This window comes from Dendrobates tinctorius, unplaced genomic scaffold (genome assembly GCF_039654945.1).
Source record: "Dendrobates tinctorius isolate UK_male_01 unplaced genomic scaffold, ASM3965494v1 ptg000022l, whole genome shotgun sequence".
Classification (NCBI taxonomy): Eukaryota; Metazoa; Chordata; class Amphibia; order Anura; family Dendrobatidae; genus Dendrobates; species Dendrobates tinctorius.
The window spans coordinates 19,777,577-19,849,665 of record NW_027361690.1 but is presented as its reverse complement, the minus strand read 5'-3'; positions in this window follow the sequence as shown (position 1 = coordinate 19,849,665).

The following is a 72,089-nucleotide window of genomic DNA, read 5'->3' as shown; positions in this document are numbered from 1 at the left end:
AAGATGTGGGAAAAAATCAATTGTATTAAGCGATGGAGACTCGGAATGGCCCCACCGTGACATTGGGGATGAATGTACTAAAAGAACTCAGAACTCTTCTGATCAGTGAGTCACTAGATGTTTTTCTAGACCGATGGAGCCCCCGAACTCCCCAGAGGAAAGTGCTTCAACAGCTGATACGAGTTGTCCAGGCTCAAGAAACGTCAAGTGAAGGAAAATTCTTGGGAAAGGTGGTAGTCCCCGCCACTGCTAAGCTCATTCTTCCAGCTGGTCAGACCATGCTCACGCTGCCTGTATGAGCCTGCATGCCACTTAAAGGAGTGGAGGTCCAGGTCGAGCCAAATGCAATGGACCAAATACCCCAGGGACTCCTCATTGCTCGGACATTAGCCATTGTTCATGATCCTAAACACACATCAAAATTCACATAAATTACCTCAAATGGTGCCAGCTAAAGGTTTGACAATGGCCCTCACAGTCCCTATCATTGAAAATCTGTGACTAGACCTCAAAATAGCAGTGCATACAAGACGACCCAGGAATCTCACAGAACTGGAAGAATTTTCCAAGGAAGAATGGATGAAATCCCTCAAACAAGAATTGAAAGTCTCTTGACTGGCTACAAAAAGTGTTTAGAAGCTGTGATACTTGCAAAAGGGGGTGCTACTAGGTACTAACCATGCAGGATGCCCAAAATTTTGCATTGGCCAATTTTCCTTTTTGTAGTTTTTAAAATGTAAACAATGAATATATGTATATTTTTTTACTAAAATACCAAAGTAAATGTGTCATCTTTAACTTTAGGCCTTTTAGGCCGGATTCACATTTGCGTATGGAGGAGCTGCGGACTTCCTCCATGAAGCTCCGCCCACGGCCGCACCTCCTCCAGTCATCTCTGCCTCCATCAGCATGTGACCTGCGTACCCTATCTTTAGCATTAGGTATGCAGGCCGTGCCGATGTATGAGGATTAGAGTTGAGCGAAACAGGTCGGCCAGATTCATAAGTCACCGACTTATGGAAAAGTCGGGTTTTGCCGACCGAAACCCGACCGCAGTGTGAAGTCGGCCATGCGGTCGGAAAAACGAGTGCCAAAGTCGCATTTCCCAGAATGCTTGCACATGACTTTTTTCAGCCACTGAGCAAGGACGTACACTGTGGGCAACGAGATGACATGTGCAGCGAAGAGAGAGAGATTTTGCGCACTTTAAAAAAGCGGTCCGGCATGTAGTCGGCCGATTTCGTTGGACTCTTCTTTTGAGAAAGTCGGGTTTCATGAAACCCAACTCGACCCTAAAAAAAAAGGCAAAGTCGCTCATCTCTAATGAGGATGCCTCCGCATGCGTGGTTTTGACGGTTCGGTGACAGGCGGCAAACGCAACGAGTTGCATTTTGGTGAGGTCGCCGGAGGGTGCGGCTGTGGGCGGAGCTTCACGGAGGAAGTCCGCAGCTCCTCCATACGCAAATGCGAAACCAGCCTGAGAGATCATTGCAACTTCAGCTTACTTAGGCCTCTTTCACACTTCAGTTTTTTACAATCAGTCACAATCCACCAGGTTTTGAAAAAAACGGATCCTCAATTTTCTTTTGAGGATCCGTTTTTTTTTCCCCATTGACTTCCATTATTGGCGGATTGTGACGGATTGCCGTCCGTTGCCTCCGCTTTTTTTGCGAATCCGCCAAAAGTTGCTGTCCGTCACCATCCTCAAAGATTTGAAAACGGAGCTTGCAACATTTTTTTCTCTGGCGGATCCTCCAGACACTCATTCAACCCGAAATTCTTTCTGGGTGCCGGACAAAAAAACCCCAAAAGTCTCTCTCTCTCTCCCTCTCCCTCTCCCTCTCCCTCTCTCTCTCTCTCTCTCTCTCTCTCTCTCTCTCTCTCTCTCTCTCTCTCTCTCCCTCCCTCCCTCTCTCCCTCTCTCCCTCCCTCTCTCCCTCTCTCTCTCCCTCTCTCTCTGCCTCTCCCCTTTTCCAGGCTGCGATTCCTTTAAAATTCTTCATTTGTCGGATCCGTCAAAAAAACGGACGGGTGGCATCCGTTGTCATCAGTACTAAAACGGATCCGCCATCCGTCCTTTTGGCGGATTTTGACTGATGCAAAAAACTGAAGTGTGAAAGAGGCTTTAACTGTTCACAATAACAGCAATTATGACCAGGGGTGCCTAAACATTTACATACCACGGTAGATAATTTAGTGACAAAAAATGTGGAGAAATGTTGAACTTGATGGACTTGTGTCTTTTTTCAAACTATGTAGCTATGTAACATACAGTCTGAGGAGGTAACAGAGCTGCATTTTCTGTATTTCATACTGTTTAAACTTATAAGATCTAGAAATGTCTTGTTGCAATATTTCTGGACTTTTGGGCCATCCTGTACTCAGCTGAGCTCCTGCTGTGTGTGCAGAGACTATACCTAAGACTGATTCCAGCATTTTAACCCTTCAGATGCCGCTGTTAGTAGTGGCAGCAGCAAGTGAAGAACTTGGCAAAAAATCAATTATTCCCTTTGTCAGCCCATCTAGCACCCCTGCAACACAATCGAAGAGGGTTGATGGTTGCTATGGCAACAAAGAATTTTACCAGTGACCTTTCTGTCTGCCTTTGTATTTTTCTAGAAAGTCATTTTTTTTCCGCAAAAGTAACGAAACATAAAAACCTATATCAATTTGGCACTGTTAAGATCATATTGACCCACAGAATAAAGATAGCATGATATTTATATGCAATGGTGAACTGTAGTCAACATAAATTCAGAATTCATCAAGATCGGCATTCTTCTCGCTAATCTTGATGAGGGACGTGGTGGAATCACACACTTCTGATTTATGAAAAGCCGCACACATCTTAATGAATGAGGAGCATTTAACGAGTGGCGTGCATCTCCGTGCCCCTCACTCCAAATCTTACTCCAGGGGTAAAATTTCTGTTGTAAGGAAAGCTATTAGTCGTATCCCTACTCGTCCTAGTCGTGCCCTGCCGCAGCTCTCCCAGTTCAGTGGAGCTGGGCTAAACTGCCATGAAAATATAGAACTGAGGAAACCTGTGTTGTACAAAATTTTACAAGTTTTCTAAGTGATTTACAGTTAGGTCCATATATATTTGGACAGAGACAACGTTTTTCTAATTTTGGTTCTAGACATTACCACAATGAATTTTAAACAAAACAATTCAGATGCAGTTGACGTTCAGACTTTCAGCTTTCATTTGAGGGTATCCACATTAAAATTGGATGAAGGGTTTAGGAGTTTCAGCTCCTTAACATGTGCCACCCTGTTTTTAAAGGGACCAAAAGTAATTGGACAGATTAAATAATTTTAAATAAAATGTTCATTTCTAGTACTTGGTTGAAAACCCTTTGTTGGCAATGACTGCCTGAAGTCTTGAACTCATGGACATCACCAGACGTTGTGTTTCCTCCTTTTTGATGCTCTGCCAGGCCTTCACTGCGGTGGTTTTCAGTTGCTGTTTGTTTGTGGGCCTTTCTGGTAGAAGTTTAGTCTTTAACAAGTGAAATGCATGCTCAATTGGGTTGAGATCAGGTGACTGACTTGGCCTTTCAAGAATATTCCACTTCTTTGCTTTAATAAACTCCTGGGTTGCTTTGGCTTTATGTTTTGGGTCATTGTCCATCTGTAGTATGAAACGACGAGCAATCAGTTTGGCTGCATTTGGCTGGATCTGAGCACACAGTATGGCTCTGAATACCTCAGAATTCATTCGGCTGCTTCTGTCCTGTGTCACATTATCAATAAACACTAGTGACCCAGTGCCACTGGCAACCATGCATGCCCAAGCCATCACACTGCCTCCGCCGTGTTTTACAGATGATGTGGTATGCTTTGGATCATCAGCTGTACCACGCCTTCGCCATACTTTTCTCTTTCCATCATTCTGGTAGAGGCTGATCTTGGTTTCATCTGTCCAAAGAATGTTCTTCCAGAACTGTGCTGGCTTTTTTTAGATGTTTTTTTTATCAAAGTCCAGTCTAGCCTTTTGATTCTTGATGCTTATTCGTGGCTTGCACCGTGCAGTGAACCCTCTGTATTTACTTTCATGCAGTCTTCTGTTTATGGTAGATTTGGATATTGATACGCCTACCTCCTGGAGAGTGTTGTTCACTTGGTTGGCTGTTGTGAAGGGGTTTCTTTTCACCATGGAGATTATTTTGCGATCATCCACCACTGTTGTCTTCCGTGGGTGCCCAGGTCTTTTTGCATTGATGAGTTCACCAGTGCTTTCTTTCTTTCTCAGGATGTACCAAACTGTAGATTTTGCCACTCCTAATGTTGTAGCAATTTCTCGGATGGTTTTTTTCTGTTTTTGCAGCTTAAGGATGGCTTGTTTCACCTGCATGGAGAGCTCCTTTGACGGCATGTTTCCTTCAAAGCAAAACCTTCCAAATGCAAGCACCACACCTCAAATCAACTCCAGGCCTTTTATCTGCTTAATTGATAACGAAAGGATTGCCCACACCTGTCCATGAAATAGCCTTGGAGTCAATTGTCCAATTACTTTTGGTCCCTTTAAAAACAGGGTGGCACATGTTAAGGAGCTGAAACTCCTAAACCCTTCATCCAATTTTAATGTGGATACCTTCAAATGAAATCTGAAAGTCTGAACTTCACCTGCATCTGAATTGTTTTGTTTAAAATTCATTGTGGTAATGTCTAGAAGCAAAATTAGAAAAATGTTGTCTCTGTCCAAATACAGTATATATGGACCTAACTGTACGCGTCATCACTTTGATGAATCAGGGCCAATACGTTCATTTTCGCTCCCAAAGACTCTTATAAAAAGTGATTACAATGCTGACCAAATACTGAATGTGTGAACATGACCTAAGCCTGCGGTCACACGGCCAAAGATTTTATAATGCAAGAGAGTTGGGCCGATTATGCTAATGACACTCAGCTCAAACTCTGTCAGAGTTTGATCCAAGTGTCATCTGAGTGTGATCCGATTCTCGCATGAGAGATTTGCAGCACAGGTGTGGAGAAGATGGAGAACCTAATTTCTCCATCTTCTCCATAGTCTGAGTCCGTGGATGTCAGATTGCACTCAGATAACATCTGAGTGCAGTCCGATGTTTCACAAGCACCCATCCAAATTCCGGAGCCACCCGCAGCATGCTGCGACTTTTTTCTCATGCTGAATCGGCATTAGAAAGAAATAGCTGATCTGCACTGCCTCATAGTAGGACATTGGGCTGAGTGCTATCTGATAAAACATTGGATAGCACTTGGCTGATTTATTCACTGGAATGAGCAAGCCCTAAAAATGAATAAAAAAGCAATGATAGAAGTGCTATTTATTTTTATCCCTCCCTATAAAGAATTAATAAAAGATTGTTAATAAGTTATATGTACCCCAAAATGATTACACACATTTTGATTTTTCCCCCAACAACAAACTCTCATATGACTGTCGCTGGAAAAAAAAAAAAGCTCTTGGAACGCAAAAGAAAAAGTAATGTCCTAAAGGCCAAAACTGGTTGTGATGCGGAGGGGTTAAAATGTGGATTATTTACATGTGTATATATGGTGACCAGTTAACAGGAAAGTAGAAACCCATTTCTTCGGAAAGTGATACCATTTGCTACATGTGAGTATGTGCACATAATTCCATGTAAAAACTGAAAAATAAGATGAAATCTTGAGACTGTGAACATTTTCCTGGTTTTATAACATGGCTGGTGGGTGGTGGGGCAGTCTGATTCATTGTTGTGCTTCTTTTACGAGTTAGGTTTGCAAGGCGATCCATGGCCACGGGTTACTGTTTTGTTGTTGGCTGGCGCACCCTAAATGTGATTCATTTTTTTTTTTTATCATAAACAAATGTTAAAATATCACAAACAAAACTCTCATCTATAAGCTGGAGGGTCTGACTCAGAGACGCTGATTAAAAAAAACCAGAAATGCTTGTTTATATCTGTAGCACACAATGATGGAAGGGGATGTTGTCTTGAAAGTATTAAAAAGAAGTCAAACTGACACATATGTTGGGAAGAGTGTCGGATCAGGGAATAGCACTGAAACACCGTAGAAATGGTATGTTTAAGACATATAGTCTCTCAATATATACATATTATGCATTATATATACTGTATAATGTTTTGAAGATATTGTGACAGATCACGTAATGTGGTCTCCCACTTACACCAACATGACGTTCCACACTACCTGTCCAAATAGGCACAGGGAGTGAGAGGATGTGGCACACGCAGTCACTGACATGGCATCACACTCGCTCAGAAACCTGACAAGTTGAGAGTCCCCTTTCACTAGCACCAGTGAAACCCAGTGCTGCCAGCCTGGTAGGACTGCCACCAATTCCTCATTGGATATAAACCTGGTCTGTTAACAGGATTATATCCCACCAGAGCAATCGGGAAGAACCGAGGCTAAGCGCCAGAATTGGCGCATCTAATGGATGTACCATTTCTGGGGTGGCTGAGAGCTGGTTTTATTAGGCTGGGAAGGGGAAAATATCCATGGACCTTCCCAGCCTATTAATATCAGCTCCCAGCTGTCTGCTTTGACTTGGATGGTTATTAAAAATAAAGGGGACCCCACGTCATTTATTGGGGATCCACCCATTTTTAATAACCAGCAAAAGTAAAACAGGCAGCTGGGGGGCTGACATTAATTAACTGGGATGCCCCATGGATATTGGCCCTTTCCCAGAATCATGAGACCAGCTCACAGCTTCTGCTTTCCCTTTAATCTCACGAGAATGGACATATTCATTTTGAAAACTCCAGCATCCCTGCATGGTTCTTCCCCTTCCTTCTGGCAGGGACACCCTCATACTCACTTCCTCTACCACCCAGCTACTGTATGTTCTCTGCTCTAGCTCATTTGTCCCAGGGCCTGCGCATGCTGAGCAGGTCTCCTGTCAGCGCGCTTAGGGAGCCCACGCTCTCCACCTCTTAAAATGGTAACGCGTGCACTCCTGTTGTGTTAAGTATTTAAAGCACTTTTCCCTGTAGGGAGGGGCTTGTGTAACATCTGTGTTTAGTTAGTCCGTAACCTGATAAATCATTGTCATGTCCCTTAACCTGATACTACCTGTTGGTACCTGAACCTGAATCCTAAATCCGAACCGACGTGTTGGTACTTGAAGCTGAGTCCTGAACTTGAGCTGCCCTGTTGGTACATGAACCTGAATCCTCAACCTGAACCGATCTGTCGGTACCTGAACTTGAACCAACCTGTCAGTACTTGAACCTGAATCCAGAGCCTGAACCACCCTGTTAGTACCTGAAACTGAATCCTGAACCTGAAACCGCTCTTTAGGTCCCAAAACCTGAAACCGCCATCGGTACCTGAACCTGAAACTGTTCGGTCAGTCACTGAACCTGAAACTGTCTTGTCGGTCTCAGAACCTCAAACAGCTCTGTCAGTCCATGAACCTGAAACCGCCTTGCTGATCCCAGAACCTAAAACCCCCTTGTCTGTCCCTGAACCTGAGACTGCCTTGGTGCTTACTGAACCTGAACCCATCCTGTCGATACCTGACTCTGGAACCATCTTGTCTGTACCTGAACCTGGAACAGTCCTGTCTTTACCAAAAGTGATTGGAGGCACTACCAGGAGACAGGCCAATACACCATGAAACGTAGAGGGGGCCATAGGAGGGCAACAACCCAGCAGCAGGACCGCTAACTCAGCCTTTGTGCTTGGAGGAACAGGAGGAGCACTGCCAGAGCCCTGCAAAATGACCTCCAGCAGGCCACAAATGTGCATGTGTCTGCACAAACGGTTAGAAACCGACTCCATTAGGATGGTCTGAGTGCCCGTCGTCCACAGATGGGGGTTGTGCTCACAGCCCAACACCATGCAGGATGCTTGGCATTTGCCACAGAAAACCAGGATTGTCAAATTCACCACTGGCGCCCTGTGCTCTTCACAGATGAAAGCAGGTTCACACTGAGCACATGTAACAGATATGACAGAGTCTGGAGACGCTGTGGAGAGTGATCTGCTACCTGCAACATCTTTCAGCGTGACTGTTTTGGCAGTGGGTCAGTAATGGTGTGGGGTGGCATTTCTTTGGAGGGCCGCACAGCCCTCCATGTGCTCGCCAGAGGTAGCCTGACTGCCATTAGGTACCGAGTTAAGATCCTCAGACCACTTGTGAGACCATATGCTGGTGCGGTTGGCCATGTGTTCCTGATAACATTCCCCAGACCAGAATCCGATTGAACACATCTGGGACATCATGTCTCACTCCATCCACCAGCGTCACGTTGCACCACAGACTGTCCAGGAGTTGGTGGATGCTTTAGTCCAGGTCTGGGAGGAGATCCCTCATGACAACATCCGCCGACTCATCAGGAGCATGCCCAGGTGTCGTAGGGAGGTCAAACAGGCACGTGGAGGCCACACACACTACTGAGCATCATTTCCTTGTCTTGAGGCATTTCCACTGAAGTTAGATCAGCCTGTAATTTGATTTTTCACTTTGATTTTGAGCATCCTTCCAAATCCAGACCTCCATGGGATATTAATTTTTGATTTACATTGATCATTTTTATGTTTTCTTGTTCTCAACGCATGCCACTATGTAGTGAATAATGATTTGCAGCTGCGATATTTCATTCAGTAATATCTATGATGTGGTTTCTTAGTGTTCCCTTTATTTTTTTGAGCAGTGTATATTTATTTCTCTATATAAAAAAGCCCAGTGAAATGCACAAAAAGAAAACACACCTGCAGAAATAAATCCTCAGGAAACATAAAAAAAGCTATCATAGATTGGTTCACTAGACTTTTGTTACAAGAGGCACTTTGGAATTTGAAACTAAACTAAGGTATAACTCATGGTCTAAATTATAGAACTGAACTGATGTATAATTATTGATGTTGTGTATCAGTATTTATTTCTTGTGAATATTTAATTATTTGTTACATACTTGTATCAGCTGTTTCTTTACACTTCTAATAGCACGACACACGACATTATCACAAGTCTCTGTTTTTGTGCCTTAGCTATAAGCAAGGATCCAAGAGAGATCCGAAATCAATGAGTTTTTAATCATGCCCAGATTTTCATAATATTTGTAATCATTTTATAATTAAAATTTGCTTTGTGAACGTTTTTGTTGATTCTGCATTTCATACAATTAGGACGTATGTCATTGTGAATACCAGAGACACGGCTCGTTATTTGTTATCTCCGTGCACTAGAGATTGCTCTTATGAATTGCACGATTTTGCTGGAAAAGTATACATCTTGGTACAGTGAACGGTTTTTCCATTATTTTTCTTACAAACGGTACATAAATGTGAGATAGTGATAAGAAAATGGAGGGGGTTTCTATTTCCCCCCCGAAGAATCCCCTCTCTATTGACAGTGGTCGATCCGAGTGACATTAGCATAATAATCAGCCCATTTCTCTTGCATGAGAGAATTTATGCAGACTTTGTTGAAGTAAAAATAAGAGGACTCCAAAGCTTAGGTCTACTAACCTACAGTGAGACATTTACCAATGTCGTATCTCGGGTTGGTGGTACTATACCACATGCATAATCAGGGAAACTAATGTCTAGTTAGTTTTCAGCTGAGCAGGGGTTAATATATGTTTTGCTCCTGGATGTAAAGGCTACATGTTTACTTCCTACACCAAAAATAAGGGACAGTAGAAGTCTTCTGTGTCACTGTCTTTGACTGCATTGATCTCATTTTGCCCCCCACAACGCTGCTCATCTTCTACAATATATAGCTAGAGAGAATGAGAACGATGTAGGGTCAAGTTGTTTTGTGCATGTTTACACATTTATACTGTTAAAAGTAGAGATGAGTGGATTAGGAAAAATTCAAATTCGCCTGTTTGTCACATTTTCCCAGAAAATTTGATCTGCAGAGAAATTATTCTCAAATTGAATTGCTGAATCCACAGGCCTTTATATGCTAGGCAGGGATTTCTAAACTGTAATGAAGCTCTGAATAATTCTGTGCAAGTGCGCCTAAGATCACACTGTCACAACATGTGCTGTGACCTTGCATGCACATACACAGAACTATTCCAAGTCTCATGAGAGGCAGAGTTTCCGAGGGACGGTGAGGAGCGGAGGGGTCAAAGAGATGAGCGCTAAGGTGAGTATGTGGGTTTTTTCTGACCTTTTGATGTGTAATGCCTGCTGCAGCACAATAGCACACAACCTCCACCAGGGGTGTGGGTGAAGGAAAAACAGGTACACTCACAGTGAAACCACACAGCAGCAGGCAGGAGCCACTAGGTGGCGGAAGAGTAGTCAGAAAAGCCGGGTCAGCAACAGAGAGGGAACGAAGTACCAGTGGTCACAGCAATACAGTTGTGGCCAAAAGTATTGACACCCCTGCAATTCTGTCAGACAATACTCAGTTTCTTCCTGAAAATGATTGCAAACACAAATTCTTTGGTATTATTATCTTCATTTAATTTGTCTTAAATGAAAAAACACAAAAGAGAATGAAGCAAAAAGCAAAACATTGATCATTTCACACAAAACTCCAAAAATGGGCCAGACAAAAGTATTGGCACCCTCAGCCTAATACTTGGTTGCACAACCTTTAGCCAAAATAACTGCGACCAACCGCTTCCGGTAGCCATCAATGAGTTTCTTACAATGCGCTGCTGGAATTTTAGACCATTCTTCTTTGGCAAACTGCTCCAGGTCCCTGATACTTGAAGGGTGCCGTCTCCAAACTACCATTTTTAGATCTCTCCACAGGTGTTCTATGGGATTCAGGTCTGGACTCATTGCTGGCCACCTTAGAAGTCTCCAGTGCTTTCTCTCAAACCATTTTCTAGCGCTTTTTGAAGTGTGTTTTGGGTCATTGTCCTGCTGGAAGACCCATGACCTCTGAGGGAGACCCAGCTTTCTCACACTGGGCCCTACATTATGCTGCAAAATTTGTTGGTAGTCTTCAGACTTCATAATGTCATGCACACGGTCAAGCAGTCCAGTGCCAGCGGCAGCAAAGCAACCCCAAAACATCAGGAAACCTCCGCTGACCAGAGAACTTTCTTCCAAAACGTTTTAGGCTTTTTCAGGTAAGTTTTGGCAAACTCCAGCCTGGCTTTTTTATGTTTCGGGGTAAGAAGTGGGGTCTTCCTGGGTCTCCTACCATACAGTCCCTTTTCATTCAGACGCCGATGGATAGTACGGGTTGACACTGTTGTACCCTCGGACTACAGGGCAGCTTGAACTTGTTTGGATGTTAGTCGAGGTTCTTTATCCAACATCCGCACAATCTTGCGTTGAAATCTCTTGTCAATTTTTCTTTTCCGTCCACATCTAGGGAGGTTAGCCACAGTGCCATGGGCTTTAAACTTCTTGATGACACTGCGCACTGTAGACACAGGAACATTCAGGTCTTTGGAGATGGACTTGTAGCCTTGAGATTGCTCATGCTTCCTCACAATTGGTTTCTCAAGTCCTCAAACACTACTTTGGTCTTCTTTCTTTTCTCCATACTCAGTGTGGTACACACAAGGACACTGGACAGAGGTTGAGTCAACTTTAATCCATGTCAACTGGCTGCAAGTGTGATTTAGTTATTGCCAACACCTGTTAGGTGCCACAGGTAAGTTACATGTGCTGTTAATTACACAAATTAGAGAAGCATCACATGATTTTTCGAACAGTGCCAATACTTTTGTCCACCCTCTTTTTTATGTTTGGTGTGAAATTATATCCAATTTGGCTTTAGGACAATTCTTTTTGTGTTTTTTCATTTAAGACAAATTAAATGAAGATAATAATACCAAAGAATTTGTGTTTGCAATCATTTTCAGGAAGAAACTGAGTATTATCTGACAGAATTGCAGGGGTGTCAATACTTTTGGCCACAACTGTACACGTAGTCAGAAACAAGCCAGAGCATCAGCAACGGTCAGAAGCGGATAAGACAAAGACAAAAGACAGAAGCAGGTCAGGATGTAAGCCAAGTAAAAACCAGGGAGTCAGCACACTAAAGGGAAAAGCTGCGTCAGTATGGGAATAGGGGAAAACAGACACGGGATCAGATAGCAAACGTAGCAGGACCACTCAGAGTCAGCTACAGCAGCCCTAAGCAGGAACTATAACTGACATTGCCTGCAGGAAGCAGTGGCTATAAATAGCAAACCTGAACCCAGACTGAGGCTGAGAAAGGTTAACCCCTACATGACCAGACTGGGAAAAAGGGAAACAGAAATCCAACCTTGGTCTGGATCATGGCATGATGGCCCTTTATGGTTCAGCAAAAAGGCAGCTAGCACTCGAATATAGAATCATAGAATCGTAGCGTTGGAAGGGACCTCCTGGGCCATCTGGTCCAACCCCCCTGCTCAAAACAGGATTCGCTAAATCATCCCAGACAGATGTCTGTACAGCCTCTGTTTGCTCATCTCCAAAATTTGTATGTATCTGGACTTTACACTGTATGTTTATAGTTCTTTGCCTGGAATAAAAGTACTTGTGATATGTTAATGTGTTACTGTGAGCAGTGTGTATTGCCTAAACATGATAGCATAGCCTGCAGCATCTCGGGACTTGTCTCCCATTGAGCACAACTGTGATTTCATTGGTTGCAATTGTAAAGGGAGCTGCCAGCAGCAGATCTTGATGATTTGCGTATGGAAGGTTATGGACATGCCACGTTTCCCTCTTGAAGAGAAAAGTTTCAATGTTGTGCATTGCAAAACCTAATATATAATGCAATGTTATGATGAAACGTGAATAGTGTTATACTTTAGATGTGTAGATTGACCAGCCCAGAATGGGAGAAACTATGTGGGTAGATACTAGGGAACTTCCTGATATAAAGTCAGATAGGTCTTGGAGTGCATAGTGAGCGGACCTGAAAGTCCAGGGAACAGTGCCGCTACACCACATTCTGGGATGACCATAAATGAGAAGAGACTGAAAAGAAGGGATAGCAAGATCCGAATGACAAGTGTCTAAGGGACAGTGATCTTCTGGAGATGGGTCCTAGGAAAGGACGCCTAGCCACAAGACCTTGAGCTTACAACACTGGAAGGTAACGGGTCAAAGCTGGACTGAGTAAGAAATATGGAGGACTTGTGAAGGTTTCCATGCGGGAGTTCCAGGATACCAGCAGTGGAAAGAGGATGTGTAACCACAGAACAAGCAGATGACACTTGTTGATCAAGACTGTAGTGCTAAAGCTGGGTTGTGGTGAAGTAGGGAGAAACAGTGGACATAGAGAAGCCTGAAGTAAACTACTGAGGAAGGAAATTGTGTAGAAAATGCTTCAAGTCGTAAAGGATAAGACGGCGTACCGACTATCCCTTGTACAGTATATAACCCTTACCAAGTTACCGTTCAGAAGAGTTTATTTTCAAATGGTGGTCTTCCTCATTGAATAGTGAAATATCTGGCACTGGCAAACCAGCAAGACCAATTACATGTGGCCTGCACAAGCATAATGTCCTCAAAGCACAAGTCTACATACCCAGTCAAGACCTCCACTTCCTTATAACATACTGCGGCGCAAAAGATGAGTGCCTCACCCTTGCTGCGCACCATGTTACACATTCATGTCATCAGATCTTGATAATCTTGATGAATCACGATCAGATCATTCTTCAGACAACCATTATTAACCTCATTGATAGCATCCTAGGTGTATAACTGTCTGTATTTCTGCACGTGAGTTCATATTCAATACTGAATAAAAATAAACCAAGATGTTTTGAAAATTTTGTTTCCATTTTTTTCATCATTTGCATATCATTAGCATGTCTATCCATTCTGTGATTTCCATAAATCAGTGAGTTTCCATTCTTGGTATTGCAATTTCAATGTTGAGTAGTGTATATAATATTTTTCTTTACACAAGTTAGCTGTTATCTCTCACGTTCTGTTACTGTGTACTGTGATTTTGCATTGCAATAACTTGTTGAAAGCTCATAAAGCAGTTAATACAGAGGTATTCAGCTAATATCTAAACTTGACCTTCTACATTATGACTAACTATACTTAATGGCAAATCCCAGTGTGAAATTGCATAGAAGGTTGATCCTATTACACATAATTCAGACACGCCAATGTGGCAGACAATGAATCCCCTCCTGTATGTGATTTCACATTCTGGGGCTGGAAACGTGAAGGTCCCAAAAGGGTGGGTGAAGTGTAATATGAAGATACTCCCATATCACATATGAAAAATGCCTGAATTTATGTCTTACACTTCGGGGAGGAGGGCTGTGCTGTTCATACTGCAATTTCATTTAATAAAAGAACATTTTCATAGATTTATTTCTTACAACTGGATCTGTTTCTCAATGCAAAACCGAAATGGATCTAGATTTCCTGACCCTAAAACATTTTGATCATATAGATTTTTTTCCAACATAGTGGTGAATTATATCACTTTTTCATATCCATTTTTTGTTGCAGTCATTTCTGTTGTCATGTCCTCTCTATAACCCTAGCACACCCATATAAATTCACTCATAATGATTTGGAGCTCCTGTAACACGAAAAGTATGTGTTTTATTTATGTTTGGCATCTGTGAAGTACCCATACCATATACTGTGGAGGCATTTTTGCTGTTCTGCACAGATTTCATTGGTCATAAACAAAACTGGTACCTGTCACAACGATATGAAGCACAAGAAAACAAAGCATATAAAATAACATTTTTGTTTGTCAAAAGGGATTCTGTCAGCAGGTTTTTGCTATGTAATTTGAAGACAGCATGCTGTAGAGGTTAAAACACAGATTTCAGTGATGCTTCTCTTATCAAGTTCTGTAGTTTTGTTTGCTTGCAATGATTATTTTAGCACTGGGAGCTTCTCATTGCTGGGACATACCATTGCCTGCCTCCCACATGCCCCCTTCTGTAATAGGTACCTCACAGTCTATGGACATTGTATATAGAGAGCCTGGTGTGGGAGGGGCAAGCTGTGGTGTGGGCGGGGTTAGCTTTCTCAGCTCTGCTTCATGCTAAATCTAAAAGCTGTGATAGTGTCAGAACTGCTTCACCCAGTAATCTACAGTTGTGGCCAAAAGTATTGACACCCCTGCAATTTTGTCAGATAATACTCAGTTTCTTCCTGAAAATGATTGCAATCACAAATTCTTTGATATTATTATCTTCATTTAATTTGTCTTAAATGAAAAAACACAAAAAGATTTGTCCTAAAGCCAAATTGGATATAATTCCACACCAAACATAAAAAAGAGGGTGGACAAAAGTATTGGCACTGTTCGAAAAATCATGTGATGCTTCTCTAATTTGTGTAATTAACAGCACATGCAACTTACCTGTGGCACCTAACAGGTGTTGGCAATAACTAAATCACACTTGCAGCCAGTTGACATGGATTAAAGTTGACTCAACCTCTGTCCTGTGTACTTGCGTGTACCACATTGAGCATGGAGAAAAGAAAGAAGACCAAAGAACTGTCTGAGGACATGAGAAACCAAATTGTGAGGAAGCATGAGCAATCTCAAGGCTACAAGTCCATCTCCAAAGACCTGAATGTTCCTGTGTCTACCGTGCGCAGTGTCATCAAGAAGTTTAAAGCCCATGGCACTGTGGCTAACCTCCCTAGATGTGGACGGAAAAGAAAAATTGACAAGAGATTTCAACGCAAGATTGTGCGGATGTTGGATAAAGAACCTTGACTAACATCCAAACAAGGTCAAGCTGCCCTGCAGTCCGAGGGTACAACAGCGTCAACCCGTACTATCCGTCGGCGTCTGAATGAAAAGGGACTGTATGGTAGGAGACCCAGGAAGACCCCACTTCTTACCCCAAGACATAAAAAAGCCAGGCTGGAGTTTGCCAAAACTTACCTGAAAAAGCCTAAAACGTTTTGGAAGAATGTTCTCTGGTCAGATGAGACAAAAGTAGAGCTTTTTGGGCAAAGGCATCAACATAGAGTTTTGGGGTTGCTTTGCTGCCTCTGGCACTGGACTGCTTGACTGTGTGCATGGCATTATGAAGTCTGAAGACTACCAACAAATTTTGCAGGATAATGTAGGGCCCAGTGTGAGAAAGCTGGGTCTCCCTCAGAGGTCATGGGTCTTCCAGCAGGACAATGACCCAAAACACACTTCAAAAAGTGCTAGAAAATGGTTTGAGAGAAAGCACTGGAGACTTCTAAGGTGGCCAGCAATGAGTCCAGACCTGAATCCCATAGAACACCTGTGGAGCAGTTTGCCAAAGAAGAATGGTCTAAAATTCCAGCAGAGCATTGTAAGAAACTCATTGATGGTTACCAGAAGCGTTTGGTTGCAGTTATTTTGGCTAAAGGTTGTGCAACCAAGTATTAGGCTGAGGGTGCCAATACTTTTATCTGGCCCATTTTTGGAGTTTTGTGTGAAATGATCAATGTTTTGCTTTTTGCTTCATTCTCTTTTGTGTTTTTTCATTTAAGACAAATTAAATGAAGATAATAATACCAAAGAATTTGTGTTTGCAATCATTTTCAAGAAGATACTGAGTATTATCTGACAAAATTGCAGGGGTGTCAATACTTTTGGGCACAACTGTAATTGATACATCCTTGAATGCTGCTTTTCTTATCCTACATCATGCTGCTCTCAGATGAGGTAACAAACACATGCTAACAGATTCCCTTTAATTTAAGTATCATAAAAAATTCAGATAATTTGTTTATTACACTTATAATCAATCTCAGAATCTGGGCAACTTATTTTATAGATTCCATGGAATAATAAAGAATCAAAGTGACTCCACAGCCTGACTCAGTGCTTAAATAGTAATTAACCTTCCGAGCCTGTTTATTATTTTACTGGAATCAGAATATTGGGTTATTATGAAATCAGAGCTCACACCACATCTAGGTCAGGGTTGCCAACTTGACTTGTTGTTTTTTATGGACAGTTTATCAAAAAATTAGGACAGAAAATATTTTTTACACACATATTGGAAAACCTGAATAAACCATTAAGATTAGTAATCCATGGCTACAGACCATAAAGTCGCAGTCAGATGGCCATATAATACGGACAACGATCACACCGCAATGCTCGGACTGGCCATCGGCTCTCCTGACCCAAGTGTGACAGCTGCATCAAAATACAGGATTTCACGCTGGGGTCAGGAGAGTAGCCGGCCAGTCTGAACATTTGCGATGTGCTATAAAGAAATCAGCTGCATTCACTGTGAATTGCGAAAAAACGTTAATTGCAGTCAAAATAATTGGTAGAAGTTTCTTCAACTTAAAAAGATCAAGAACGCCTTGCTTTTTTTAACATACAGGGCAAAAATGTGATTTTTTTTTTATAGAGTGTCCTGGAATTTCTGGACACATGGCATCCAGGTTTAGGTACCTGTATCTAACATTCTGGAAGTAGCTCATCATTGTTGTGTAGTGTGCAGACTGCAGGAGGCTTTATCTGTAGCTTTTAACCCCTTTTAGACGAAGCCTGTTTTCACCTTAATGACCAGGCCAATTTTTACAATTCTGAACACTGTCAATTTATGAGGTAGTAACTCTGGAACGCTTCAACGGATTGCGGTGATTCGGAGTTTGTTTTCTTGTGAAATATTGTACTTTATGATAGTGGTAAAATTTCTTTGTTATAACTTGCGTTTATTTGTGAAAGAAATGGAAATTTGGCAAAAATTATGAAAATTTCACAATTTTCAAAGTTTTAATTTTTATGCCCTTAAATCAGAGAGACATATCGCACAAACTAGTTAATAAATAACATTTCCCACATGTCCACTTTACATCAGCACAATTTTAGAACCAAAATTTCTTTTGTTAGGAAGTTATAAGGGGTAAAAAGTTGACCAGCGATATCTAATTTTTTCAACAAATTTTACAAAATAATTTTTTTCTAGGGACCACATCACATTTGACGTCACTTTGAGGGGTTCGACGACATTCCGCGACAGAATTCACCCACACTAGGCTGACATACACAACACCGCACACACACCAACCTGACGTACACTACACCACACACCAACCTGACATACACTACGCCACACACAATAACCTGACACTACGTCAGGTTGGTGTGTGTGGTGTAGTGTATGTCAGGTTGGTGTGTGTGTGTTGTAGTGTATGTCAGGTTGTTGAGTGTGGTGTATACTACACCACACACACCAACCTGACGTAGTGTGTCAGGTTGATTTGTGTGGCGTAGTATACATCAGGTTGGTGTGTGTAGAGTAGTGTACGTCAGGTTGGTGTGTGTGTGTGTGGTGTATACTACACCACGCACGACAACCTGAGATACACTACACCACGCACGCCAACCTGAGATACACTACACCACACACCAACCTGATGTACACTACACCACAAACACCAACCTGACGTACACTACACCACATACCAACCTGATGTACACTACACCACACACACCAACCTGACATAGTGTCAGGTTGGTGTGTGTGACGTAGTGTAAGTCAGGTTGGTGTGTATGTGTGGTGTACACTACACCACACACACCAACCTGACGTACACTACACCACACACCAACCTGACGTGCTCTACACCACACACACCAACCTGTCGTAGTGTCAGGTTGATGTGTGTGGCGTAGTGTACATCAGGTTGGTGTGTGGTGTAATAAAGTGTACATCACGTTATTGTCATGTGTGTGGGTGGTGAATACTACACTACACACCAACCTGACATACACTACATACTTTCCATAAGCGACATGGTGTCCGCTAACGATTGGAGCTAATTTTCCATTCAAAAAGTCAAATGGCGCTTCTTCCCTTCTGAACCCTGCCGTGCGCCCAAACAGTGGTTTATGACCACATATGAGGTATTGGTGTACTCAGGAGAACAACAAGTTTTAGGATCTATTTCATCCTGTTGCCCAAGGGGTTCAGAGTGCTCACTATGCATCTAGATAAGTTCCTTTGGGGGTCTAGTTTCCAAAATGGGGTCATTTGTGGGGGTGCTCCAATGTTTAGGCACACAGGGGCTCTCCAAACGCTACATAGTGTCTGCTAACGATTGGAGCTAATTTTCCATTCAAAAAGTCAAATGGCGCTCCTTCCCTTCTGAGCCCTGCCGTGCGCCCAAACAGTGGTTTATGACCACATAGAGTATGAGGTATTGGTGTACTCAGGAGAAATTTTCCAACAAATTTTAGGATCCATTTTATCCTGTTGCCCATGTGAAAATGAAAAAATTGAGGCTAAAAGAAAATTTTTGTGAAAAAAAAAAAGTACTTTTTCATTTTTACGGCTCAATTTGTGAAGCACCTGGGGGTTCAGAGTGCTAACTATGCATCTAAATAAGTTCCTTGGGGATCTAGTTTTCAAAATGGGGTCACTTGTGGGGGTGCTTCAATGTTTAGGCACACAGGAGCTCTCCAAACGCGACATGGTGTCTGCTGCGATTGGAGCTAATTTTCCATTCAAAAAGTCAAATGGCGCTCCTTCTCTTCTGAGCCCTGCCGTGCGCCCAAACAGTGGTTTATGACCATATATGAGGTATCGGTGTACTCAGGAGAAATTGCCCAACAAATTTTATGATCCATTTTATCCTGTTGCCCATGTGAAAATGAAAAAGTTGAGGCTAAAATAAAATTTTTGTGAAAAAAAAAAAGTACTTTTTCATTTTTACGGCTCAATTTGTGAAGCGCCTGGGGGTTCAGAGTGCTAACTATGCATCTAAATAAGTTCCTTGGGGGATCTAGTTTCCAAAATGGGGTCACTTGTGGGGGTGCTCCAATGTTTAGGCACACAGGGGCTCTCCAAACGCGACATGGTGTCTGCTGCGATTGGAGCTAATTTTCCATTCAAAAAGTCAAATGGTGCTCCTTCCCTTATGAGCCCTGCCATGCGCCCAAACAGTGGTTTATGACCATATATGAAGTATCGGTGTACTCAGGAGAAATTGCCCAACAAATTTTTGGATCCATTTTATCCTGTTGCCCATGTGAAAATGAAAAAATTGAGGCTAAAAGAAATTTTTTGTGAAAAAAAAAATACTTTTTCATATTTACGGCTCAATTTGTGAAGCACCTGGGGGTTCAGAGTGCTCACTATGCATTGTAAGGTAGCGCTGTTATTCAAGTAGGGGATACTCGCTTAGTCGCCACAAAACCAGATTCGGCATGGGTTTTCCATAAAAAATCATAGTCCATGCGGTTTATTTAGCATCATAAACCCACAGCAGCAACATAAACTTCATAATATCAGCATAGCGTCCATGACAGAGTTAAGCTCTGTAATCCCTGTGGTCACACAGGTTAGGCATACGCAGGCTCTTCAGCCTCAGTTATCTCACCCGCATCAGGGTTTCCTCATAGTTCCTTCATCATGCTGCAGACGTCCATTCCCTCCAGGGAATCATCAGGCACATGCAGCCATTCAACACAGCGTTCCTTGCTGTCAGGAAGACAGCCCCCATCTCTCCCAGACGGGGCCTTCCAAAACGGATCAACCAGGTCCCTGCATTCACCACATGTGACCTACCCTGGACACCTTATATGGTCCGTAGCCACGCTCACCGGGTCACATGGCTATGACCTCATCACAGGTCCTTGAACCATTCACACACTTTTATCACAACGTTCTCAAACACACCCCTGGGTGGGTTTGTAGGTAACTGGGTCCACCCGTCACCCCAGTTACCTGGAGACTTCTCCCTGACACATTGAAACAACACCTCAGCAATATCATTGCTTATCAATACACACACATACGTCTCCATCTCAAGGCCACCCACCTTGAGATACATAACGGTCCTTCAGGATTCTGCCACTCATCCTTTCTCGGGACATCCTCACAGCGCCCCCTAGCGGACACAGTGGTCACTACACCACATACCTCCCCCCTCTGTTCAAACTTGTGGGGTTGAACACACAACATTACACCAGGATCTTGAGACCGGGCACTCATTACTCCTTGCCCCACAGGTCGAGAGAACTGTCTCCATCTGTCATGCGGCCTCATCTCTACGTTAGGCCTCCTGTTGTGAGCTCATTTTCGGGGTTGCCTCTGGCTTTTGGTGAGGGTTATGGAGCTGACTGTGCTGACAGAGGAGTAGTAAGTTCTCTATCTGGACTCCCTCTGTTGGTGAAGGGAGGTAATGAAGCTGATGTAAATGGCAGAGACCGGCCACCTGAGGAAGAGGACTGCGATTGGACATCTGGAGTTTCTGATTGGATTTAAGGCAGCCGACTCCCTAGTTTCTTGCTGGTGATTTTTCCTGACTGTGGCTCCTTGTTTCCAGTTTGGTTCCTGCCTTCCTAAAGCTAAGTTTTTTCTGCTATTGTTCATATGAGTTTTTGTCTGGTTTACTTAGTTTATGTGTTCAGCCAGCCCTGGCTGGGACTGGGCTGAATCCCCATTTTGTCTCTGATCAGTTGATCTCTTTTGCTCTGTCTTCAGAATATACCTGAGTGCTGATATAGTGATTTGAAGTCTAGCGACTTCAGGGCCTTTTTCTATCAGACGTGTTGGACATTCTTTTTGGCAGGGTTTTTTGCGAGATTGCAGACAGCAGCTTTTCTTTCCTGTCCTTTCTAGTTATCGAGGGCCCCATCGTTTGCTCAGCCTATCTTTCTACCTGTGTCTGTGTTTTCATCTTGTTTCACCGACAATACATGTTGGGGGCTGTCTATTGCTTTGGGGTCTGCTCTGGGGCAGTTTAGATTTTGCCTTTCTTTCGGCTTATTTAGTTCTCTGGCCATGACAAGGCGTCTAGGACCACCGTAGGCACGCTCCACGGCTACTGCTAGTTGTTGTGGATAGGATCAGGGGTCTGCAATCCGCTAGTTACCAACCTCTCCGGTTTTCTGGGCTTAGCTTGCTTTTTGTTTTTTTCCTCCTCGGTGACTCATTCATAGCAGCCTCCCCCGCCCCCGGCGGTCAGAATACTGGCCCTGATAGTTGGCCCTCCAGTTACAGTCTGTCTGCGTCATCAGACACTGCTTAGTCACCACCCTCCTACAGTGCGCTTTGTCACCTGACCTTTCTCCCACTGACCGGCTCTCCCGGTTGGTGCGGTCATCAGTCTTAATCGGGCTTACTGTCTAGCCTGAGTCTGACCCATTCAGTGTCTCACAGGAACTAATGTCTCTCAGCCTCATACGGCCCGTCAAACTGCCACTTGCTGACATTCTTCGGCCACCTGCCATGTCACTACTTGGAGGAACCCTTCGGGTCCTTACATCTTTGGTTGGAGGCGGCCGCCACCTGGTATTCCGTACCTCTTTATTGATTCGCCGACAGTCCAGCCTCAACTGCTCAATCTCTTGCAGGTACCCCACTCGATACTCCAAGAGCATCCGAAAGTTTCTCAGGCTTTCCATGGAGCCATCCACCATGATGGGAATCCTACCCTCTTCACTGGATACCTGGTCTTCATCATCAGGAGGGATCCTCACCCTCACCACACCGGAGATAATCACAAGGTCTTGCATTACCTTCCCGAACCTTCCAATGATTCTCCCAATCAAACTTTTGGGTACCGGAACTACATCTTTCCGCAAACCCAGCCGATCCATAGCCTCCCTTGCTAACTCTAGGCGTCGAGCAGCTTTGATATTACTCTGCCTAACCAGCTGTTTAGTGTGAAGACATTGCAGATGCATGTTTTTCAGGACAGCCACCCGCTTTGCTGTGTCTTCTCTGGCTGATATTATCACCAACTGCCGAGTCTCAGGCGCCCAGTGCACCTTACATGCTTTGATCGCCTCTTTGAAAGCCTCATGCACACCTTCCTCAGCACAGGCTTCTTGCATGACTTCTGGTACATCAATCACGAACTCGAAGGTCGTGGCCTTGCTCTCTTCCTGGCCAGGAGGCTCTGGCTTTACCACGGACACTTCCCTCACTACAGTTGACCCGATCGGGTGACTGTCTTCTTCAGCTCTCAGCTCCTCAACTTGTCGAGATCTCATCTCTTCACGACCCTCTGCCAAGACGGGCACCGGCAGCTTCGTCCCACCACCAATCGGACCCGGCCGCTGTACATCACTGTCCAAGCTCTTCTCCCGCAGAAGACCACTTACAGTTTCTTTGAGCTCCAAGACTTCTTTCTCAAGCTCCTCAACCCTGTGCTCGGCCATTTGTCTCAGGACTCTTTCTCGTTCGAGATGTCCTTCCACTGTCTCCTTTATTAACTGTATCTCATGATCTTGTTCTCTTTTGGCCAGCACGTGTCGCACCACTACCTCTTTAATTATATTGTCAAAGGGTACCACTGGGTCAGTCCCGTCAGTCGAGTGAACCCTCCAGTTACCGTCCACCAATGTGTCTAGTCCAGTCATGTCATCCCCCAGTTCACCATCCGTCATGTCACGAGACGTCAGGTCCATACGTTGGGCAGATGTACTTCTTCCGGTCAGTTCTACCTCTGACCTGTCCACTTTGAGAGGCGTCACTGTCTCAGTGTCTGCTGGCCCCACAGTCGACACGTCTCCCTCGTCCGACCATACGTCATCAAACACGACAAAGTCTCGGCCCCTATCAAAGGTATGCACTAAGTTTGGTGGCATACTACCACCTTGGCACTCCCCCTTTGTCATCTCAATCATAACTCTGTCCACCGTATAATTCACAATGACCCCATGGTCGCAGCGAACCCTGACGTTTTTCTCGGTCAGAGATAAAACGAGGAGTTCCTGTCAGTCACCTGACTCTTTGAGTCCAGCCTACCAGGGACTCCTTCCCGGTGCAGCATCACGGTACACACCTGTGGCCCGTCGTTATCAGAAAAATATATGCCACACTCCTCAAAACTCATACACACACTGCGGTTCCCCAGACATACCCACTGAGGCAACCAGTGCTGCCATTTCCTCTTTTGACACACCGGCCCCTTTCTGGACCACCCCAATTTGGGTCACCGCCCCCTCTGGGACTCCACCCCCTATTGGGCTACCACCCCGATTTGGGTCACCGCCCCCTTTCGGGATTGCCCCATGTCCGTTATACCGGTCTTCTCAGACCACAGTTCACACCACACAGTTTATGTCTCTTACGATACCACACAAGTCCTTGTTGGCACCACCACGGCTCCTACTGTCACCGATCTTCGACACCACCGGCTGCTGTTCACACATAGCTGCTGGTGTCACCTTTGTAACCCCGCCGAGTTACCGGAAGCCGCTTGTCCCCTTCATAACCCTGCCGAGTTACAGGAAGCCGCTTGTCACCTTCTTGACTCCCACTGAGCTACCGCAGGCTGAGTTGAGAAAAGAAAAAACACACCACACAAAACTCACGTGTCCTGTCTGTGTGCTATTCAGGACGTTCCGTCTCCGCCTGAGACCGTCCAACACACAGGGCGCACCGGGTGCTCTTCAGGGAGCCGACCCTCCTCCCAGGGTTTCCCAACACACCGGCCTCACCAGGTCCAGGGGCTCGGCGGGTGCTATTCAGGACAGGGCGGGCTCCAGGTTTTTGAGGGCCCCTGGCAAAATAGTCTCAGTGGGCCCCCCCCTTTAACACATACCACAATTCATAATGCACAGATACAGCAGAGAAATATAGGTATAGTACAATGCCAGATTTCACTTGTTACATGAGTAATAGCTATTGTAAATTCTACAATACCATACAGGAGAGGGGCTTTATATAAGTCAACCCCTTATATGCCAATTATTATGACCTACTCCCTCTTGCTCAGTTACCAGTAGACATTTTATTGTTAGCTGAACTTGCTGCAAAGAAAAAACTGCATACATGGAATATGACAATATTTTAATGCAAAACTTTTTAAAGTAAACATTACAAAGTATTAACATAGAACATTTGTAAAAGTGCAAAATGGGTTGCGGCATCACAACACATAAGTATTCGTTGTCCCATTATTTTGAATTCACTGTCGATTTGTAGTGCTGATTACTGACCCAATAAGTAACATGTGCAAAAATGCAGCTTAAGGCTACTTTCACACTTGCTTTTTTTTGCAGCGCATTTTTCCCGCAAAAAATCGCATGGAAAAAACGCATACAGACGCATACAAATGCGTTTTTTTCAAGCATTTTTATGAGCATGCATGAAAAAAACGCAGCGTTTTTATGCGTTTGTATGCATTTTTAGTGCGTTTTTACCGCGTTTGCATTAGTTGGCCCCTCACACTAACCCAAACCATGACTTTACTAACCCTGACCCTAACCCTGACCCTAACCCTTAACCAAACCATACCCTAACCCTGACCCTAACCCTTAACCAAACCATACTAACCCTAACCCTAACCCTTAACCAAACCCTACCCAAACCCTAACCCTAAACCCTAACTAACCCTAAACCCTAACCCTTAATCAAACCATACTAACCCTAACCCAAGCCCTAACCCTAACCCTAAACCCCCTTAACTAACCCTAACTATAACCCAAACCCCTAAATTCCATTGTCTAACTAATGGTCAACAAAAAAACGCATGCGCAAAAAAACGCATACATGAGCATGGCAATGCACACATATGCGCACCCATAGACTTATAATGGGTGTCTTGCTGTAAAAAAACACATTGCGCACGCATGCGTTTTTTTGAGGCAAGTCGGACACCCAAAAAATGCAGCAGGATGCATTTTGTGCGCCCGAGCGCACACCACAAAAAACGCATGAGCGGAAAAACGCATACAAATGCATGTGTATGCGCACATCCCATGCAAAATATAGGGGGAAAAAACGCATTCGTTTTTTAGCGCTAAAATCCAGCGCAAAAAAAACGCATGAAAGTGTGAAACCAGCCTAAGAGCTATAAAAACAAGAAAACATAAAAAAATAAACCAATAGTGCAATTCGGTGGCAAGCCAAAGATTTGAAAATTGCTAAAAAGCTTTTCTCGTGGTTTTTTCAGCAGCAAAACAATGTATAGCTTGATTAAAATCCACACATTCTGCTTCTTGTGACTCAATTGAAAGAATTGCCAATGCATTTAACCTTTCTTGAGACATCTGGGACCTGAGGAAGTTTTTAATAAGCTTCAGTTTACTGAAGCTTCTTTCAGCTGACGCAACTGAAACGGGCACTGTTAGCAGGAGCTTCAATGCCAATACCAGATTTGGGATTGCCAGGTTCAGCGAGTTAGAAAACAGATATTGCAGTGTTTCCTGTGGAGTTAGATGATCAGGCAGCATCCTAGCCAGTATCTTCAATTTCTCCAGAAGAATCTCTCCATCAACTGCTGGATTAACAAAGTTTAAACATTGCTGTTGTAATGTCGGCAAATCAGTGGCTGCTTTTTTTATGTCATTAAGAAATCCAAACTTGGCCTTAAATTTTTTTAAGAAAACGAATCTTGTTTCAATTTCATCAATCACAGTTTTAAGTAAAGGCTTGAAGAATGTTTCTTCAAATTCTTCTCTTGGATTTAAATATAACGTTCCACTTGCTTGCTGGCATGCTGGCTCTTGGCAATCTTTATCATTGCATTGCCGAGTTTTTTTTCCTAATTTTGCTTGCTGGGTACTCTGTGGGTATGTCAAGCTTCTTACATATATCAGCAGCTTTACGTTCAGCTTGTTTGAACCCCAATGTCAAATACTCTGTGAAGGCAGTAGTGATGGCCTCAACCAGTGGAATTGTGCTGGAGAGGTTCATAGTTTTCGCCTGTAGAGCCAGGCTGATTTGGTTGACCTGCAGCAAGATGTCATACCAAACACATAATGAGACTACAAAAGGGTATGAACAAAATGAATCCAATGGAATCTTTGCTTCGCTGTATGTGTCACTGGAATATTTAGTGCCAGTGTGGGAGAGAGGGTCCCCGTCGAGTGTCCGGGTCAGAACCGAGGGAACCGTCACCTGGGTTTCGGGGGAAACTGTTTCCGGGGGACAGAGTTCGGGGACGGACCGTTGTGACAGACAGATGGGCTGGGGGAGGGACCAGTATAAAGGAGGAGGGGAATTCCCGGGACGAGTCAGCAGAGCGATACAGAAGGAGCAGGAGATCGTGGGAGCGACTGAGAGCCAGAGCGACTCACCAGAGCCAGAAAGAAGGCCAGAGACAGGAGGGATACTTCCCATGGACATCAGTGGGACGGCGCCAAGACGACCGTCCGAGAACCGCTGCTCGTGTCGAACAGCGGCCGCCGCCTTCTTCCAGCCCGCGGCTGCGGCCTGGCTGCAGCCACTGAGGCCCCAGTTCAACACGCAGCCACTGTCGCCTCCCCTCAGCCCGCAGCAGCAGCCTACCCGCGGTCACCGCGGCCACTGCGATCTCGCGCCAGCGGCCTGTTCCCCGCCACCTGCAGCCACCCTGTTCTTACCAGTGGCCGCAGCCAGTACCGCCCGCGGCCACCACTGTCCCGCTCCGGTCCGCAGCAGGGGCCGGGCCACTGCTGACCGCGGACTCCCCATCGCAGCCGTTAGCTGCGCAGGTGGCCTGTCATTCACCACCATACATCGCTGCCGCTTGCCCCAGGCCAGGGGCTGCGGCCCAACCGTCCAAGGACTACGCCGGAGCCTGTGGGGCTCCAGTGTCATCAGTGCGCCGGAGTGCGCGAAGTCTTCGTCATCGCCTCAACAACTGGGCAAAGCAACTACTACGCCGAAAGACCACAACCCGAACGGCGAGGGACATCTGGACGGCTAAGTTGACTTTATAATTAAGGACCCGTAGTCGGCCATACCGCGGCCCTATAGTGACCGACTGTTGCCGGAAGTAGTCGTGTTCTACCCGTTTGTGTGTGCTTGTATGGAACCCCCTGCGAGGGCAACCCATGTTACCCCTTTTGGTGATCAGGCCGGGACTGAGGAAAGTTCCCTCTGGTCTTATAAATGTTAATATAGAAAGCACCTAACTGTCTCGCGACTCGTCACTGTTTCCTGCGTACCTGCAATCACCACATTTGGCATAGTCAGCAGGATGCAGTCTCCGAGCGTGGACAACGGGGGCCCCCGACTCAGCATTTCTGTGGGGGCTATGCTAAGCAATCTACCCAGGTTCTCCGGCAGCAATACTATGCTGTGGAATTGGACGGAGCGAATGCGTGGGTTATTCAGGATGCATCCGCTTACCCCTGACTTAGAGGCAGAAGTGGCCCTGATGGCGTTTGACGGGGAAGCCCGGGATACCGTAATGTTGAGGCCCGGGGCAGCGAAACACCTTTGTCAGGGTGTTACAGTTCTTAGAAGAGACCTATGGGGACCCGACCGATGTGGGGGAACTGAGAACCCAGATGTTTGGACGCATGCAGAAAGAGGGGGAAACAGTGACCCAGTATATGAATGTTTTGCAGGAACTGTTTTTAGCCATTGAAAGGAAGGATGGAGTCAGCGTGGGGACCATGGACCTAACATTACGTGACCTGTTAGTGACCGGGTTACGAGACACCCTGACAAGACAGGCTTTGCGAGAGCGGATGCGAGTGGACCCACATCTGACCTTTTCAGAGATAGGGAAGGAGGCACGGGTTCGGGAACAGGAGCAAGCGGTGACGGTCCCCGTGGGGATGGCTCGGAGTATCGCAGCATCCATAAGCGCCCTGAGCGAACCCCACTGGGTACAAGAGGTGAAGCGAGAGATACAGAGTATTAAAGGTGAAGTGGCCGAAGCCAAGAAAGCGGCCACAAGGAGTCGGCCTTGGCCGGGTAAAGGAGGCATGAACCATCGCGGCCCCCACCCAAGGCGGTCCCCACGACCATTCGCCTGTTACAATTGTGGAGAATTGGGACGCTCCGCCCGAGAGTGCTCAAGTTCCAGGGGAAACTCGCCCCGCTGGTCAAGAAGAGCAGAGGACCCTGAGCCGTGGAGATGCCGCCCGGAGCTGGAACCCATCACACGGGGTGGAGGAAGTCACGAAGACCTGGTCGCGCGGTGCCCATTGGTATGGGCAGAGATTGAGGGCCGTGCCGTGCGATGCCTAGTGGACACGGGGTCGCAGGTTACGACCATGCCAGAGACTTATTTTCAGCAGCATTTTCCCGAAGTAGTGAGACCTCAGTGGGGGACAGTGATAAAGTTGGTAGCCGCCAACCAGCTACCAGTTCCTGTCGTCGGAGTAGCCTGGATGCAGATTTCGATAAGCGGCAAATCACTTGGCCGCCGGGGAGTGGTCCTGACCCAGGGAAACACAAACAGCAAACATCCGGTTATTCTGGGTATGAACATACTACAAAAGTTCGGCAACCTCCTCCTTCAGCAAACCCACACAAGAGACTCTGAGCCACTGGGGTTCTCGCATGGCCCAAGGGCAGGTCTTCCAGCGGTTGGTGCGGGAGGCGCGAGTGCTCCAGGAGTGCCAGGAGGGTGAAGCGCTGGGCAAGGTCATCGCACCGGCGGCCCCCCCGCTCATACTTCCTCCAGGGCAGATGGTGGTAGCCCTGCCGATCCATGCCCTGATGCCACTGGAGGGCGTGGAGGTGCAGGTGGAACCATGTTACTCGGAGCGCCTGCACCCTGGCATACTGGTAGCCCACTCTGTTATGAATGGTTCACCGAGGAGAAAAAAGCAAAACAAGCTAAGTCACAGAAAACCAGAGAGGTTGGTAACTATGCAGATTGCAGATCCCTGATCCTACCACACAACTAGCAGCAGCCGTGGAGCGTACCTACGATGTTCCTAGACGCTTCGTCACAGCCGGAGGACTAAATAAGCCTGAAGCATGAAAAGGGGAAAACTAACTGCCCCAGAGAAGACCCCAAAGGAATAGATAGCCTCCACACATGTATTGACGGTGAAACAAGATGAAGGCACAAACACAGGCAGGAAAATAGGCTGAGCAAATGATGGGGCCCAAACTAACTAGAAAGGAAAGGAAAGACACTCTCTGCAACCTGCAAAAAACCCTACAAAAATAATGTCCAACACTTCTGATAGCAAAATTAACCCTGAAGTCACTAGATTTCTCCCACTATATCAGCACTCTTTAATAATCTGAGACAGAGCAAAAGGAGACCAAACTAGTAAGGGACAAAAAGCAAATTGGCAAAATACTTATAAATAAGAGTGGAAATTCAGCACAGCCCCCAGCTGGGGCTGGCTGACCACACAAAAAACTGAATAGACCAACAAAATCAAGTGTGAACATTAGCAGAAAAACTTAGCTTTAGATGACAGGAACAGAGCTGAAAACCAAGAGCTGGCAAGACAGAAGGAATCACCAGCAACTGAATAGGGCGTCGGCTGTCTTAAATCCAATCTGAGACTCCTGAGGTCCAATCGTCATCCTCATTCTCAGGTGGCAGATCTCCACCGATCAAATCAGCCTCACTACCTACTGTTACCACCAGAGGGAGTCTGGAAGGAGAACTCACAACTGGTGAACCAGAGAATGAACTCACAACAGTACTTCCCCCTTGAGGAGGGGTCACCGAACCCTCATCCACACCACCAGGCCGATCAGGATGGACCCGGTGAAAAGCACGAACCAATCTATTGGCATGAATGTCAGAGGCAGAGACCCAAGAATTATCCTCCTGACCATAACCCTTCCATTTGACCAAATACTGGAGTCTCCGTCTAACCAAACGAGAATCCAATATTTTCTCTACCTCATATTCCACATTGCCTTCAACCAACACAGGGTCAGGAGGTGCTGCCATAGGAACCACTGGCTCAACAAACCTCTTCAACAGAGATTTGTGAAATACATTATGGATCTTGAACGTAACTGGAAGAGCCAATCGAAACGAAACAGGATTAAGAATTTCCAAAATCTTATAAGGACCAATAAATCTTGGCTTAAATTTAGGAGATGCAACCTTCATAGGAATATTCTTAGATGACAACCAAACCATATCACCCACTTTAAACCGGGGACCAATGGTCCTATGCCGGTTGGAAAATTGCTGGGCCTTTTCCTGAGAGAGTGACAACTTATCCACCACTTGGTCCCATATCTGCTGAATTCTCTTAACCACAGTGTCCACACCTGGGCAGGACGAAGATTCAACTTGCCCTGAAGAGAATCGAGGATGAAACCCAAAATTACAGAAAAAGGGTGACATCAAAGTGGCAGAACTAGCTCTATTGTTCAGTGAGAATTCGGCCAAGGGCAAAAATGAGACCCAATCATCCTGATCAGCAGATATAAAACATCTCAAATAAGACTCCAAGGTCTGGTTTGTTCTCTCAGTCTGTCCATTGGTCTGGGGATGAAACGCGGAGAAGGATAACTGAATTCCAAGATTGGAACAAAAGGCTTTCCAGAATCTGGAAACAAACTGGACTCCTCTGTCAGACACAATGTTCTCAGGAATCCCATGTAACCGAACCACCTGTTGTAAAAACAAGGGCACCAACTCAGCGGAAGATGGCAACTTTGGGAGTGGTACAAGATGGACCATCTTCGAAAATCTATCAAAAATCACCCAGATAACAGTCATTCTCTGAGAGACAGGAAGATCAGAAATAAAATCCATTGAGATATGGGTCCATGGCCTCTTGGGCACCGGCAAGGGCATCAGCAACCCACTAGAACAGGGTTTAGACCGAGAACAAGTCCCACAGGACTGTACAAAATTCCTGACGTCACGAGATAAGGCAGGCCACCAAAAGGACCGACTCACCAAATCTCTGGTACCAAAAATACCTGGATGACCAGCCAATGTGGAGCAATGAATTTCAGACATCACTCTCTTTCTCCACTGGTCAGGAACATACAATTTTCCCATAGGGCAACGCTCAGGTTTATCCTCCTGAAACTCCTCAAGGGCGCGTCTCAAATTGGGCGAAATGGCAGAAAGAACCCCCCTCACTTAGTGTGACCGAGCCTACTACCATCCAAAGAGAATCGGCAAAGAAACTCCTAGAAAGGGCGTCTGCCTTAACATTCTTAGTGCCCGGAAGAAAAGAGACCACAAAATTAAAACGCGTGACAAACAACACCCATCTAGCCTGTCTAGGATTCAAGCTTTTGGCCGATTCCAGATAAATCAAATTCTTCTGATCGGTGAGGACCACAACTTGATATCTAGCCCCCTCCAACCAATGTCTCCACTCCTCAAATGCCCACTTCATGGCCAATAATTCCCCACGTTATAGTTGCGTTCAGATGGGGAGAACGTTGGAGAAAAGAAGGCACAGGGATTCATCTTAGAAGTCACAGGGTCTTTTTGGGACAAAACAGCTCCTGCACCAATCTCAGAAGCATCTACCTCCACCTGAAATGGAAGTGAGACATCAGGTTGCCGTAAAACTGGAGCTGAAGTAAATCTCTGCTTAAGCTCCTGAAATGCTGAGATAGCCTCAGGAGACCAATTCAGCACATCAGCGCCCTTCTTGGTCAGATCAGTCAATGGTTTGACAATACCATAAAAATTACCTATAAATTTACGATAGAAATTAGCAAAACCCAAAAACTTCTGGAGGGCCTTCAAAGAAGTAGGCTGAACCCAATCATAAATGACCTGTACCTTGGCCGGGTCCATTTCAATAGTCAATGGAGATAAGATAAATCCCAAAAATGAAATCCTCTGTACACCAAAGAGGCATTTCGATCCCTTAACAAACAGGGAATTCTCCCTCAAAATCCGGAACACAGTCCGGACGTGTTCCACATGAAAATCCCAATCACTAGACAAGATCAAAATATCATCCAGATAGATGATCAAAAACTTATCCACAAAGTCACGGAAAATATCATTCATAAAGGACTGGAAGACAGAAGGGGCCTTAGTGAGCCCAAAAGGCATCACCCGGTACTTAAAATGTCCCTCCGGAGTATTAAACGCTGTCTTCCATTCATCCCCGTGCTTGATGCGAATAAGATTACACGCCCCCTGAGGTCAAGCTTAGTAAACCAGCAGGCACTCTTATCTCTGGAGAATAAACCAGACATCCGAGGTAATGGGTACTGATATTTAACCGTCATCTTGTTAAGGGAACGATAATCAATACGCGGTCTTAATGAACCATCTTTCTTGGCCACAAAAAAAACCCCAGCACCTAAAGGTGAAGAGAATGGTCTAATATGACCCTTCTCCAATGACTCCTTAATATAGGATCGCATAGCATCATGTTCGGGTACTGATAAGTTGAAAAGCCGACCCTTGGGAAATTTACACCCAGGCATCAACTCAACTGCACAGTCATAACTCCTATGAGGAGGCAAAGACGCAGACTTGCTCTCACTAAATACATCAGAAAAATCGGCTAGATAATCAGGAATATCGTGAGACTGAGGAGAGGTGGAGAAACAGGAGCGTCCCTAAGAACACACTGACAACCCCAACTAACCACAGACCCAGATTTCCAATCCAAAACTGGATTATGAGTTTGCAACCAAGGAAAACCCAGAACAATAGTATCATGCAAATTATTCAGCACCAAAAATTTACAATTTTCTTGGTGGTCTGGGGCAACTCGCATTGTCACCTGGGTCTAAAACTGAGGTTTATTCTCTGCCAAAGAAGTAGCATCAATACCCATCAAAGGAATAGGCGTCCGCAGAGGTGTCATGGAAAAACCACAACGTTTAGCAAAGTCCAAATCCATCAGATTCAACGCTGCTCCTGAATCCACAAAAGCCTTCGTGGAAAACGTGGATAAGGAGCAGATCAGAGTAATTGCCAAAAGAAACTTAGATTGTATACTGCCCACAGCAAATGTGTGTGCAAAACGTTTCTCTCGTTTTGGGCAGTCAGAAATAGTATGAGAAACGTCGCCACAGAAAAAACACAGCTTATTACGCCTTCTAAACTCCTGACGTTGCGCCCTAGACAAAACCCCATCACATTGCATAGGTTCAGACGTTTGTTCAAAAGGTGACAGCGCCTCCCGTGTAATTTCACGTAAACGCTGATCAACTTGAATGGCTAATGACATAGAATCATCCAGGCCAGAGGGAACAGGAAATCCCACCATAACATCTTTTACGGTCTCTGATAAACCCTTCCGAAAGAGAGCTGCCAATGCACTATTATTCCATGTAGTAAGGACCGCCCACTTTTGGAATTTTTGACAGTGTAACTCTGCAGAATCCTGACCCTGGTTTAATGCCAACAGGGTTCTCTCAGCTTGATCAACAGCATTAGGTTCATCATACAACAACCCCAAGGCTTGAAAAAATGCATCTACATTAGTCAGAATAGGATTTTCAGGTGTCAGAGAAAAAGCCCAATCCTGGGGACCGCCACGCAGCAAGGAGATGACAATTTTAACCTGCTGCACAGAGCTCCTCGATGAGTTTGGCTTCAAGGCCAGAAATAATTTACAATTATTCATAAAATTCAGAAATTTAGACCAATCCCCAGAAAACACATCAGGAGTAGGGATCTTAGGTTCAGCAGCATGTGACTGAATGAGGTAGGTGGAAATTCCCTGCACTTCAGCAGCCAGCTGCTCCACATGATCAGACAATTGCTTAATCTCCATTAGAAAAAAGAAAAAAAAATCCTCCTACGGCCCCAGAGAAAAAGAGGAAAAAATATAAAAAAAAAAAATTCTGACACTTTTTTTTTTTTTTATCAACTTTTTCCTGCTTTTGAGTACCCTAGAATCTGCGGTATGGCTGGTGATTCTGTTATGTATGGTTCAACGAGGAGAAAAAAGCAAAACAAGCTAAGTCACAGAAAACCAGAGAGGTTGGTAACTTTGCAGATTGTAGATCCCTGATCCTACCACACAACTAGCAGCAGCCGTGGAGCGTACCTACGATGTTCCTAGACGCTTCATCACAGCCGGAGGACTAAATAAGCCTGAAGCATGAAAAGGGGAAAACTAACTGCCCCAGAGCAGACCCCAAAGGAATAGATAGCCCCCACACATGTACAGTCATATGTTAAAGTTTGGGCACCCCTATTAATGTTAACCTTTTTTCTTTATAACAATTTTGGTTTTTGCAACAGCTATTTCAGTTTCATATATCTAATAACTGATGGACTCAGTTATATTTCTGGATTCCAATGAGGTTTATTGTACTAACAGAAAATGTGCAATCTGCATTTAAACAAAATTTGACCGGTGCAAAAGTCTGGGCATCTCAGCATAAAAGTGACATTAATATTTCGTAGATCCTCCTTTTGCAAAAATAACAGCCTATAGTCGCTTCCTGTAGCTATTAATGAGTTCCTGGATCCTGGATGAAGGTATTTGTGACCATTCCTGTTTACAAACCAATTCCAGTTCAGTTAAGTTTGATGGTCGCCGAGCATGGACAGCCCGCTTCAAATCATCCCACAGATGTTCAATGATATTCAGGTCTGGGGACTGGGATGGCCATTCCAGAACACTGTAATTGTTCCTCTGCATGAACGCCTGAGTATATTTGGAGCGGTGTTTTGGATCATTGTCTTGCTGAAATATCCATCCCCTGCGTAACTTCAACTTCGTCTCTGATTCTTGCACATTATTGTCAAGAATCTGCTGATACTGAGTTGAATCCATGTGACCCTCAACTTTACAAGATTCCGGGTGCCGGCATTGGCCACACAGCCACAAAGCATGATGGAACCTCCACCAAATTTTACTGTGGGTAGCAAGTGTTTTCTTGGAATGCTGTGTTTTTTAGCCTCCATGCATAACGCCTTTTTGTATGAGCAAACAACTCAATCTTTGTTTCATCAGTCCACAGGACCTTCTTCCGAAATGTAACTGGCTTGTCCAAATGTGCTTTTGCATACCTCAGGCGACTCTGTTTGTGGCGTGCTTGCAGAAACGGTTTCTTTCGCATCACTCTCCCATACAGCTTCTCCTTGACAAAGTGCGCTGTAATGTTGACCGATGCACAGTGACACCATCTGCAGCAAGATGCTGCTGCAGGTCTTTGGAGGTGGTCGGTGGATTGTCCTTGACTGTTCTCACCATTCTTCTTCTCTGCCTTTCTGATATTTTTTTTGGCCTGCCACTTCTGGGCTTAACAAGAACTGTACCTGTGTTCTTCCATTTCCTTACTATGTTCCTCACAGTGGAAACTGACAGGTTAAATCTCTGAGACAACTTTTTGTATCCTTCCCCTGAAAAGCTATGTTGAATAATCTTTGTTTTCAGATCATTTGAGAGTTGTTTTGAGAAGCCCATGATGCCACTCTTCATAGGAGAGTCAAATAGAAGAACTACTTGCAAGTGGCCACCTTAAATACCTTTTCTCATGATTTGATACACCTGGCTATGAAGTTCAAAGCTCAATGAGTTTACAAAACCAATTTAGTGCTTCAGGAAGTCAGTAAAAAGTAGTTAGGAGTGTTCAAATCAAGAAAATGATAATGGTGCCCATACTTTTGCACCGGTCAAATTTTGCTTAAATGCAGATTGCACATTTTCTGTTAGTACAATAAACCTCATTTGAATCCAGAAATATAACTCAGTCCATCAGTTATTAGATATATGAAACTGAAATAGCTGTTGCAAAAACCAAAATTGTTATTAAGAAAAAAGGTTAACATTAATAGGGGTGCCCAAACTTTAACATATGACTATTGACGGTGAAACAAGATGAAAGCACAAACACAGGCAGGAAAATAGGCTGAGCAAACGATGGGGCCCAAACTAACTAGAAAGGAAAGGAAAGACACTGTCTGCAACCTGCAAAAAACCCTACAAAAATAATGTCCAACACTTCTGATAGCAAAATTAACCCTGAAGTCACTAGACTTCTCCCACTATATCAGCACTCTGAAATATTCTGAGACAGAGCAAAAAGAGACCAAACTAGTAAGGGACAAAAAGCCAATACTGATAAATAAGAGTGGAAATTCAGCACAGCCCCCAGCCGGGGCTGGCTGACCACACAAAAAAACTGAATAGACCAACAAAATCAAGTGTGAACATTAGCAGAAAAACTTAGCTTTAGATGACTGGAACAGAGCTGAAAACCAAGAGCTGATAAGCCAGAAGGAATCACCAGCAACTGAATAGGGCGTCGGCTGTCTTAAATCCAATCTGAGACTCCTGAGGTCCAATTGTCATCCTCATTCTCAGATGGCAGATCTCCACCGATCAAATCAGCCTCACTACCTCCTGTTACCACCAGAGGGAGTCTGGAAGCAGAACTCACATCTGGTGAACTCACAACACCGCTCCCTGGCCACGGTGCGGGAGGGGACCGTCCTGGTGCGCTGTGTTAACCTGGAAGACCAAGATATCGCCCTGAAGCCCCGGGCCGAAATGGCGAAACTAGTGAGGCCTTTGGAGGAGATGCTGCCTGACCCCGCGGTCCAGTTGAAGGTGCAGCCTGAAGATCCTTGGGCAGTAACGGTACGAACCCAACAGACTGCCGTATCCTCGACCCAGGAGAAAAGTCTAGTCATCCTGGAGAAAATGCGGGCTGAACTTTCCGGCCTAACGCCAGCCCAGCTTCTCCAAGTAGAGACACTTCTTGGACAATTTTACAGTGTCTTCGCCAGCCACGAGGACAATTTCGGATGTACCACGGCCATCACGCACGGGATCCCCACGGCAGGAGCGGCCCCCATCCCAGAGCGATATCGGCATATACCACCACAGCTATACAAGGAAGTGAAAACTCTGTTAGCCCAAATGCTCCGGAAGGGGGTCATACGAGAAAGCCAAAGCCCTTGGGCGGCCCCTATTGTCCTGGTTCGGAAAAAAGATGGCACTTTGCGTTTTTGCGTGAATTATCGGAAGTTGAACGCCTGCACTATCAAGGATTCGTATCCACTGCCCCGCATAGAAGAGTCTCTGTCCGCCCTGGGGAACGCGACATACTTTTCAACCCTTGACCTGGCCAGTGGGTACTGACAAGTGCCGATGTCAGAGGAAGACAGGGCCAAGACAGCATTCATCCTTCCCATGGGACTGTTCGAGTTCAATCGGATGCCGTTTGGGCTGGCCAACACCCCAGGAACTTTTCAGCGGTTGATGGAGCGGTGTCTAGGAGACCTCAACTTTGAAGCCACGTTGATATACCTGGACGATATTATCATCTATTCCGTCACGTTCGAGGACCACCTGAAGCAGTTGGGGCAGGTCCTCGGCCGACTGCAGAAGTACGGGTTAAAGGTAAAGCCCCAGAAATGCCACCTGTTCCGCACCCAGATTGAATACCTGGGGCATACCATCTCAGCAGAGGGAGTCCAACCATCCATGGAAAAGGTCGCTGCCATCCAGGGTTGGCCAACCCCCCGAGACGGTGAAGGGATGTGCGGGCCTTCTTGGGGTTGGACGGCTACTACAGTCTGTTCGTGAAGAATTTTGCATGCCAAGCTCGAGCTCTGCAAGACCTGCTGAAGGGTGCTCCCGCCGGGGCGAATGGACGGAAGATCCAGTGGCAGCAACCGCAAGAGGATGCGTTTCAAGATCTCAAAGCTGCTCTCTAGGACACCCCGGTATTGGCATATGCGGATTTTTCGCAACCGTTCATCCTGCATACCGATAGGAGCCTCCAGGGATTAGGAGCTGTGTTGTCACAGGTGCAGGACGGCCAGGAGAAAATGATCGCCTACAGTAGCCGGTCGCTGCACGACTCAGAACGCAACCCGGACAATTACAGCTCCTTTAAGCTCGAGCTCCTCGCGGTAGTGTGGGAAATGACGATTCGTAGAGTACCTGGCGGGCTCCGAAGTAGTAGTGCGGACCGATAATAACCCGTTAGCACATTTGGAGAATGACAAACTGGGTGCCCTAGAGTAGCGGTGGGTGGCTCGGATGGCCAAATTCAATTATAAGATCATCTACAAACGGGGAGCTGAAAACGTGCACGCTGACGCGCTCTCCAGAATCCGACACACCACCCCAGGAAGAAGTTGAGATGACGAATTAGAAGCAGACGAGATGCCGTTCGCCCTCACCACCGCCACGCTAACAGTCAACACGCAAGAAGCACCTCATCTGGGACTCCTAGGAGGGATGCTGGAACAGCCCTGCGACAAATGGATTCAGCAGCAACAGGAAGATACAGAAGTTGGACTCCTACGCCGATGGGTGGCCATCGGTAAATTGCCCACGGGCTCACAGAGACAGACTTTGACTCAAGATATGTTGCTGATGTTGTGCCAGTGGGAACAACTAGTCATCAAAAAGGGACTTTTATATCGAAAAGCCATGTCATGAGCCACGTCAGCTACGATATGGCAGGTGATCATGCCTGGAGCCCCTCTCAACCAACTGGCCCGGGAAGCCCATGAGAATATGGCCATAAGTGCCGTTATACACAGGAGATCCTGCCCCATCTGTCCCATGATCCTGTCCCATATGTCCCAAGATCATGCCCCATCTGTCCCATGATCATGCCCCATGTGTCTCCATTGTATCAATCCTGCCCCATGATCCTGCACCATGTGTCTCCATCCTGCCCTATGATCTTGCACCATTTGTCTCCATACTGCCCCATCTGTCTCCATTCTGCCGCATCTGTCTCCATTCTGCTGTATCTGTCTCCTACTTGCACAATCTGTCTCTGTCCTGCCCCATCTGTCTCCATCTTGCCTCACCTGTTTCCATCCTGTCCCACCTGTTTCCATCCTGCCCCACCTCTCCATCCTGCCCCATCTGTCTCCATTCTGCCCCATGTGTCTCCATCCTGCCCTATGATCCTGCCCCATCTGTCTCCATCCTGCCCCATGATCCTGCACCATGTGTCTCCCTTCTGCCCCATCTGACTACGTGTGACCATCTTGCCCCATCTGTCTCCATCCTGCCCTTGCGTCTCCATCCTGCCCCATGAGTCTCCATCCTGCCCCACCTGTCTACATTCTGCCCTATGATCCTGCACCATGTGTGTCCATCCTGCCCCATCTGTCTCAATACTGCTCCGTGTGTCTCCATCCTGCCCCATGATCCTGCCGCATCTGTCTTCATCCTGCACCATCTGTCTCCATCCTGCCCCATCTACCTCCATCTTGCCTCATATGCAGGTTCAGTTACTGCACCGGCCAGGGGCAGACACTGACAGCTTGGGGCTCCATGTGGAAGAAATGGGTTTGGGCTCCCCTCCCTGCCAGGTATGCTGCTTATGATGCGGGCAATCTGGTTATGGCACCCTGGAGCCTCAGGCTACGAGCAACAAGCCAGATCGCCCTCATTATTACTGTCCTGTAAGCAGGGGCACACATAGAAATCATAGGCCACATAGAAAAATTTCTATTTGGGCCTCCTCACACCTTTAAAAACTATATATTTATATTTTTTCACGGAGATAGAGATATATGTACTTAATGTGTGTTTAATACATAAATATTAGCATTGGGACCAACACCAGAGCCTCTAATCACCAGCTCCTCATAGATAAAACAGTCGTTCAAGACTTAAGATCCAGACAGAACAATCTCATAACAGCCTGGATTGACTAGAGGAAAAGCCTATGACTCAATGCAACACACACATGGATCTGTGAGTTCTTGGCTCCCGACAATGTCAACAGGAAATTAAGAACCTTCCTCAGAAACTCAATGGGGCTATGGAGAACAATTGGAAGTCAACTAAAGACAATTAGCACAAGTGACCATCAAATGCGGCATATACCAAGGTGATGCACTGTCCACGTTGCTGATCGGCATAGGCTTGAACCCCCTCAGTCAGATAATTACAGAGTCTGGCTATGGATACAAGTTCAAGAGTGGAAGCACCATCAGCCACCTCCTCTACATGGATGACATCAAATTGTATGTGAAAAACGAACGAGATATCAATTCACTTATCCACCTGACAAGGATCTACAGCAAAGACATCAGGATGTCCTTTGGAGAAGAGAAGTGCGGCCGGTTGGTAATAAAGACAGGCCAGGTAGTCAAAACTGATGGAGTGGAATTACCAGCAGGGCACATAGAAGATCCAGACCTGCTGCAAGTTCCTCAGAATCCCACAAGGATACGGTAACCATGATGAGGAGGCAAGGAAAGCAGCAACATCCAAATACCATCAAAGGGTAAGACAGTTCGTGAAGAGCCAGCTCAATTAGAAGAATAAAATCCTAGCAATCAATACATATGCCCTGCCAATTATCAGATACCCTGCTGGCATTGTGTGCTGGCCAAAAGAAGAGATTGAAGCTGTAGATGTGAAGACACGAAAGCTCCTCACATTGCATGGGGGTCTCCACCCTAAATCTAATACACAAAGATTGTATACCAACAGAGAGGAGGGTGGCCGAGGATTGATAAGCAACCAAGCCTCCATCACAGATGAGACAAACAGTATCCAGGAATATATCAGAAAAATGGTACCAAAAGATGAGATGCTGAGACAATGCCTAAGGCAGCAACAGCAACAGATCTGGATGGAAGAACAGGAACATGAAGTGCCATGGCAAGATAAGCTGCTGCATGGGATGTACCATCGACCAATAATGGAGGTGGCTGACATGAGAAATCCTACCAATGGCTGGAGAAAGCTGGACTCTGAGACAGCACAGAGGCACTAATCATAGCGGCACAAGAACAAGCACTAAGTACTAGGCCCGTAGAGTCTTTAACTTTCAGTCACGAGAGGCAACAGGCACATGGAAGATTGCTGTTAGCAGTTAGCGTCCCTGGACACAGGGGATCTAAAGCACGGGCATGCGCTATCACGATGCTCGAGGGACGGAGCACCAAACTTCAGGGGCTTCACTTTTAAACCATGTCTTTTAGTGTGGCTCAACACCTGTTTCAGTCTTTCAAGATGTTCCTCGAACTAGGCAGCATATACCATAATATCGTGTAAATAAATGAGTGGCCTCAAAGTTCAAGTCACCTAAACACATCTCCATCAATCAATGGAACGTCCCAGGAGCATTAGCCAGGCTGAACGGCATCTGGTTGAATTGAGTCCCATGGGGAGTATAAAGGCCATCTTTGCTCGGTCCTGCTCAGACATTGGCACTTGCCAATAGCCGCTGGCTAGATCCAACGATGAGAAGTATTTTATGCTTCCTAGGGCAGACAAGGACTCTTCAAACCTTGGTAACGGATAGGAATCTCCCCCAGTGCAGGCATTGAGTTTGCGATAGTCCGTGCAAAAATGTAAAATACCATCTTTCTTTCTCACCAGCACGATGGGAGCAGCCCACGTGCTCTGACTCTTTCGAATAACACCATTCTGTAGCATCTGGGTCAGCATTTCTTTCATCTCTTGGTACATTTGTGGTGGAATTTGTTAGTACCGTTCTCTAACGGGTGCAGTATTTCCAATCGAAATCTCATGTGTGATTGCTGTAGTGCAGCCGAAGTAGTCCTCATGACGTGCGAGCACATCCTGAAGTCGCCCTAAGAGAGCTTCTACCTGCTTGACCTGTTGCGGTGTAAGTTCTGTCAATTCGGCCCACATTTGTTCTAGTATATGGTGCCCTTCCCGCCGGTGCTGAGGTTCTGGTTTTAAAGATGTGTCTACAGCCACGGTCCAAGGATCTCCCTGTTTCACCGTCAATTGCACGGCATGTGGCAGTATTAGTTCTTCCGGCATGCCCAGGACTTGTGCTACTTCACTCCTGGATGGTAGCGTGACATTACTTTCTCCCAAATTAACACATCGCACTGGGACCATCCCGTCATGTCCAGTGGCTAGTGTCTGCACAACAAGGAGTCCTGGAGGTAGTTGCTCCGTAATAGCCGGCTCTATCTGAATCTCGACTCCTTCCAGTGGGGTACAAGCCCTCAAGCAGGTTATGCACGGTTTTTCCCTGTGGCAAAACGAGATTGGTAGAGGCTGGAACGATCACGTTTCCCAGCATCTTCTCGCCACTAGAGGACTCTTGGGCTTGGGCCTCACGGATTAGCTGTTGAAACACTCTCCGTTGGGGAGTGCGGGGGTGCCACTGTCTCAGGAACATATCTGGGGAGTCGTTGATGAGAAGACTTCCGAATTCTTTCAGCACAACCATCCTTAAAGACCTAGGTCAGCACCACTCCCTTCTGACCTAGGTCTTTACCGCGGACAGTTATTTGCATCCAGACCACCCCTGCGACCGGGATGGGCAAGTGATTGATAGCTGTCAACTTTATAACCGGGCCCCATTCAGGCCGCATTGTCTCAGGAAAGTGTCATCGGAAGTATGTTTCAGGCATCGTGGTCACCTGTCAGCCAGTGTCCGCCAGACAACGTAAAGCCCAACCATCTATTTCGTCCCAGACGAGAGGACACATGGAAACTAGATTTGTGGGACTTCTGTTACTGCTTGACTGTTCAAGCTCCGGGCGGCGTTGGAGGGGCCTATTCCGTTGTGCGCACCCTCGAGCCAAATGTCCAGTTTCACCGCAATTATAACGTGTGGGGAATTTCTCTTGGCATGGCGTTCTTATTTCGCGATGAGGTTCAGGACAATTTCTGCCCCCAGGCGGAGTTGATGACACTGCAGGTTTCTTCTTTGTATCAGCCAATTCTTCTCATATATCCTGAATCTAGAGAGGTACCCCTGGTCCGGTCCATCTTCTTACACCAGTGCAATCAGACTTGCAGTCAGGTGAAAACTAGTGTCTGCTGTCAGTGAATAGACCACTGTAGATGTGGCTGACACTTTAGTTGACACATGACAGCAAGTGTGCAGAGCGCCTCCTCGTGGTTACATGATAACTGCTGGAACTGGCAGAGCCCGACCATGTAAATTTTATATTACATTATATGCCTGGTAGCTGTATCATCTGGTATCTGCTCTACATATACCGTATATACATATGTAAGCAGGTACCGGGATGCAGTAACACAGGGAATGCAGAGCAAGGGTTAACAATAATGCAATTTAAGTATAACAAGAGGGAAATTCTTCACAGGGAGATAATGGGTAGTTAACAAATGAGATTGTAATGTAACACAACAGTCCTGTATTAAACTTATCATGTCTCCTATGTTCTTCAGCCGCGTGTAGTCCGATGAGGGTTGTAGTACCAGCAATGGACGGTATGGAATCTTAAGGCGTCACCCACCAACACACGAACAAGCTTCTGGTGGCGATGGGCAGTCTTCGGTTTTACCCATTGAGCCCCTAGTCCAGTGATGGCGAACCTATGGCACGCGTGCCAGAGAGAGTGCGCAGAGCCCTCTCATCTGGCACACAGCCTCACCTCACTGCTTCGGAGCTGCAGCTTCCTTCCTCTCACTTCCTCTCACTTATTGAGCGGAGCGGTTGCGGAGATAAATAATGGTGTCATCCAGCCGTGGCCGCGCCGCTCATTGTGTGAGAGGAAGGAAGCTGCCAGCGCAGAGAGGTGAGTGTGGCCGCTGGTGTGTGTGTGTTGAGTGTGGCCGCTGGTGTGTGTGTGTCGAGTGTGGCCACTGGTGTGTGTGTGATGGGGAGAGAGCCAATGATGGGAGTGATGGGGAGAGGGGAATGATGGCAGTGATGGGGAGAGGGCCAATGATGGGAGTGATGGGGAGAGGGCCAATGATGGGAGTGATGGGGAGAGGGCCAATGATGGGAGTGATGGGGAGAGGGCCAATGATGGGAGTGATGGGGAGAAGGCAGTGATGGGTGTGATGGAGAGAGGGCCAGTGATGAGGAGTGGGCTAATGATGGGAGTGATGGGGAGAAGGCAATAATGGGAGTGATGGGGAGAGGGCAATGATGGGAGTGATGGGGAGGAGGAAATGATGGAGGTGGTGGAATGGGCAATTCTACATGAAGGGGATCAAGATGGGGCATATTTCTGCATGAAGGGGATCATGATGGGGCATATTACTACAAGAAGGGGATCATGATGGGGCATTTGGCACTTGTTGGCACTTCGTCATAAATAAATGGGTTTTAGGTTGCAGTTTCGGTACGCGGTCTCAGAAAGGTTCGCCATCACTGCCCTAGTCCATCAATTTGTACAGCTGAAATGAGTAATGCTATCGAAGTCTCTAACCAGTGCGTGCTCCGCCGCATGTCTGCCAACAGGGGGGAATAATGTCCACGGCCCGGCACCTGGCACTTGCTCCTCAATGCGAGCACCGTACGCTGTCTGGCTGTGCGCCCAACACCTGTGCGCTCCCTGATTCTGCAGGGCCTGCGCTTTCCCGAGCTTCCTGTCCTCTGCCGGATCTCGCCACGCCCTCTCTCAACAGGTCAGGGCTCTTGTACGGTTCCCCATTCTCTCCCCATACTTTCCCCCTGGCAACACCGGATGCAGCCTCGACAGTTCCAGATTCGGCATTGCGCAGGTACCCACAACCCGGTCTTCTTCCTTACACATATACCATACATACATATGCTGCACATACACACAGATACACATACACCATACATACACATACAGTACACCGTACATACTTATGCTGTACATACATACACACACAATGTACATACATCTACCGTATATACGTATACTGTACATACATACACACACACATATACCGTACATACATACAGTGAAAAAGAAAGAAGAGAAATTCCAGCGCCAGAAATGAAAAATTAAAAATCCATTTTATTGTGCCAATGCATATTAAAATTCCAGCAGGTACAGCATACTAGTCGGATGACTGCAGAACAACGCGTTTCAACGCCTCAGGTCTTAATCATGTTCTCAACTGTTTGGCATGGAGACACTGCAAATGCATCTCCTTCAAGACAGCTACTAGGTTTGATGTATCCTCTCTGACTGATATTACCACCAACTGCCGAGTCTCAGATGCCCAGTGCATCTCACACGCTTTGACAGCCTCTTTGAAAGCCTCATGCACACCTTCCTCAGCACAGGCTTCTTGCATGTCTTCTGGTACATCAATCACCAACTTGAAGGTCGGGGCCTTGCTCTCTTCCTGGCCAGGAGGCTCTGGCTTTACCACAGGCACTTCCCTCACTACAGTTGACCCGACCGGGTGACTATCTTCTTCAGTTCTTTGTTCACCAACTTCAAGAGATCTCATCTCTTCACTACCCTCTGCCAAGATCCGTACCGGCAGTTCCATCTTGTTATCGCTCGGACCCGGCCGCTCTACATCTCTGACCAAACTCTTCTCCCGCAGAAGACCTTTTACTACTCCTCTGAGTTCTTCCATCTCTTACCTAAGGGTCTTGTTCACATTTTGCCACATTGACAGGTGACCTCTGAGCTCCAAGACTTCTTTCTCAGCCCTTCCACATCCTCTCTTAAGGTGTTGTTCACGCTGTGCCCCGTTGACAGGTGACCTCTGAGCTTCAGGACTTCTTCCTCGAGCTCCTCCACTCTGTGCTCGGCCGTTTGTCTCATCACTCTTTCTCGTTTGAGATGTTCCTTCACTGTCTCTTTCATTAACTGTATCTCCTGCTCTTGTTCTCTTTTGGCCAGCATGTGTTGCACCATTATTTCTTTAATTATATCGTCAAAGGGTACCCCTGGGTTAGTCCCATCAGTCGAGCCCCCGTTACCCTCTGACCGTGTTTCTACTTCCGTTATCTTCTCGATCAGGTTACCATCAGTCCTGTCACGAGTTTCAGTCAGCACAGCACTAGATTCTGTCCTAATGGTGGCTACTGGCAACAACACGTCACAGTCACACCACACCGTACGGTGAACTCCCAAGGCACTCTCTATCCCGTGTGTCAGCTCTGCTCCTTTTGTTTACCACACCATAGAATCATAGAATCATAGAATCGTAGAGTTGGAAGGGACCTCCTGGGCCATCTGGTCCAACCCCCTGCTCAAAGCAGGATTCGCTAAATCATCCCAGTCAGATGTCTGTCCAGCCTCTGTTTGAAGACTTCCATTGAAGGAGAACTCACCACTTCTCGTGGCAGCCTGTTCCACTCATTGATCACTCTAACTGTCAAAAAGTTTTTTCTAATATCTAATCTGTGTCTCCTCCCATTCAGTTTCATCCCATTGCTTCTAGTCTTTCCTTGTGCAAATGAGAATAAAGTTGATCCTTCTACAATGTGACAGCCCTTTAGATATTTGTAGACAGCAATTAAGTCTCCTCTCAGTCTTCTCTTTTGCAAACTAAACATTCCCAAATCCTGCAACCTTTCCTCATAAGACAGGGTTTGCAGACCGGTCACCATTCTGGTCACTCTTTTCTGAACTTGCTCCAGTTTGTTGATGTCTTTTTTAAAATGTGGTGCCCAAAACTGGACACAATATTCCAGATGAGGTCTGACCAAAGAGGAGTAGAGGGAAATAATGACTTCACGTGATCTCCTCATTCATACTGTGGTACCCTTCACGTGATGTCAGGTCAGTAAATTCGTCCAAAGCCATTCTTTCTCCGATCGCCCCTACGTCTGGCTTGTCCACGTTAGGGGGCGTCAGCGTCTCAGTGTCTGCTAGCCCTACAGTAGAAACGTCTCTACCCTCCTGCCCCACATCATCAAATATGACAAAGTCCCGGCGCCTCTCAAAGGTATGCACTAAGTTTGGTGGCATACTACCACCTTGGCACTCCCCATTTGTCATCTCAATCAGGACTCTGTCCACCTTATAATTCACAATGACCCCATGGACGCAGCGAACTCTGACGTTTTTCTCGGTCAGAGATAAAATGAGCAGAGTTCCTGTCAGAGTCACCTGACTCTTTGAGTCCAGCTTACCAGGGACTCCTTCCTGGTACAGCATCACGGTACAGACCTGCGGCCCATCGTTACTATCCGGAAAGGATATCCCACATTCTGACCAAGACATATACACACACACTGCGGTACTCCAGACATACCCACTGAGTCACCCAGTGCTGTCATTTCTTCAAACTTGGCCCCTTTCTGGACCACCACCCCACTTTGGGTTGCCGCCCCCTCCCGGGACTCCACCCCTTTTTGGGTTACCACCCCAATTTGGGTCACCGCCCCCTTCTGGGACTCCACCCTCTTTCAGGATCTCCCCATGTCCGTTATACCAGTCTTCTCAGACCACAGTTCACACAACACAGTTTGTCTTAACGATACCACACAAGTCCTTATTGGCACCACCACAGCTCCTGCTGTCACCGATCACCAACACCACACCAGTTCCTTCTGGTGCTGCCACAGCTCCTGCTGCGCCGTCTTTGTGGACCCGCCGATCCACCGGAAGCCGCTTGTCCCCTTCGTAACCCCGCCGAGTTACCGGAAGCCGCTTGTCCCCTTCGTGACTCCCACTGAGCCACCGCAGGCTGAGTTGAGAAAAGAAGGAAAAAAAAACACAAAAAAACTCACGTGTCCTGTCTGTGTGCTATTCAGGATGTACCGTCTTTGCCTGAGACCGTCCAACACACAGGGCGCACCGGGTGCTATTCAGGGAGCCAACCCTCCTCCCACTGTTTCCCAACACACCGGCCTCACCAGGTCCAGGGGCTCAGCGGGTGCTCTTCAGGACATCCATCTCCACCTGAGACTGCCCAACACTCACGCCTCACCAGGTCCAAGGTCATTCCATGTGCTCCAGGGATCCTCCCAACACTGACCCTCCAGGACCTTGCTCACTGAACCCTCCAGGAACACAGTCTTTCCCACTGACCCAGGTCAGTACCACACGAACACCAGTCCGTTACCTGTGTCAGCCACACAGGTCCTCGGTTACCTCTTATCCACAGAGGCATCCTACATCAATCCACAGTCTCTTTCTCACTGACCCCGGTCAGTAGAACACGGTTTTCACGACCGTCACCTGCTGGCCGCGCAGGTTCTTGGACCCCTCTATCACAGAGGTATCCTATAAGTCTCTTTCTCCTGGGGAAACGGCCGCACTAGGCTCACCGATCCATACAGTGCCTTACTCACTAGGCCGCCCCACGGTTCCAGAACCACAGCCGGGCAGTGGCTTCCCCAGCCATCAGCCCTCCTGGCTCAGCGTTGCCAGCACTGCAACATGTGCTTTTTGGAAACCGTTGCCTTTAGCAACCGACTTTGCAGTCCTCTTCTGTTGCTCCCAGCAACAAGGCTACAACAATGCCCATAGCTTTCACCACCAAATGTGAGGTAGCGCTGTCATTTAGCTAGGGGCTTCTCGCTAGGCAGCGAACAAATCACATCCGGCACAGGTTTTCCATCAAAACAAAGCAGTCCATGCGGTTTATTATGCAGCATAAACCGTGACCTATAACATACAGTTCATTTCACCAGCATAGCATCCATTACAGAGTTTCCCTCTGTTAGCAATGTCCAGCATACACAGGCTCTTCAGCCTCATCATTATCTCACCCACGTCAGGGTTTCCTCATGGCTGTTGCTCCACGCTGCAGACATTCACTCTCTCCTCTGGGACTCTCAGACACTGGCAGCCATTACACACAGCCATTCCACAGGCTGTTAGCCAGGAGACAACTCTGCTCACGGGACCTTCCACTGTGGACCAACCAGGTCCCTGCATTCACCCCTTGAGACTCACCCCGGCCACATTATATCGTTCATAGCCACGCCCACTGGGTCACATGACTCTGACCTCATCATAGGTCATTCAGGCATTTTCACACTCTTTACAACCGTGCTTTAAACACACCCCCCTGGGTGGGTTTGTAGGTAACCAGGCCCCCCCAGCTCTCTAGTTACCTGGAGACTTCTCCCTCACATATTAACGCAGCACCTCAGCAATGTCTTTCCTGATCACACATACATAAGTCTCCATCTCAAAGCCACCCACTTTGAGATACATAACAGCCACTCGCCATTCATCCCTTCTCCTGGGACCTCCACACAGTGCCCCCTATCAGACACAGTGGTTACTACACCACAACATTTACCGTATATACATACACAGATGTACAGACACATACATACACACATAGATACCCACATATTCTGTACATAAATACACACATAGATATACATATACAGTACATGCAAAGATGTACACACACATACATAGATACACATATATACATATATTGTACATACATACACATATAGATACACAGATGCAAACTTTCCTACACACATACATATAACACACACACAAATTTATTTATGGCCTCAGATGTTCAGATGAGCCATGGAGAAGGTCGGCCACATTGTGCAGAGACCAGCTGGAGAGGGCTGCAGAACTAACGATGAACGAGAATTTCCGGGATTGTTCGGAGAGAGTTCAGGTCACCATCCTGCATGTTTTGGCGATCTCTAGAGCACCAATCAACATGCAGAGATTGTCTGCCAAACACTGTAATGCCACAGCCATGTTGGATTTGGCATTGCAGTGATTGGATGGCCACACAGTGGCATCAGGTCTATATCAGACCTGGCACCGCCTGTTTGTCATATTCAGCTCTGGAATCAGATAGTATAGGGAGAGTTGCTGCCAAGATAGGGTTAGATTTGGAGGTTTCAAAGTTAGTGAGGGTATGCCATAATTGAATACACAAATCCAGCTAAATCATTAGTCCTTCTAAGGACTAATTACGGGGTATATAGATTGTAGTGCTAGTTAGGCAGGGAGTGTATGTGGGTATATACATATCAGTGCAAGGCATGCAGGCACTGTATGTGGGTATATAGATATCACTGCTAGACAAACAGGCATTGTATGTGGCATCCTTCATTGCATACATCAAGAGGGTCCATTCCACTACTGTCTGCTGCTGCTGACTATTACACCTAGTGTCCTTAAATATGTGAATAGAAGGCAATTTTTATTTTTAAATAATTAATAGTAGTAGCATGCATATAAATATACATACACAAATACCAGTGAAAAATGCAGGAAAGGAGACTAACCCCAAGTGCCCAGTAACCTCTTACGCAGGTTGAGAAAGTGTCACACAATTAACCAAATCATGGTAAGCCAGAGGAGTCAAGTAAAGTAACGGCCACAATGGCACAAAAACACGCAACGCCAAAAAGGTGTGCTGAAATGGCTGGAGGGCTCAGTGTGGAGTGAAAAAAGTTACCGGGCTTACCAGAGAGAGGTGACACAGACAGGACGGAGGATGTGAAGCTCCCCGACGCGCGTTTCGCGGCTAGGCAAAGCAGCTTTCTCAAGGAGCATTTGTGTATGTATATTTATATGCATGTTACTACTATTAATTATTTAAAAATAAAAATTGCCTTTTATTCACATATTTAAGGACACCAGTGGCTCTTTCTTTCTCCATTGGCATCAATTGTGTTTTTGAGCCGGTGCTTTTCTTTCTCTGGACTTGTGATGTGATTCCACGTCTCTGCTTCCAGCTGTCCAAAATATGTATTGGGAATTTTGTGCTCTATTACACCTATTACATATATTGACCAAATATACATAATCCCAGGTATGAGTGGCCAGGAATAATTTCTTTTGCATCTTAATCCTGATTATTTTATTCAAAAGCAATCCAGCGCACACATTTTTTTTCTCCATTTGCTTGTTGACCCTGCAGAATACAAACACCAAAAATGCAGGCAAAGATGCTTAAGCATCTTTGCCTGCATTTTGGTGTTTTTATCTAACCTAATCTTTTTTGGTGTTTTTCACTGCAGAATACAACCAGATCCTTTTCATAGTACAGCGTGAAAATCCAGCCATTTTAAACGGGTTTGCCCGTCCCAGCGATCACATCTGAGTGAGCAAAAAATTCTGCCAGTTTTGGGGTATTGTAACATTTTTTGGGAGCGTCTTAAACAATTTCTTGACGCCATTTTGCTGCCAAAAAAATATTTAGCTGCCAAAAAAAATTTAACTGCAGGGCAGATATTGTCCACGGGATTTTGTCTGCCACACAGATCGCATATCATTGCGGCCAAAATTGTGCCATTTCAGGCCCCATAGAATTGTTTTGTTGTGTCTTAGCCTACTTATTGACACAATTTTACTGACCAAAAACAATAAATATAGGCCAGATATTTGAAAGTGTGGTATCTCCGTCACACGCCTCATCTATCTGTGGGCTACAAATTGTGGCATTTCAGGCCTCCATTTAACTGTTTTTGCTGTGTGTTATCCTGGTTCTTGACACTATTTTCCTGTAAGAAAATAAAAATACAGGCCCCATATTTTACAGTCTGGTATCTCTGTCACACGGGTCAACTATCTATGGGCTACAAATTGTGGCATTTCAGGCCTCCATTTAACTGTTTTTGCTGTGTGTTAGCCTAGTTCTTGACACTATTTTCCTGTAAAAAAATAAAAATACAGGCCCCATATTTTACAGTCTGGTATCTCTGTCACACGCCTCAACTATCTATGGGCTAAAAATTGTGGCATTTGTGGCCTCCATTTAACTGTTTTTGCTGTGTGTTACCCTAGTTCTTGACACTGTTTTCCTGTAAAAAATTAAAAATACAGGCCAGATAATTTAAAGTCTGGTATTGGGGCATTTTTGGGGCTCAATTGAACTGTTGTTCCTGTGTCTTAGCCTATTTATTTACACTCTTTTGATGTTTAAAAAAAATACAGGCCAGATAATTAAAAGTGGGGGACCTCCGTCATAGGCCTCACTGATCTGTGGGCTAAAAATTGGGGCATTTTTTGTGCCCAATTGAACTGTTGTTGCTGTGTCTTAGCCTAGTTATTGATACAATTTTGCTGTAAGAAAAAAATATCTAGGCCAGATAATTAAAAGTGGGGGATCTCCGTCACAGGCCTCACCGATCTGTGGGCCAAAAATTGGGGCATTTTTGGGCTCAAGTGAACAGATCACATATAAGTTTGCTCCAAAGCTATTAATTTTTAGTGAACGTAAAAAATATTGTAGTCTATTTAAAATTGGCAAGGGACGGGGAAGTGGACGTGATGGTGATCGTGAATGCAGAGGGCGAGGCCGAGTGGGTGAGCAAGCTGAAATTGGCCCATAACAAACATCCACATCTTCTCGCTCAACCTTCCTGTCACAATTACTAGGGGACCGCAGCAGCACACCACTATTGAACCAAGAGCAGTGTCAAAAGGTTGTTGGTTGGATACTGGATAATGCTTCCAGTCACTTTACCACCACCACCCTGTCTTCCACACGGTCAAGTCTCAGTAGCCATGAGCCTGGACCACACATTCCTCACCCTGATCCTCCTTCCTCCCACCATGCAGAGCGCCCAGAGACAACTGATCCAACACTTGGACACTTTGAAGAGCTGTTCACTTTTCCATTTAAAGATTCGGGCATCTCTCCCAGTGCACGTGAAGCGGGGCAAGAGATCGCATGTACCGATGCCCAAATATTTGAGCAGCCACATTCACGCGAAAGCGACAGTGGGAACGTGTCACAAGAGGTGGATGATGATGAGACACAATTACCAGAAATTCAGGAGGAGGACCAGGGTGCAGAACTGGAAGAGGAGGAGGTGGATGATATAGTATAAGCTGGAAGCACTGCAGCATTGCCTCAGCCAAGCGGCAACAGGCTGTGCTGGAGCTAATATGCTTAGGTGACAAACCGCACAATGCTGAAGAGTTGAGGACAGATCTGAAAGAGCAGGCAGATCTGTGGCTGACACCGCTGAACCTACAGCCAGGCATGGTCATGTGTGACAATGGCTGGAACCTGGTGGCGGCTCTGAGGCGAGGCGAGATCACACACGTACCATGTGTGACCCATGTGCTTAACCTCATGGTTCAGCAGTTTCTCAAAACATACCCGGAGCTTCCGGATCTGCTTGTCAAAGTACGCCACCTGTGTGCCCATTTTAGAAAGTCATCTATAGCTTCCGCCGCCCTTGCCGTGCTTCAGCAGCGTTTGCAGCTTCTGGCTCACCAACTGTTAGGTGATGTCCTCACACGTTGGAACTCTACACTGCATATGTTGTAAAGGATTTTTGAGCACAAGAGGGCAGTTGTAACTACCATCATCAGCAAGGTCATCGGTATTCAGTTCAGACTCCATACATAAGACCTCAGGAGTGGACATGGATGTCAGACATATGTACCATCCTCCAAAACTTTGAAGAGTCCACCAAGATGGTGTGAGACGATGACGCCATAATTAGCATCACCATCCTGCTTCTCTGTGTTCTGAAACTCTCTCTGCTCTCAATCAAAGAGGATGCATTGCAGGCGGAGCACGATGAGATGGAGCAAGAAACCATACAGGGTGATTACACACAGCCTAGCCTCATGTCATTCCAACATGGATTGGTTCACAATGACGAAGAGGATGAGGAGGAAGAACAGGAACTACTTTCATGCGCTATAGGCAGTACTACAAGCACAACTGTCATACCGTCTGCTCAGCGTTGATGGCCTGAGGACAGGGAGGAGGAGAGCATGGTCAGTCGTCCTCTTGGTGAGGTCACGAAAGTCTTGCCTATTAGCAGTCTGGCATGCATGGCTGACTTCATGTTGCGCTACCTTTCTCGTGACCCTCGTATTCGCCAAATTTTGGGTGACACTCATTACTGGTTGGTGACACTTCTAGACCCACGCTACAAGGAGAACTTTCAATCTCTTCTGCCAGAGGCAGACAGGTGTACTAAAATGATGTAGTACCAGAATGCCATTGTTGTAGAATTATTAACAAAATTCCCATCTGAAAACGCTGGTGGCAGAGGTCACAGTTCGTTGGACAACCAAGGGGTACAGGCGAGAGAGATACAACTCCAATCCAGCAGAGGCAGAGAACACTGTCAAAGTTCTGGAAGAGGTTTCTCAGACCCTCCCATCGAAGTGGCCCTGCGACGTGGGGTACTGTCACAAGGAGTGCAAAGTTCGGGAAGATACTGAGGGGTATCTTGCTGATCGTACCAACGTCCACCGTGATTCCTCTGTGCCTTATATTTATTGGGTTTCCAAGCTGGACACGTGGCATGAACTGACTCTCTACGCCTTAGAGGTCCTGGCCTGCCCTGCTGCTAGCGTTTTGTCAGAGTGTATTTTAAGAACCACTGGTGGAATTATAACTGACAAGCGCATCTGCCTGTCAACTGAAAATACTGAAAGGCTGACTCTAATAAAAATGAACAAGGGCTGGGTTGGGCCAGACTTCTCAACACCACCGAATGATAGAAGCGTAATATAAACTCAAATCCAGTGTCATTTTTTGTGAGGTATATTCCCATACACCTCTTCACACCCACACATGGGTAAACGCTTCCTGATTTGGGCTATTTGCTGTTATCCTCCTCCTTCTCCTCATCCTCATCAGCCACCACCACCACTAGATCACCATGGTGACCGTGGTCCATGATGCAACAGCCACGTTATTGTGTTAAAGGGTGTTTTTGATGCCCGTAAAAATAATTTTTACACATTATGTTGATGTGTACCCCCCAGGGGGAAATGTTTGTCATCCCATTCACTTAGGGTATGGGCATTACAAGCATAGGAGACCCGGTCCTTTAAGTTGGGAAATGATTTTTAGTATGCCATCCTCAACGTCTCTTCCGACACCACCACTAGATCACCAGGGTGAATGTGTTCTGTGATGCAACAGACAGGTTTTTTTTGTCTTTTTTCAAGGGTGTTTATGATGCCCGTAAAAAAAAAAAGTTAACACGCTATGTTGTTGATGTGTACCCCCAGGGGGAAATGTTTGTCAGCCCATACACTTACTATATGGGTATTACAAGTATAGGAGACCTGCTCCTTTGTAATAGGAACAGATTTTTAGGAGGCTCTCCTCCATGTCTCTTCGAAGGGATATTGAGCTGCGTCCAAATTTGTGGCAGGCCTTACATTCACTGCATAGGCAAACAGTATGGGAGACCCATTCCTAATAATGTGAGCTTTGTTGTTTGGCCTGCTTCAACAATGCAATTCTCCACTGCCAGTTCTTCAGCCTCAACACTGAAATTCTCCACTGCTGGTTCTTCAGCCTCAACACTGCAATGCTCCACTGCCGAGTCCAGCCTCAACACTGCAATACTCCACTGCTGGTTCTTCAGGCTCAACACTGCAATGCTTCACTGCCATGTCTTCAGCCTCAACTATTCAATGCTCCACTGCCAGGTTTTCAGCCTCAACTATGCAATGCTCCACTTTAGGGTCTTCAGCCTCATCACTTGCACTCACTTCATGGGCAAACATTATGGGAGTACCAAATGAATAATGGGTTGCATGTGGCCATCCAGTACGTGGGTTAAAAGGCTTATTGGGGTGCGTGTATCTTTGGGGCATGGCAGGCCTTGCATTCAATGCATAAGCGAACAGTATGGGAGTACCAAACGAATAATGGGAACTTTGGTTTCATGTGGCCATCCAGTACGTGGGTTCAAAGGCTTAATGGGGTGCATGTAACTTTGGGGCAGGGCAGGCCTTGCATTCAGTGCATAAGCAAACAGTATGGGAGTACCAAATGAATAATGGGAACTTTGGTTTCATGTGGCCATCCAGTACGTGGGTTCAAAGGCTTAATGGGGTGCATGTAACTTTGGGGCAGGGCAGGCCTTGCATTCAATGCATAAGCAAACAGTATGGGAGTACCAAATGAATAATGGGAACTTTGGTTTCATGTGGCCATCCAAGACATCTATTCAATGGGTTATTGGGGTGCGTACAAATTTTGGGCAGCCCTGCCACTCACTGCATATGCAATAAGACTGTGTGCGGATTTAGATGCAGATCCCCCTCATTTTTGGCCGCACCGATTTGCATCAAATCCGCAGTGTAGTGCACAGCTAATGTTAGTGAATGGGAAATTCAGGTTTGTTGTGCATATGCTGTGGAAAAATCTGTGCAGATTTGCAGCATTTTTTTTCCCGCAGCATGTCAATTCTTTTTGCGGATCTGCAGCGTTTCTGCACCCATTGACTTCCATTGAGTCAGGCACATCCACAGCAAAACCACAGGTGTAGAAAAGATCTGCGGATTTGCTGTGGATGTGGGTGCAAGAAACGCTGCAGATCAGGAGGAGGGAAGTGTGTGGGCAGAATGTGGGCGGAGACTATATGCATGTATGTGTGTGCGGGGGTCTGCGTGTAGTGTGTGTGTGTGTCTGTGTGTGTGCATGTGTCCCTGTGTGTGCGGGTCTGTGTAAGCAGCCATTGTCTGATGGGACTACTGCTCCCATCCGGCTATGAATGCTTACAGTGATAGGACTACCGTCCCATCATCGGCAATGCTATCAGACAATGCATGTGTTCAGTAGTAAAAAAAAAAAAAAAGATACAGAACATACAGTACATACATATACACATACATTACAGACAGTACATAAAGCATATAACAGAGTACATCCTCACCAATAACCTAGTCCCCAAAGCCCTCGATCTCCTGTAATAAATATAAAAATAATAAATCAACCTATACTTACCTTTCTACCATAGTCCAGTTAATTACGAGTGTCCCACGACGATCTCCTGTGTAAAACACTGACATCGGGCGATGCCAGTGCTCTACAGGGGCTCCTGACAAGCGGAGGTAATCCTTCATGTTGTATCCCTACGCAGCCAGGAGAGAGGTCCCCTAACCCTAAGTTCACTTTCTCACCTCCATGCTGTGTGAGAAAATTCTCATGCAGCATTGCCGTAAAGTGAGAGGATGAACTCAGGTAACCTCTTCAGTGATACACTGCAGGAGCCATTGTCTCCTGTCAGTGCATGGTGGGAGGCCCTGTAGAGCAGTGACATGACCGGATGTGCATCGTGAGAGGCCCTGTAGAGCAGTGACATGACCGGATGTGCATCGTGGGAGGTCCTGTAGAGCAGTGACATGACCGGATGTCACTGTTCTACAGGGGAGATCATCGTGGGACACTCGTTACTATGTTGGAACAGGGAGTATTTGTTTATTTTCACTTTATTTTTTTGCTGGAGATCGAGGGCGTCGCATGGATTAGGCATCTAATAAATATTGCAAAACTGTGTAGTGTTTTATTTAATTAAAAAATACTTTTTCTGGCTGTGTCTTTTTTTTAACCCTTAACAACTATAGGATTAGTAATGGATATGTGTCTTATTGACACCTTTCCATTACTAACTGAGCTTGATGTCACCTTACAATACAAAGGTGACATCAAATCCATAAATATTACCCCATGTGCCACAGCTACACGGCAGTGGGAAGAGAGAGGCCAAGTGTCGGAATTGGCGCATCTCAGAGATGTGCCATTTCTGGGGCGGCTGGGGGCAGATGTTTGTAGCCGGGGGGGCCAATAACCATGGTCCCTTCCTAGGTTATGAATATCTTCCCCCAGTCATTGGCTTTCCCACTCTGGTGCAGAAAATTGCGTGGGAACCCATGTCATTTTCTTTCCAAAATTAAACATGTTGTTCAATAATAAACATCAGTCTTGGTATTATATATCTATCTATAGACATACAGTATATATGTATAAATATATCTATCTATAGATATATCTATCTATTTATAAATATATCTTTCTATCTATACATATATCTATAGATAGATAGATATATCTATAGTTAAATCTGTAGATATATCCATAGATATACTGTATCTATCTATCCATCTATCTATAGATAGATAGATCTATAGATAGATATATGGATAGATAGATCTATATATATATATGTATCCATAGATCTATCTATGGACATATAGATACATATATCTATGGATAGATAGATCTATATCTATAGATCTATAGATAGATAGATGATCTATATCTATCTATCTATCTATCTATCCATAGATATATCTATCCATAGATATATCTATCCATAGATATAAAAAAAAGGCTTGAGAAAGGTCTGCACTCAAGACCAAAACGAAATAACACTTCCTTCTAAAATTTCATATGGTGTGCTGCCTCCATCTTTTTTGATTTCTATCCATAGATATAGATATATAGAGATGCAGATTCTGTGTAGAACATTCTGCAGACAAATCTGCAATGTGTGCACATACCCTAACAGTATAAGAGACTCACTGTTTAATAATAAGAACAACAAAGCATAGCCGGCTGATTGCTCTCTAAGGGGTACTTCACACAAAGCGATATCGCTAACGAGATCGCTGATGTGTCACTGATTTTGTGACGCATCAGCGATCTCGCCAGCGATCTCGCTGTGTGTGGCACGCATCAGCGACCGGCCCCCCCGCCAGGTATCGCTGATCGTGCAGGAATGTTCTGGGCCATTTTTTGATCATTGGTCTCCCGCTGGTCAGCATGCATTGCTGCGTGTGGCAGCGGGAGACCAACGATCAGCGAGCTCCCGGCCTCCCAGCGCGAGCACGCTGGTATCCAGGGTACACAGCGGGTAACTAAGGGACGCGCGTGCTTAGTTACCTGCTATTTACCCTGATTACCAGCGTCCTCACTGGTACTGATCGCTGGTGAGTCTGCCTGTTTGAGAGCTCACCAGCGTTCATGTAGTGACGCACCAGCGATCCTGACCAGGTCGTATCTTTGTTGGAATTGCTGGTGCGTCGTTTAGTGTAACGGGACCCTAAGAATAGTGAGGGCCGACTGCTGGCCCTATAAAAATGGCTTTTGTGACTTTCATTGTCCCTCCTTCATAAGTGAAACAGGATGTGTCTGATGATGTGTCACACATCACATGGCCAAATAAGGTTGTAAAATGTTAAAATGACATTTACCAGTGAACGCATGTCTTGGTTGAAAGCAATGCTAAAGTTGAAAAACGCATGAAAAACACTACATGTGAACATAGCTCAAGTGGTGGAGGAACATTTTTCTTTTGGGTTTTTTTTTTGCCTTACATACAAATCACTACCCTGGAAAGGATTTTCCTTAATATATTTCCTAGGAAAATCCATTTTGATTTGGTTTTTGTATCGGATTTTTCGGACCATAAGACGCACTTTTTTCCCAAAAAATTTGGGGAGAAAATGGGGGTGCGTGTTATGGTCCAGATGCACTTACCAGGAGACACCATCCGAGGCTAATGGGCGGCGATTTGGCAGATGATCGGTAGTGTGGGGGCTCCGCCGGCATTGGTGGAAATCCCGGAGCCCCTGCACATCCATCCCGGGCTGGTGCGGCATTTTTGCAGGTGATCGGCGGTGCAGAGGTTCCGCCGGCATTTTGTGAAAGGAGCCCCCGCACTTCCATTGTTGTAATGCTGATTTGAAAATGGTCACGCATAGTGAGATCTCGGGAGATGAAATGTCGTCCCGGGAGACGAGATCTCGTCTCCTGATATCTCACTCTGCGCTTGCACCACCTCAGGCGTCCATTTTCCTGAAGCTCAATTCAGCATTACAACAATGTAATGCTGAATTGAGCTTCAGGATAATGGCCGCAATGTAATGCTGAATTGAGCTTCAGGAAAATGGCCGCCGGAGGCGGCGCATGCGCAGAGTGAGATCTCAGGAGATGAGATCTCGTCTCCCGCAACGACATCTCGTCTCCCGAGATCTCACTATGTGCGGCCATTTTCAAATCAGCATTACAACAATGGAAGTGCGGGGGCTCCTTTCGAGGCCCCCGCACCACCGATCATCTGCCAAATCGCCACCCATCAGCCTAGGATGGATGTGTGGGGGCTTTCACAAAATGGCAGAGCCCCCACACCACCGGACCTGCTGCACCAGCCAGGAATGAGCCAGACCACCTCCTGTGACCCCACTCCACCAGCGTTCCATATCACACCCTACCCCCCAGGTAAGCTGAATAATTCAAACTGTAAGACGGACCCTCATTTGACACATTAATTTTTTCCCTATTTTTCTTCTGAAAATTTGGGGTGCGTCTTATAGTCCAAAAAATACGGTTTGTTTTATTGTGCGCCTGTAAAAGTGGCGTAAGACTCTGACAACATTGTTCACAGCTGTTACCTGGGAGTCAGAAATGCTTCCAGGGGTCTTTCCCATGATGTTCCCATATCATTTGAGCACTGTTCCCATCGATTTCTGACATTTTTAGACCCTAAAAAGACCCCTGGGGGGCCACAGCAAAAATGCTCGGTTTTCCCATAGACTTACATTGGGCTTGTTGCTCGGGTCGAGCATCTGAGCATTCCAATTTGCTCAACCCGATCAACGCGCACCCGAGGATTTTAGTGCTTGCCCATCACTATGCAGAACACAACACTGTGGGGGATGGGGACACAGAGCAGAGAGGACTGATATCAGGCCCCTGCTGCGGCAATGCAGTGAGCTTCCTCCCTTGACCTCTCTGAGATGCTGCAGCCTGCTGGAAATAGAACAGTGGAGGAGGCAGAAGACACAGTAAGTCCTGCTCTTCCTCCACTGTTGTCCCCTCTGTGCTGTGCGGCCCGGGCCCCTGACTTCAGGAGGACAGAGACGGCAGCCAGTGACCGCTCTCTGCAGTCTGGATGAGTATAAGGAAAGTGCTTAGTGCATGAATAGTAAGGTGCCAAAGGGGTTACGTGGGGCACTCCAAGTTACAAACAGACATGGGTAAGTGGCAGCAGATATCCTTGTGACATGTTTTTATAGCCAGTGAGAGATAGGTAACACCATTTGGGACCTTATTAAACAGTGAATCTCTGCAGCACCTTACTATTCATGCATTAAGCACTTTCCTTATACTCATTCAGTTAGATTGCAAAGTGGGTCCTATAGCATTGATACACACTGGATGATCTTTGCTTGCTTTACCTTTGCCTTAATCACGGTTTGCCCACTTGTCTTTGGTTGTTTCCTCTTTGCTACCTGTATGACCTCTACAATTGATGTATTTAATCATGTATTAATAAAATTTGTTTGTTTTTACTGTTTTTTGTGGTTCATAGTTACTTTGCTTTTTCCTTTCTGCTTGGTATGGGGAGTCACGCTGCTGCTATGCGGGTAGATGTAAGCTCCACTAGATGGCAATAGAGTGGAGGGAGGAATGAACACAGCAAGAGCAGACCTGCAGTGCAGCAGCGAGGCTGCCACCAGGTGGCAGCAGAATAGTCAAACAAGCCGATGCGATATTAGTCCAAAGGAATAAACAAACAAAGAGTCATAAGCAAGCCAAATGGGTCAGTACTGGTCAAGAGAAGATATGCCAAAGACAAGAGACAAACAGCAAGTTCCAAGCCAAGTCAAATACCAGGGAGTCCTAAACATGAAAGGGAAACAATGAATCGGGACGAGAAGTGGGGGACAAACAAGCACAGGCAAAGTCAGCAACAGCAGGACAAATCAGGGTACTACCAGAGTCAGATACTCACACCGTAGACAGAAAATATAACTAACATGGCCTGCAGGACGCAGCAGGAAGAAATAGCAAACCTGAATCCGAAATGAAGCCAAACAAAGTTAATCCTTGACATGATCAGCCCGGGAAAAGGGCAGACAGAGCTCAAAACTCAGACTGGATCATGACAGGGGGAAGTATTATATTACATGTTTAGCTAGTTCCTGGCCATCTTGAAATTATGTGATTTTTGAATATTAGATTCATCAGGGAAAAGTGGAAGGAAGACCCTTAGGTATTGTGCTCTCTGTGATACAAATTACAAAAAGTCTGCATCTAATTGGCGTCTAATCTCAGTCCTTTTCGCTACCTGTATGACCTCTACAATTGACGTAGTGAGGGCCGGTTTTAGATATAGTGGGGCCCTAGGCAAAATTTAAAATGGGGCCCCAAATGCTAACATATTACACATCACACAGAAGTATTTCTGTTGTATTTACATGCGCTGAGTTCAGGCTGCTAAACGAGTGTGATTGACAATATTGAAGTCGTTCAACACTTGTTTACTGGCCTCTTTACACCAACTGATAATGATGGGAACAGAACAATCACTATTAGATCAATCTGTCCCCATACGGTATCATGTTATCAGCAGCACATCTACAGTTTACACCGCTGATGTGCTGCTGAGAACAATGATTTCTATTCCGGCATAAACAATCCAATCACTCGATGAATATGCAGCATTTTGCTTCTTTAGTATAACACACCCCATAATCCGCCATATATTATAATGTGCACCACAGTCCTCCATATTGTAAAATGTACAACTCATAGTCCTCCATATAATATAATTTGCCCCATAGTCCTCCATATAGTATAACACACTCCCCATAGTCCTCCATATAGTATAATACACTCCCTATAGTACTCCATATATTAAAATACACTCATCAGTCCTCCATATAGTATAATACACTCCTCATAGGCCTCCATATATTAAAATACACTCCTCAGTCCTCCATTTAGTATAATACACTCCTGATAGTGCTCCATATAGTATTGTACACTCCCCATTGTTCTCCATATAGTATAATACACTCCTCAGTCCTCCATATAGTATAATACACTCCTCATAGTCCTCCATTTTTCTTAAAATTCACTGCTCAGTCCTCCATATAGTATAATACACTCCTCATAGTGCTCCATATAGTATAATGCACCGCCATAGTCATCCATGTAGTACAATTCACTTCCCATAGAATAATGCACCCCATAGTTCTTCATATATCATAATGTATTCTCCATAGTTTTTGATACAGTATAATGCAGCCCTACCATACAATATAATGTAACCCCACATAGAATATAATGCAGCCCCCCTCATATAGTATAATGCAGCCTCTCTATAGAATATATGGTTGCCCCTTCATAAAGTATAATGCAGCCCCCCATAAAATATAATGCATCCCCCTTATAAAGTATAATGTAGCCCCTCCATAGAATACAATGTAGCCCCCTCATAGAGTATAATGAAGCCCCCATACAATATAATATAGCCCCTTTAGAATATAATGCAGCTCTCCATAGAATACAATGTAGCCTCCTCAGATAGTATAATGTAGTCCCCTCATAGAGTATGATGCAATTCTCCCTCATAGAATATAAGACAGCCCCCCATAGAATATAATGTAGCCCCTCATAGAATACAGCCACCACCCCCCAGAATGGCCCCACAGTCCAGTACTCACTCACTGATATATTTAAAAAACCCCACAATCCTCACCTCTCCTCGTGTCCCGCGCTGCTCCAGGCTCGGCTCCGGTCTCAGCGGCGGCACACAGTGCATGCGCGATGAAGTGACGTCATCGCGCACCCACAGTATCAGAGGTAGAGAGGAGTGATGGGAGAGGGAGTGTTATCTGACACTCTCTCCTCAATTATTGCCTTGAACTGTACCGGCATCATAGATGCCTTCATAGTTGAATTGGGCGGGGGGGGGGAGTCGGCGCTGGCGGCAGGCGGGCCCTCCTGACTCATGGGCCCCATAGCGGCTGTATGATGTCCCGCTATCAGTGGCACGTCACTGGCTGGGGTCCCCTGGAAGAGCGGGGGCCCTAAGCAGCTGCCTGGTCTGCCTGTATGCCCTGGATATATATGAAATTTTAATCATGTATTAATAAAATTTGTTTGTTTTTACGGTTTTTTTGTGGTTCATGGTTAATCCAATTTTTCCTTTCTGCACTTTCCCTGATGACAATTTTTTTCACTATAGACTGGAACTTGCATTTACAGACGTGTGCTATGATTTTATTAAATATCCTGATTATGAAGCGAATGAATCTGGCATCCTAAGCGGCATCACACTGTGAAGCTCTACTATCAGATCTAGACAATTACAATTCTTTCTCCTCTTATGATGAATTAAACAAAAATGTTATTTCTAGATTGAGAACATTTGAGAGAGAACTGGCTGAAGAAAAAGCCAGCAAACTGAAACTAGATACATCCACACACAGCGATTCATCTCTGCTGACAGCGGCAATCACAAATTCCAACTATAAAGTGTCACCAAAACAATATAATACCTCCTATAAAAATAAAAACAATTACATAAATAAAAATAGATTCACTCAGACAAATGCTTCTCTCATTGCCAATGGAAAAATAAAATCCCTTTCTTTTTTTCCCCACAAATGCAAAGTATCAGTGGGAGTCCAAGTGGTCTGCACAGTCATCTAACTAGGCATGCAGATTCACCCACCTGGAGGCTATGAAAGCAGACACAAATTCCCATAACATCATCAGCAAAAAAAAAATCACCAGTGATATCCTCATTCCAAGCACCTAATCCCAGGTTACTTTCACTGCAGTGAAACAACAACCTTCCCTCCTCCCCTCTCCCAGTTCATTCATCTTTCATTCCCTTTTTACCTGCAGCCTCACATCCTTTCAGTCTTATCACTACAGAACTGACTGAACCTATCATTTTTAGGTGTCTACCAACTACTAATTTCATCAAAACACTTTCCTCCAAGCCCTCACCATTTCAATCACCTCCACTAGATCTCAGTGAGCTCACTCTACAGGGTAGGCCATGTATATGGATACACCTAAATAAAATGGGAATTGTTGGTGATATCAACTTCCTGTCTGTGGCACATTAGTATATGGGAGGGGGAAAACTTTTCAAGATGGGTGGTGACCATGGCGGCCATTTTGAAGTCGGCCATTTTGGAACCAACTTTATTTTTTTCAATCGGCAGAGGGCCATGTGACACATCAAACTTATTGAGAATTTCACAAGAAAAACAATGGTGTGCTTGGTTTTAAAGTAACTTTATTATTTCATGAGTTATTTGACACACTGATAGCAGCACTGCAGAAGAAATGCTAGTCTAATAGTACGGAAGAAATAAAAGGATCACACAAAACTTAAAATGCAATTCCGATCACGTGATTTATTTGGTAACCTGTGTCTGTGGTCTACAATATGTGCATCGTACCACCCAAACCCTGAGAGCATGCATGAATGGCCACAGGCACAATGTAAATTTTTTATTTTTTTTAAACAAAAGTCTTTCTAGACATATAGTAATGAAGCACAATAAAAACTTTGATTTGGTCAAAGTCACACCACTGGAACAAATCAATGTGCTGTAGAATCACTAAATAGAAAAAATGACTGAATACTAAAGAATCATTTTGGATATTTAAACTGCAAAGTTTATTTCTGGATGGTCTGAACAACAAACTGGATCATCAACGTTACAAATAAGTTTGGTTATGGATCTCTGTATTTTCCTTGTTCGTGCAGGTTTGTATATGTGTATACAGTATATGTATATATATATGTATGTGTGTAGGTATATGTATCGTATATGTGCATGTATATGAGTACTTGTCATGTATGGCCCTAGTTGTATACACTTCACTGTTTAGGTACAAACAAAAATAATATATAAGAAAATACATAGTAAATAATAAGATAAAAAGATAAATAATCATATTAACATAGGACTAATATATACATATTACTGTATATACAGATATGTCTTTTCTCCCATTTTTATTCTGTTATCTAGAGAGAGAAAGGAGAAAATAAAATGTCTTCTATTTATCCATTAATTACTTTTTTTATTTTTCCTTCAAGTTTTTTCAAAACATTTTTTTCAAAAGTTTTTTTTTACTTCCTTTTTTTTAAAGGATAGAAGGTCATTTATTGGGATACATTTTTGTTTTCATATGGGCATTTAATTAGATTGACATGTTTCTTATAAATAGGTTCATTATTATCAACATTGTTTTTTTTCATACAATTTATGTCATGTTTTATTTATATATACATATATATATATATATATATATTTTTTTTTTTTTTTTAAAAGAACAATGTGGGATGAATCACTCCTCCCCTTCCGCTTTTGTCTCCCCTCCCTCTCTCACATTGCAAAAGGTCTATATAAGAAGGATCAAATTCATTTTCTCCATTTACCTGAAGAAGGCTGCAAACAGCCGAAACGCATTGTGTATATAGTTTTTATCAATTTGAATAAAAAATTTTTTTACCTACAAGCAACCTAAAGTTTCTGAACCTTGATTTCTCTTGCTGGCAAAATTAACACCATTCCCTGGTTCTCCTAGCATCTGGCATCTACTTTGTGGGATACTCCTGTTTCAGGGTCCAATCCCTCCCCACCAGGTCGGCAAATACTTCAAGTGGGAGTTGTCCCTAAGTTTGCACAACTGAATCAGATGAGCAAATTCCTATAGATATTCACGCACTCAATTGATTATGTTTTATTTATTTATTTTACTCATTTATATAGCGCCATTAATTCCACAGCACTTTACAGACATTATTGGCACTGTCCCCAATGGGGCTCACAATCTAAATTCCCTATCAGTATGTCTTTGGAGTGTGGGATGAAACCGGAGTACCCGGAGGAAACCCACACAAACATGGGAAGAACATACAAACTCCTTGCAGATGTTGTCCTTGGTGGAATTTGAACCCAGGACCCCAGCACTACAAGGCTGCAGTGCTAACCACTGAGCCACTGTGCTGCCTGTCTCACTATGCTTAGATAACGACACATTTTTCTCCTTTAGGAACTTCAACAAACAATGCAAGCCTATGGGTGGGAGAGAAAAATTGCACAGCTGTCCAATTTTTACGCATCGCGGTCCTTTGAAAAGCCGGAAATTCATGTTGCGCATACAGTAAAATCAGAGTGACAGGTTAGAATAAAAAAAAAAAATATAGACATATAATACATAGATATATAGATGTCAGTGACACACACACATATATATATGTATATATATTGCATAGATAGATAAATAAAAGAAAAGCCAGCAATTCAGCAGCCGCTTAGTCTTAAATTCCGGCAGGAGCCAACAGGATAGAAGAGATGGATTACATACAGTAAATACAAATAGAATAGGTTGATATACAGATGTCTGTGGCAAATACAATTAGTACAGTGTGTGTGTGTGCAGCTTACTGTACATGTTGTAAGATGGCTGCTGAAGGAGTCCTTGTGGGGCGATATGTGTCATCGCGGCTATTAGCTGCGGTGATGTGAGCTTGGAAGCATGCTCGAGCACATATAGTGCTGAGAGAGTTATTTGGCCGCTCCAGGGCCAGGTTTTACGAGCGGTAATAAGAGATGGGTGGGAATGACCACTCACATATCACAACCCCAGGGGTATGGTTTGGCTAATAAAATGGAGGCCAGATGTCTCATTCGGTGTCTGTGGCTGGAGGTGTGAAGACCTCCATTGTGTGTGCGCCAAAGACACTGACTTGACCGGGTGGACCCGCAGTACTATATGGACTGTTTATTTTTCTGTTTGCTACTTTGTGCCAGAAAAGGCTGTTCGTTTTTTCTCTTATCCAGAGCAATTTATGCCATTTTTATAAACTTGCTTGGACATTTCAGCAATACCGCTTCCTGTGCCTACTAGTGATGAGGGAGCATGCTAGCCACTGCTCGGTGCTCACCCGAGCATCTCACTGCTTAGGATGCTCGGAGCTTGCCGAGCATTTCTGGGATTGCTTGGCGGGAGTTCAGGTCCAATCCCTGGATGTTTGGTGCTCTTTAGACAGACAATGAACATGCAGGGATTCTCTGCCACATACTGTAATGCCGCAGCCATGTTGGTTGTGGAATTACAGTGATTGGCTGTCCGCACAGCGTCATCAGGCCTATATCAGACCTGAAGATAGAGGCAAAAGGTAGCACACAACAGTATCAATGTCATATGGGAAATTTGTAAAAGGTACAGACAATATGTATTACCCCATACGTATCTACTGTGGACTGTGGAAAGACCAATTGTCTAAATAACATAGCAAAAGGGGAGGGAAGAAAAAACTTCCTAAACAACAATTAAAGGTCAAAAATATAAAATTGCTTTATTGGACACAGGGCAAGAAACAATACAACATGTTAAAATAACTGATGACTTGTCAAAAAGACAACAAGACACCAATGCCCACACATGCTGCTTCAATAAACCTCAAAGAGGGGACACAGAGGATAAGGGACCATCTTATGAGTCAAATAGACAAATAATGCTCAAAAGGTTTGTGCTGATATCACAAAAAACAATAATACAGATATCACTATCCTCAAAACCATAAGTCCTACATTACCTTGTATATGCAAGTGCGCGCAGACAGGTGACTGATTCCGGTGCCCGCCCCAACACGCGTTTCGGGAACCTTCGTCAGATGGTCCCTTACCCTCTGTGTCCCCTCTTTGAGGTTTATTGAAGCAGCATGTGTGGGCATTGGTGTCGTGTTGTCTTTTTGACAAGTCATCAGTTATTTTAACATGTTGTATTGTTTCTTGCCCTGTGTCCAATAAAGCAATTTTATATTTTTGACCTTTAATTGTTGTTTAGGAAGTTTTTTTCCCTCCCCTTTTGCTATATCAGACCTGGCACCGCCATGCTCATCACAGTCTACTCCAGAATCAGGAAGTGTAGGGAGAGTTGCTGCTGAGCTAGGGAGAGATTTGTTTGTTTCTTAGTTAGTGTAGGTATACCACAATATATTCTACATATATACATCTTAACTAACAGTCCTTCTGAGGACTAATCCAGCTGCAGATATATCAGTGCTGGGCAGGCAGGCAGTGTATGTGGCAGGCTGTGGTGCATATAGCAAGAGGGTCCATTCCAGTACTGTCTGCTGCTGCTGCTTTTACAGATATTTCTAGACATAGCCCCAGGTATCAGGGGCCAGGAATATTTTTTTTTAGATCTTAATCCTGATTATGTGCTTAAAAAGCAATCCAGTGAACACTGTCTTTCTGCTCCATTTGCTTGTTGGCACAGCAGAATACAGCCAGATCCTTTCCATATTACAGCGCTAAAAATCCTTCTATTTAAAACTGTGGTTTGTCCGTCACACGGATCACATAAAATTCTGCCAGTTCTGGCCTCCATTTAAATTTTGTTGCAGTGTATTAGCACAGTTATTAACACCAGTTTGCTGTTAAAAATAATTACCTACAGGCCAGCTATTGTCCTCCATTTAAAGTGGACAAGGCATTTGGCAAGGGACGGGGAACTGGATGTGATGGTGATTATGCATGCAGAGGCCGAGGCCGTGGGCAAGCTGAAATTGTGCCACAACAAACACCCACATCTTCTCTCCCGACTGTGACGAGTGTCAGCTTATGCTGAGTCGTTTTCCTTTTTAGAGTGGACCCTCTGGGCCGTGGCACCCACCCACCTAGGGCGAGCTGACCTAGAGAGAATCCACCCCCTATACAGGGAGTATCAGGGGCAAGACCAAGGGGGTGAGCCACCACAGCAGCTGGACCAGACGGCCGGCTCAGGGAGACACTATTGAGTGTCTGGCAACAGGACAGACAGGATACGAAACACAAAGCGAAGTCACAGGGTTTCTTCAGCAAACGTGGTTACACACTTTATTCAGATGCTAGGCATAAACAGGGAATCAGGTGCAGGGCACAAACAGTGAAATACGGCAAAGTGCGTGCAAGGGCATGCCAAATATTCCAGACATAACACGTGCAGAAAACATACCAGGGTCCAAGGCAGGGTACGTGTTAGGGATCACACCAGAGTTCCTAAGAGGGATGCGTGCTAGGACACGCCAGAGTCCAAGACAGGGTGCGTGCTAGGAGACATGCCAGAGTCCAAGGCAGGGTGCGTGCTTAGGAGACATGCCAGGGTCCACGGCAGGGTGCGTGCGTAGAAGACAAGCCAGGGTCCAAGGCAGGGTACATGCAAGATGGTAGGCAAAGGTACGCTGGCATCGGACTCCGGACATCTGGCAACGATCGATATGATCAGGGCATCAGGCTGTGGACATCAGCTCCGGACATCAGGCCGCAGTCATCAGGCTTATGATCTCTGGCAGTGATCGGCAGGTTCCGGGCATCCGGCAGGCAAACTAGGGATCCATGCAAGGAGACAAGACAGGTTAGCAATACGATGCGTGTTAAGGAACACGCCAGGGTCAGACTCAAGGACGGAGGCCTGCGCATGCAGATGGACACGCCAGGGTCAGGGTTCAAGGACAGGGTTAGGGCCTGTGCGTGCAAGAGGGCACGACAGGGGACATGGCAAAGCCTGCGCGCACTTTTACAGAAGCACGGGGAGGTATGCCATGGGCAGGCAAGGCCTGCACGTGCTATAGAGAGCACGTAGAGCACAGTGCAGAAGCAGCGGGAGGTGCAAGGGAGCACAGCTGGGCCACTGGCTAGCTGATCGGGCTGCGGCACTGACAGACGGGCAAGACTCCAGCGAACCCGGCTGAGGCATGGCAGGCAACACAGCTGTCACTGACCGACGAGCACGGCTGAGGCACAAACAGGTGGGCACGGCTAGGGCGGGCACGGCTGAGGCACAAACAGGAGGCTAGGAAGGCCATGCGCATGCAAATGGCACACGAAGCAACAAGGCAAAGCAATGCACAAAACTAGGCAGAGTACGGAACCAGGAACGGAAGCATAGGCAGAAACACGGAATCAGGTCAGAACAGTAACAGGGCTAGCAGCGGTGCATAGGCCGAAGCCCAGAGCCGGGCCAAGGTAAAGCCTTGGGACTAGCCAGGGAACGTGCTAGAGAGCACCATAGAGCAGAGAGCAGGAGTAACAGGCAGAGACAGAGAACAGAGGAGAAAACACAAGGCAGAGCATAGCGAAGGCAAGACATGGCAGAAACAGGCAAGGCAGAGAATAACAGAAGGACTACAAGTCCAAGCAGGACAAGGACGAACATGGCACAACAGACAAACATAAGACAAGGCACAGGACAAGAGACGAAGTACGAGCACGGAGCGTGTGCAGAGACGCACGACAGAGCAAAGTGCAAGGGCACAGAATAGAGGGAGCGACCCCGCAGACCAAGCAGCCATGCAGGGAAGCAACACAATACTCAGGCCCTGAACATAGGAAGGGGCGGTCTGATATAGGGCATAGCACCTCCACTTCCGAGTCAGGACCTGGGGAGAACTTCCAGCTCAGATCCTCCAGGATCACAGGGAGCAGTCACATGATCAGGATTCCAGACATGCAGGGATAATTGCAGAACCAGTGCTGAAACCTAGGCAGGTCACATGATCAGAATTCCAGTCATGCAGAGATGATAGCAGAACCAGTGCTGAAACCTAGGTAGGTCACATGATCAGAGTTCCAGACATGCAGAGATGAATGCAGAACCATCCTCTGCTGGAACATAGGAAGGACACATGATCAGGGGTTCTAGACATGACGAGACGATCACAGAAGGCAGTGCAGAAACGCAGGCATCCCGCAGCTCAACAGTCATGAGGTGCGTGTGCACACTGCTCTAGGGAACATGCAGGATAGCAGACATGAGATGCGCATGCACACCGCTCCAGGGGTCATGAGGCAAAACAGACATGCGGACATGACAGATATGGCGAGCATGACACCGACCTTCCTGTCCCAATTACTAGGGGAATGCAGCACACCACTATTGACCCCAGAGCAGTTTCAAAAGGTTGCTGGTTGGCTAGTGGATAATGCTTCCAGTCACTTTTCCACCACCAACCTGTCTTCCACACGGTCAAGTCTCAGTAGACATGAGTCTGTACCACATATTCCACACCCTGATCCTCCTTCCTCCCACCATGCTGCGTGCCCTGAGACAACTGGTCCCAAACTTGGACACTCCGAAGAGCTGTTCACATGAAGAGGGGCATGATTGCATGTAGAGGTGCCCAAATATTTGAGCAGCCACAGTCACACGTCAACAACGGTGGGAAAGTGTCACAAGAGGTGGACGATGATGAGACACAATTGCCAGAAAGTGAGGAGGACGACAAGGGTGCGGAAGTGGAAGACGAGGTGGTGGATGATATAGTAACTGATCCAAACTGGCAGGAGGACATGCAGAGCGAGGACAACAGCATACAGGAGGGAGGCGTAGCACCCTAACAGGCAGGAAGAAGCAGTGTGGTGGCCACAAACAGAAGGCGGGCAACCATTCCCCGAAACACCAACACGACGGAAGTTGCCAGTCCAACTGTTAGGTCTTCCCGAGTCTGGTTGTTTTTTAAAGACTCTGCCAATAACCCCAAAAAGGCAATTTG